This window comes from Lithobates pipiens, unplaced genomic scaffold (assembly GCF_037356315.1).
Source record: "Lithobates pipiens isolate NorthernLeopardFrog02 unplaced genomic scaffold, aLitPip1_a1.2 Scaffold_1, whole genome shotgun sequence".
In the NCBI taxonomy this organism is placed as follows: Eukaryota; Metazoa; Chordata; class Amphibia; order Anura; family Ranidae; genus Lithobates; species Lithobates pipiens.
The window spans coordinates 206684355-206745302 of NW_027507685.1; the positions used below are offsets into that span (position 1 = coordinate 206684355).

At 43.7% G+C, this 60948-nt stretch overlaps 1 protein-coding gene across 3 annotated transcripts; it reads right to left on the reverse strand.

The window, feature by feature from the left end:
* Positions 1 to 19677: 19677 nt before the first annotated feature.
* On the reverse strand, positions 19678 to 59743 carry LOC143982347 (distal membrane-arm assembly complex protein 2-like). Of its 3 annotated transcripts, XM_077481004.1 has the most exons (7): positions 59690 to 59743; positions 56953 to 57122; positions 55808 to 55888; positions 54193 to 54329; positions 45362 to 45524; positions 38315 to 38484; positions 20785 to 20927 (listed from the first exon to the last, which is right to left on the reverse strand). In XM_077481004.1, the coding sequence occupies exons 1-6, from the start codon at positions 59705 to 59707 to the stop codon at positions 38322 to 38324; spliced, it is 732 nt and encodes a 243-aa protein (XP_077337130.1). In that variant the 5' UTR covers positions 59708 to 59743; the 3' UTR covers positions 20785 to 20927; positions 38315 to 38321. The 3 variants fall into 3 exon arrangements, with proteins under 3 accessions (XP_077337120.1, XP_077337112.1, XP_077337130.1); XM_077480994.1 differs by lacking the exons at positions 45362 to 45524; positions 54193 to 54329; positions 55808 to 55888; positions 56953 to 57122; positions 59690 to 59743 and having other exon boundaries at positions 19678 to 20927; positions 38315 to 38465; XM_077480986.1 differs by lacking the exons at positions 38315 to 38484; positions 45362 to 45524; positions 54193 to 54329; ... (1 more) ...; positions 56953 to 57122; positions 59690 to 59743 and adding an exon at positions 23674 to 23794 and having other exon boundaries at positions 19678 to 20927.
* Positions 59744 to 60948: the final 1205 nt, after the last annotated feature.

Consider the following 60948-nt stretch of genomic DNA (forward strand, 5'->3'; position numbering starts at 1 on the left):
CCTTTTAAAATTGTTGCCTATGGGAAAATACTTTGCAGTGAGTTCACATACAGTCTTTTTGAAGAATTATCATTTCTGTTATGTGTTCATCAATGTCAATATTCCCTCCCAGTTTAAGTCCTGGAGAGCAGCCCTCATCCTTGGAAAATTTTGCTCTATTATAGTTAAGTGTTTTTTTCTTTCCGTATGTGATTTCTGCTTACAGCTAACATTGAAGGAAGTCATGTTATGGTCACTGCAACCCAGATGTTCCTTTATATGAACATAGGCAGTAATCGGCTCTACATGGTTTGAGATTACCAGGTCCAACAGAGCATAATTCCTAGTTGTAGCCTCAATAAACTGGACCATAAAATTGTCCTGTAATAGGTTTATACATTTTTTGCCCTTTAACTGTTCCAGCAGTGCTATTACTCCAGTCAATTTCCAAGTAGTTAAAATCCCCCATTATTATCACCATCCCAGCCCTTGCAACCCTTTTCATCTGTGCAAGGAGCTGAGTCTCCATCTCCTCATTAACATTGGGTAATCTATAACAATGATTAACTTTGAACTACGCACATGTATTTGCAGTTCCACCCATAATGCTTCAGCCACATCACACTCTCCATCAATTAGGTTCTCATTCACACTCACTTTGAGATCACTTCTCACATAGAGAAAGACACAGCCACCTTTCATGTTTACCTTGTCTCTCCAAAAGAGTGCATAGCCAGAAATATTAATACCCCAGTCATGTGAGGAATGAAGCCAAGATTCAGCAATACCAATTACATCATAGCTCTTCTCATGCACCAGAGCTTCCAACTCACATATTTTGCTTGGCAGACTTCTGGCATTGGTGAACAAACACTCTAACGCATTATTACATTTATTTGCTCCAAAGTAACATTGCTGTTGTTTTTACTGTGTTCTGTTTAGACTGATTTCTAGATAAGAAGGCCAGCCTCCATTATAGCCACCTGAGGCAAATTTAGTATTGTAATAAAAAAAATAAAAAATACATTGAATTGTCTGCATACCTTTAGAAATGAACAAGCCTTAAATAGCATTTCACAAAAATTTAAATGTGAAGGCTTCTGCAAAACAATGATCCAATCACGTAGATATGAAAATAGATTTCTGGTGGCATTTTGGCTGCTGCTGACAGTATAACCTTCCACTTTGCACATGCCCTTCCCATTATATGTCCCACAGTTCAATAACAGCGGCCTGACTGTACTAGGAAGTATTGGGCAGCAGGAAGGTAGGCGGGCAATGATTACAGGGCTAATTCTTAAATTACACTGAGGACCATCCTTGGTGGCTAAAAGGTAGATGCAAGATATGCCATGTTACCTCTTGGCTCTACCAGGAAGTGTTAACATTTGCATATTAGAGCAATCAAGGGTTTTCACATCAGACAGGGGTATGTGGACAGGCTAAGCTGTAGGATTAGAACTTAGTTCCCAACTTAAGTGAATCTGAGGTGTGTACAAAAAAGCTTTTGTAGGGGAGGAGGAGGTGGAGCTACAGAAGATGGCGCCACTCACTAGCTGAACGCCGCAGCCGAAGGCGCACCTCCCCGGCGAGCTGAAAAAGCATGCTGTCTTAACTAATGATACCACCTGTGCCTATGCCTATGCCTGAGCCTAAACATATGCTGAGCCACTGAGTAACTGAAGCTACGATCGCGGGGAGCTCAAGTATCCTGCCGTCGGTGGAGCCAGATACAGAAATATACGTACCCCCTCACGATAAGGAGCTTGTTAGACTCGGACGAGTGGGGAGAAGGAGTGAAGGAGATCAGCGGAGGTCCGCTCCTGGAGCCTTTGACCCAGGACGTGGATTACTGACTGCGGAGGCGATTGCTTGCAGAGACCTCCCCCTAGAGAGAGAGCGGAGTGTGGAGATCCTGTGACACTGAGAGGACGCTGATGCGGCTGACGGCGAGGGGGCTCTGGAGGGGGTAAGAAAGAGAGAGCGGCTGCAATCTTGTGGCTATGCAGAGTGATAGATTGTTAAACTGAAATTTCTCTCCCCCCTGTCCCCCCCATGTCCTGCGGGCTGCTTTGAGAGGACTGTTATATTGGATTTTCCCTTCAGGAACTGCCTTGGGTCTCTGACGGGTATAGAGACCAGTTTATGCCTAGGTTTATATAAACTAGCCCCTTTAAATATCAAACTGGATGTAAGACCTACGAACTGGCTGATGCACAGGGGCTGAGAGGAGAATCCGATCGTATGGTTGAAGTGGAGTGGACTGCTCCAGACAAAATATTTATCTCAATAGACTGAACGAAGGTCTCGGACGATAGGATACTTGAGGTTCTGGGGGAATCTGAAATATGGACTCTATCTGAAAAGAAATTAATACCATCAAACTAACTATAAATAGAGAAAGTGTGACCCTGGAGGAGTTATTGGACTGTATTTTGTAATTCCCCCTCCCCCCCCCCCCCCCAATTTCCTCTTTCTTTTGTCTTTTTCCGGATATTTTACTTTGGATATTAAGATGAATGGATATTAAGATATATGTGCTGGAATCTCCTTCTGACATAGCTGAAATCAAAAGTTACTTCTCTTCCTGCGCAAAGATTAAGAGACTAGGACTAGAGCATACATTTATACATGTAGTATACCTAACACAACAACTTGCCTCTTTTCCCCCCCTCCCACATTGTTATTTGCACCCCCCCCCCCTTTTTTTTTTTTTTTGATGGAGGGTAAATAAAAAGGATATAAGGATTGGATTAAAAAATATTCTGGAAAAAAAATAGACAAACTAAGAAATAAAAAGTACCCCCCTCCCCCCCCCTATTCCTGTTCTCGGGAGTATTCCATTTCCCCTTCATTCCCCTCTCTCTGTAATTTTGGCACTCTATGCACTTTTTGACAATTTTGCACTTTTTTGCACTTTTTTGCACTTTTTTGCACTTTTTTGCACTTTCTGCACTTGTTGCAGTTGGACTCTCCCCTCCCCCCCTTTTCCCCTCCCCTTTTTATTATTATCCCTTTTTTTTTTTTTTTTTTGGCACCTGCTGCATTAACTGCACTTACTTATTCAAAAAAAATTTTTTTTTTTTTTTTTTTTAAGCACCTCTACACTTTGTGTTTTTTGCACTTTTTTGGCAAAACTTCACTACCTTTAACACTTTTTGCACTGTGTGCATCCTTTCCCCCCTTTTTTTTTATTTTTTTTTTATTATTTTTTTTTTTTTTTTTTTTTTCTTGCACTTTATGCACTTTTTGTATTTAACTCAAAAGGAGAAAAGAAAAGGGGGAAGGAAAGCTCTTCTATATCCCCCTTTTCGGATACATAATATATATATTATATAGTTTTGGAAAAATTGTATAAAAATTGCATAATAATGAGGATGTATTGTAATTGTATAGTAATTGAAGACGGATTTGTACACAAATAGATTGGGGGAAGTGAAGAGGGAAGGGGGAAAGGAAAAGAAGAAGGGAATAAACAAGGAAAGAGTGTCTGCTCCCCAGGAGGAGCTATAATCTGGGGAAGATTAGGCCGGTAATAGAGTTAAATAATATTAATGCTTAGTTGCATAAACTTGAAAGACTAAACCGAAGGGGAAGGGGGTAAGAAAGGATCATGGTAAGGAGGGGAGCTAAAGCAGGACAAACAGAAAGCGGGAAGGGGAACTCTATAAAAACTTATATGGCCCAGGGCAGAGTAGATCAGAGGGAAGAAAGGGAGGCCGAAAGGGGAGAAGGAACATCACCTTCCTGTGAAAAACAGATGAATAAAAAACCTAATATAGAGGAAGGTACAACTCCACAGAAAAGCTTGAAAGAACGACATCAACAAAAAGAATCAGGAAAAATGTGGGAACTAGAAAAAGAAGGAACTAATCCCCAATCACTCCCTACTAAACAGGACATGGCAGAAATGATGTCACATCTGGAAGGGATGATCAAAGGAGAACTAAAGGCAACCCGGGCAGATATTCAAAACGTATTAAAAAGGGTAGAAGAATCGGAAACACAATTAGAAGAGCATAAAAAAGCTATTTCGGAATTACAAAAAAGAGCGGATATGGACTGGTTAGAAATGAGAAACATTAGATATAAATTAGAAGACCAGGAAAACAGAAATAGGCGCAATAATTTAAGAATTCGCGGCCTACCAGAATCCGTGAAAAACATTGAGTTGGAGACCGTGCTTCGAGAAGTCTTTAATAAAATAATGAAAAAAGAAGTAACATCCCATATAGCTTTTGATAGAATACATAGAATTCAAACAAAAGAGAAGCCAAGACCTGAGATAGAGAGAGATGTGATTGTGAGGTTTACTCAATACGAAACAAAACAACAAATTCAGCAAGATGCAAGAAGCTCTGATACTATTAAATATGAGGGAGCTACGTTGCTCTTCTTTTCGGACCTCTCACAAGAGACACTGAGCCGGAGAAGGGCATTGAAACCCCTAATAAATCAACTACAAGAGAAGAAGATTACTTACAGATGGGGTTTCCCCGCATGTCTGATAGCTAAAAACCAAGGGATAACAGCCATTTTAAGATTCCCAGAGGACCTGAAAGAATTTTGCAATAAACTGAATATACCATGTGTTAATCTAGAAAACTGGGAGAAAAAACCCCTAGATTGGACGAAATTAAGAGAACAACCTTGGAATAGAGTGTAGGGCCTCTCTCCCTCTTTTTCCTCTCCCTTCCTCTTTCGCTGGATTAGGGGAGAGGAGAGGGGGGTGGAAGAGGCAAATAGTGGGGTAAATAAATGACAACAGGTTAATGGGAAGGATTTGGGGAAGAATAGTAGAGGGGAGGGAAGGGGGAAGAGAGGGGAAGGGGGAGGAGAAGGAAAGGGAGGAGAAGGAAAAGGGAAGGAAAAGTAAAAAATAAAGAGAGGCACTAGACAAGGATGATTTTGAGTAGGCTCGCATGGGGGGGAAGTATGCGCCAGGGGCGGGGCGGTGCCCGCGTGCCCCCCCGAGACCACCCCCAAGGTGGGGTGAGGCTCGGGGACTCACGCGGGCACTTATACTCCCTCAAGGAAGGTCCAACCAGGGCTGGGGTCTAGTAAATAGGCACTAGCATGGAGGACGATAACATTGATATTCAATGTGTAAAGGGTGGGGGGGTGGGAAGGGAGGGAGGAAAATATTGGGGGGGGAGAATATGTTGTTGTTTCACATTTATCAATGAAGGGTATACCGACTGGATCGATCTAGGTAAAAAATATACGTTTATTTTTGTTTTTGACTACATGATGGAATGTTTATGGTGGGCTATAACCAATCTCCATGAAAGATGGCCCCGTTGAAGATTGTTACATATAATGTTAGAGGGTTAAATAGTCCCAATAAGAGATATCAGATTTTGCAGGAGTTGAAAAAATGGTCATCAAATATTGCTTTCCTACAGGAAACTCATTTTAAATGGTCCCATAATAGTGGTCTGAAGTCTAAAAATTATCCAACTTGGTTTCACGGATATTCCTCTAGCAAAAGGGCAAGAGGAATTGCTATTGGGTTTGACAGAAATACCCCCTTTACTTTAAAGGCTATGGAATCGGATTCTGAAGGGAGATATCTATTTATCAAAGGTTTGATTTTTAATAAAATGTATACGTTGGCTTGTATCTACTGCCCTAATTATCTCCCCTGTCCCTTCTTGGGGAAAGTGATGAATAAATTAGAATGTTTTAAGGAAGGGGGGGTGATTATGGCAGGGGATTTTAACTTTGTATTTGATCCAACCCTGGATGCCCAACCCCCATCCCTACGCTCAGAAGGAAAATACCTAAAGATAATTAAACAAAAATTACATCGACAGCAACTAGTGGAGGTGTGGAGAGTTGCGCATCCGGGGGGAAAGGATTTTACATATTACTCCCAGGTACATCACTCCTACTCAAGAATCGATTATATCCTCTTGGACCATCAGCTTTTGGAGGGGTTAAAGAAAGTAGAAATAAAATCAATAACTCTCTCCGATCATGCCCCTGTTGAGGCTGTTTTGGACCTGGAGGATATACCGATTAGACAAAGAGTATGGAGGTTGGATGAATCCCTCCTGCATGACCATAAAATATTTGAAGCTTTGGAAAGAGATATGAATTTATTTTTTAAAGAAAATAATGTAGAAAATATTGCACCAACTGTGTTGTGGGAGACCCATAAGGTATATATGAGAGGGAGATTGATAGCAGAAGCAGTTAAGAGGAGGAAAATAAGGTCAACGCAAAAATCACTAATCTTACAGGAAATCCAGGTGTTGGAACAGTTACATAAAGGGTTAAATGACCATAAAATAATGGACGAACTTATGGGAAAAAGGGAGGCACTGAGAGACATATTGGAACAGGAAACCAGGCAGGCCTTTTTAAAGTCCGCTAAAAGACAATATGAATTTGGTAATAAACCGGGGAGAATCCTGGCAGGGGTAATTAAACCTAGAAGAAATTTTAATTATATTGCAAAAATTAAAGATAAGAAGGGAGTAATGAAATATGCGACAAGAGATATTAGTAACACCTTCTCAGAATACTACCAACTACTGTATAAGGTGAATGGTGACCAGGACCCCAAGGATAAACAAAAGAGAAGGGAAAAAATTGAACAATATCTCCGGAAGATAGATCTACCGAGGATAGCAGAGGAGGATGCTGGTATGCTCGATAGGGATATCTCTAAGGAGGAAATAGAGAGAGCAATCAAGGATAGTAAGAATGGGAAGAGCCCAGGGCCCGATGGATACACGTCATTATACTTTAAAAAGTTTTTGGGACCTTTAACACCTTATTTTCATCAGTACATGAACTCAATAGGGGAAGGAAGGGAGATACGGAAGGAAGCTTTGGGGGCCTTTATAACTATATTAGCAAAGGAAGGGAAAGATCCAACATTGTGCTCTAGTTTTAGACCTATTTCTCTGATTAATGAGGATGTAAAAATTTACGCAAGGATTTTAGCTGAGAGGCTGAAACAATATATGCCAGATTGTATAGAAGGAGATCAGGCAGGCTTTGTACCTGGAAGGGAGGCGAGGGACAATATACTGAGGACAACCCTTTTAATGCAGGAAGTTAAGAAGAAGAAGAAGCAGTCTTCCCTTTTCCTATCGGTTGATGCAGAAAAGGCATTTGATAGGTTAGAATGGGAATACATGCTGCAGACATTACATAAATTTGGTTTAGGCCCAAGAATGCTGCGGTGGATAGAGGCCTTATACTCTAACCCTACAGCTCAGATTCAGGTGAATGGGACCCTATCAAACTCTTTTGGGCTTTATAATGGTACACGTCAGGGATGTCCACTATCTCCCTTACTTTTTGTATTCTCCTTAGAACCCCTTTTGGTTTCTATAAGAGCGAACCAAGGTATTGAGGGAATAAAAGTATCAGAGAATGAGCATAAGATATCTGCATTTGCAGATGATATTATGCTCTATATAACGAATCCCAAACAGTCCCTTCCTAGGATTTTGCAGGAGCTGGAGGAATACGGGAATGTTTCGAACTTTAAGATCAATAGAGAGAAAACTGAGATATTAAATGTCCATTCTCCCCCAGAGGAGAGAAGAGAACTTAGAGCTCTTTTCCCCTTTGTGTGGAAAGAGAAGGGCCTGAAATACTTAGGAATATACTTATCGACATCAGTTACAGATTTATATCAAGATAATTATCTCCCTCTTTTAAATAAAATTAAACAAGATCTTAAAGGTTACCCTGCACATAGACTGTCATGGTTCGGCAGGATAAACGTAATTAAAATGATGATTCTGCCAAAGGCTCTATATGTCTTTCAGGGCCTCCCGATAAATATCCCAGGGGCCTATTTTAAAATTATTAAATCCCTGATTCAGAAATTTATATGGAACAAAAGAGGAAGTCGCGTCTCTTATAAGGTAATGAATAGGCCTAAGGAGAAGGGAGGGGTATCTCTCCCAGATTTTCAAAAATATCATTCAGCAGCGGTAATGAGGAGGATTTTGGATTGGGTTTACAACGCCCCATATAAAAAGTGGGTATCACTGGAAGATAATATGAGTAATGTTGCCCTGAGTCAGACCATTTGGATTCCAATGAAGTTTAGGGGTCTCTCTAGAAGAATATCCCCGATTACAATGGAAACATTAAGAACATGGGATGGGGTACTCAAAGGTACAGAAGGACAAAACAACAATAGCCCTCTAATGCCCCTGTCAGGAAATAACTATTTTCCCCCAGGGAAAGAAAACAAAATGTTCCAGAAGTGGACGCATAGGGACATATTAAGGTTAAGGGATGTGTTAAAAGTAAATAGCTTATGCTCATTGGAGGAGATACGAGAGAAATACGGAAGAACACCATGGGATGGATGGAGATACAGACAACTCCAACATTTTGTTGAGTCCCTTCCAAAACCTCTCCGCTCTGGTGACAATTTAAACCCTTGGGAGAAATTGATTGACCGAGGAGGAGTGGGCAGACAGGGGATCTCTAAGATATATAGGACCTTAATATCTTTAATGGAAGACGAGGCGATACCTGCTTTAGGGAGGTGGGAAGGGGAATTGAATCAACCAATCCCAGAAAAACTGAAAGGGAAAGTTATAGACTATACCCACTCCACGTCAATAGATACGAAGATCCAAGAAATGAACTATAAATTATTGGTTAGATGGTATTATGTCCCATCGAAAATGCATAAGATTAACAAAGACTTATCACCCCTCTGTTGGAGAGAGTGTGGGAGGGAGGGAACCCACGCCCATATATGGTGGCAATGCAGTGCAATCCAGCTATACTGGGAAAAGGTGGTGGGTTTAATTAAAGAGATCGATGGGAAGGAAATAGAATTGGATCCCTGGAAATGTTTGTTTCACGCGGCCGAGGGCCCTAGGGAAAAATATAGAAGAGCATTAACTCCATTTTTGCTAAACGCAGCGAAAGTACTGATCCCGAGATACTGGAAAGTAAAGGAAACACCAGGGATAAGAGATTGGTTTAGGGAAATAGACAGATTGAGGATTATGGAAGAACTAATACACCTTCAACGGGGAGCCGAAATTAGATTCCAGGCGACTTGGAGGAACTGGATGGAATTTAGAAAATCCTCAATATATCTTGGAATTATGGGGGATGGAGAGGGCGTCTAGGGGAGGGAGATAGGATGCATATACTTCATAACCCCTTATAAATTTTTTATTTCTTTTTTATAAAAGAGGGAGGAGGAGGAGAGGGAGGAAGGGAGGAGAAGGGGGTTTGTCGGGGTTTTTTTTTTTTTTTTTTTTTTTTTGTAGAAGGGAGTGGGGATGGAAGGAGAGGAATCCCCACCTTACACAAACCACAAATTGGAATTAAGAAAAAGCGTCACGTGGGGGGGGGGGGTAATAAATATGGGGAAGATAAAATCACAAAAGGATAATTTTAAACACATGAAGAGAGGGGGAGGGGGTGTGCTTTATATTTTTTTTTTTTTTTTTCTCTCTCCCTCTCCCTCTCTCTTCCTCTTCTTCTCCCCTCTTGGGATATTTAAGATCGATCCGGTCGGGCACCCAATGTGTACTTTTTTTTGACTGTTTGTTTTTATGTGAATGTTGAAAACTCTGAAATAACATGAATGTTAGTCAAAGTGATTTTTAAAAGTATGTATAAGGAATATTTTGTACTGTTCTTTTTGTAAATGTGGAAAACGAAATAAACAATATTTAAACATAAAAAAAAAAAAGCTTTTGTAGCCATCAAAGGTAACAGCGGGTATCTTGTGGTACCTTCTCATGGGCAGGCATTTTGTTTAAATTGCTGAGAGGTTTACTTTATGGCAAAATTGAGATCTGAACAGCTCTGACTACACAAACTCTAGAATAGCCTTTTATTTATTCTGGGGTTCTTCGTAAATATGGAAACTGTTTACAGTGTTCCTATGCTTCCAACATTCATGTGCATTTTAAAGACAGGTTGCCCCATGACTAATACACAAGCTTCTCAAGAAATCTGTTTTCTCAAATCCCAGGTTGCTCTGATATGTAAATATTAACAATTCCTGGCACAGTTTGGCAAGGGATGGTGCGAGGACATGGATCAGCTCCCGTAGTCAGTACTTAGGCCTAGTGTTAAAGTGGAACTTTACCCATAACAACTTGATAAAATATACTGTTCTTTAGCAAGGAACATACATTCCACAACCATAAGTATGCTACCAAAATTAGTGTGTGCTGTAATTGCCTCCGGTATTGCTCCTGTTTCTTTCTGCTGGAGGCTACTGTTATTTTGCTTGAAGCGTAGAGTCCCTGAGCAGAAGTAAATAATATAGTTAAAAGTTAAGCTATTGCTTTGCTTTAACTGGGCAAAGCACAGCTTTATTTTAAAGTAGTTGAAAACCTAAGAAATTAAAATGAACAAAACCTATCCTTCTATAGTTTGCACTTGCCTCAATCTAAAACACTTATGCTGCATACACACGGTCAGAATTTCGGCCAGCAAAAGACAGATGAGAGCTTTTCCTCAAAAAATGCGACAAATTTCCACCAGCAAAAGATTGAGAGGAGGTTCTCAATTTTTCCGATCGTGTTTATGCAATTCCGACGCGCAAAAACGTACACATGCTCAAATTCAACTACGAGACGGAAGCTATTGGCTACTGAACTTCTTTTTTCTAGTCCCGTTGTATGTGTTGTACGCCACCGCATTCTTGACGGTCGGAAATGCCGTCGGAATTCCGTTGGGAAAACCATCAAAGCTTTTTCCGACAAAAATTTAGATCATGTGTATGCGGCAATCTAGGGTTAGAAGTGCAGTCACTGTCGATCTGACGGGAAGATCTGAAATGAGGGGAAGCTCTGCTGATTTATATTATCTAATCATGTGCAAGCAAAAATGCTGTTTTTTTATTCTCCTTGCATATGCCTCTCAGATCTACAGTGAGTGCACTTCCAGGTGCACACTGGATTTTACCTTAGTAAATAAATCCCCAAGTGTGGTTCCTGTCTGCCTGCTCCTTCCTTTGCTATCTGCATGAGTCACTTCTGACAGGTTTTCTGACATAAGGCAATCCTGGAAGACAGCTCTGCCCCCTTCCAGCATATTGCAGGTGATTGACAGCATCAGCTGAGCATGTTTCCCTATGAGACTGTGTGTGTTGGGGTGTGGTGTCCTTCCCCCACACTCAGCTCTCTGCTTTGTGCAATGCAGTGTGTGACATCAGATTCCTTGGCTGTGATCAAGGTGGGTTCCCGAAACGCGTTAGCTCCTGTGTATACTCATCATGTAATCAATACATTTTTCATACGGATTTGGAGTTGCCGACGCTTTTACTGGATTCATTCGGCTCTTCACCCCTTGCCTGTTGAGAAAACCTCCTTGAGCGGTATACTTTGAACAGCTCTGGAGAAGATATGAGTTGCAGATAAACAGATACAACTTATGTGGGAGGATTTAGTCATCACTATGTATCACCTGAGGCAAGTTACGTCAATGGGCTTACATAAGGGAATATTATTACTTTAAGCCAGGAGGGTTTCTGCACAAACACAATCTCCTTTTGACTGTTTTTTGCACTGGGAACATCCATAAAGAAACTCCACACACTGTGGCAAGTCAACAACAATTTAATGGTTGCTGCAAGAAACCGCACAATAGGAAACCTGACCCACATAGGGAAAAAGACTAACACAGTGCTAATAAAATATATGGCTTCTCAGAAGCCGAAAGCCCTCAGAGTCCCTCAGCTGGAATATACCCAGGGCAGAGTAAATTGAAGACAAGGTACTCGGGGCAAAACTTAACATGGGGCATAGAGTACCACTTGGTAACTAGCCTTATACATCCACAACATGTGTACAGTGTAAATCAGTGGGCTTCAAGTGTCACAACTCCTATGAGGGCTTGCTGGAAAACACAGCTTGCCCCACATGACTGTGTTACACTGAATGCCAGTTCTTCCCGGCCATCCTCCCTGGCAGAGTGGAGCTGCGGGAAGATAAAAACGTAATTATTCCCTTTTTTTCCTTTGGATCCACTTGAAATAAATGGCATAGACTGGGTTGCCACAACCTACTTATATTGCATAATTCTATTATTTTTGAAGTATGGTATTAGTCTAGCAGTTCAAGAGCCACTTTTCCGAAAAGAGATCAGCAATTTGTGCATAATTACTTGCAATCTTGTTCTAATATAGCATCCTAATGGCTCTGTGAAATACTACTAAAATTCCCAACTTCTCGCATGAGTTAATGGAGCTAATGGTATATTTGGTGTCCTTAGAGTGATAAAGCTTTTATCCCTTTATGTAAAACCCCAGACATCATGTGTAAAATGTAGAGCCAAGGAATACTAATGGATTCATCCAAAGCATGATGCTTGCTGTAATCTTTCTAATGTGATACAACATATGTGTTGTGGATCCCCATAGTTGTAAGTGACGCCATTTCAAGGATGTGAGAACCATGAGCACTGCAGCACAAAAAAAAAAAAAAAAACATTTTTCATGGCTGGGTACAGAACAAAGCCCATAGAAATCTATGGCAGTGCATGATAGCTGTGATGTCATGTGCTAAAGATGCAACATTGCACAAATTTGTGTGAATGCATCCTAAAAGGACAGAAGAGGAGGCAGGCCTCAACGAAGCCCCATGGAGCCTCATCAAAGCCCCACCAAAGGCTCATCAAAGCCCCATTGAAGCACAAAGCAAACGTAAGGTCTAAACAGGACTGTAAGCTAACCATTTTATTTATTGATAGGAGCTTTGACTGGCGTTCAGAGAGCTTTAACAAAGCGTGTCCGAAGACTGGTTCTGAAACAAGTGTAAACTAGCCCTTAATGTGTGTTGAAGCTGAAGCAAGTGTAAAGGAGCCCTTTATGCTGCTTTCACACTGATCTGAAGGCACAGCAGTGCACCTGTGGATTTCCTGCAGGTTAGCCCAGCCATGCACTGATCGAATCTCGGCCCGTTTCAGCAAGACCTAGCCGAGATTCGAACCATTAATGGGCAGGCTAAACCATACCAATTTGATTGATTGATCAACTTGGGTACAACCAGGCTGCTGGATTCACTGGTTATCACAAGCGGCTGCTATAGCTGCTAGTGATACTAAGTGTCTTCTCCCAGTGGGGACAGGTTCCCCCGTTGGAGAAGACAGGTGCTCAGCTGGAGGGGTTCCCCTGTCAACACCGTAGCTGTAGAAAAAAAATTGCACCGTCTATAGACTTAATATATTCTGCTAGTTTTGACCGGTCTCCTCAACGTGCACCAAACCCGCACGTTGTAACAGAAGTCTATGGTAAGGCGCAGCTAACCCACAGGTGGACTATGCTGTACTCGCAGTGCATCAGTGTGAAAGCATCCTTATAGGGGCCACAGGACAGTAAGGGCTTGTTTACATTTGCAGTTTGGGGGGGGGCAGTAAAAACCTTTAGTTCATTGTGGCCCCACAAACAGTTACCAAATCACTTAAGGGGCTGATTTACTAAAGGCAAATAGACTGTGCACTTGGCAAAGGGCAGTTGCTCCATGTTTTAGTAAATGAGGTAAATTTTCACTTTGCAAAGAATTCCCAATCACGTGCAAGGAAAAAAAATAACAGCATTTTTGCTTGCACACGATTGGATAATGGAAGCCAGCAGAGCTTCTGCTCATTTACGAAGCTCTGGAACAACTGCACTTGCAGAGTGTATAGTCTTCTTGACCTTAGTAAATCAACCCCTTAGGCTACATACATATTGCTCCGTATATAAGCACATATGTGTTTTTAACACGTTTTTGGCATGTTTCCGGTGTGTTTAGGTGAAAAAGTCAGCACCCCAGCCGATGTTTCCATTGGCTCTAGGGTGCTGCCCCCGCCATTGCCCGTAAGGGAACCCGGCAGTGAAGCCTTGTGGCTTCACACCTGATTCCCTACTGCGCATGCGCAAAGTGCGCCGCACTTTCTGAATGGCCCAGCAGGGGAAAGGAGGAGGGGGACTGACGGAAGTGGGGATGGGTACCTGTCAAAAACAGGTACCGGTTCCTCCCTCGAAAGGTGCCAAATGTGGCACCAGATGGGGAGGAGGAGACAGATAACCAGAGCTTCCACTTTTGGGTGGAACTCCGCTTTAAGTGGCTCTCACTCTTCAAAAGGATGAGCACCCCTGCTGTAGAACAGTGGTTCTCAGCCCTGTCCTCAAGTACCCCCATCAAGCCACGTTTTCCCATTTTTCCTTTATCTAGCACAGGCGCTTTAAATCAGAGTCAATGGCTTGGTATTTTTGGCAGCTATTTTATGCAAGAGAAATTCAAAAAACATGGCCTGTTGGGGGTACCTGAAGACAGGGTTGAGAACCACTGCTATAGAGTATAAATATTGTGCCAGCATGGTCCAGGCTGTGCAAAAGGAAGAAACTCTTCTACTGCAAAAGGTACCTATTTAAATGTGTCAGTATATGTGCTGCCTGTCTCAACAACAATTATCCTTTAATTATACCAATGTATTTGTAAGTGTCTATCATTTAGTAACAGTAAGTGCACTTTGGTATGCTTAAGGCTTCATTCAGATGTGTTGTTGGGGGACAACAGAAATTCATGGTTGAGCCAACTAACCCCCCCCCCCAATTAGTCACATTGACTGCGGCTTTGAAACTTACCTTTTTTCGTCAGAAAGAATGGGGTTAAATCAGGTGATGAGGAGGTGTCACATCGATGCCTCACCTCCTAACTGTAGCCTCTGAAGTACAATCACAAATCATGATTCAGAGGAAATACAGATTAAGACGCACATCTAAATGTACCCTAATTGTCCTACTAAATGAACTAATACATCACTTCCATTGTGTAAGAAGATAGACATATTGAGGGTTATTTACTAAAGGCAAATCCACTTTGCACTTGGAAGTGCAGTCGATGTAGATCTGAGGGGGACATGCAAGAAAAATAATACACAGCATTTTTGCTTGTACATGATTAGATGATATATATCAGCAGAACTTCCCCTCATTTTGCTCTTCCCCTCCGATCTACAGTGACTGCACTTGCTGTGCAAAGCGTATTTGCCTTTCGTAAATCAAACTCATTCCCTTTATTAATAAATATAATTCCAACAGATATTGGCAGCTGAAGTTATAGTGTGTGTGACCCTTGACTTCTGTAAATGTCAAGCTTAGCTTTGCCTTTCCTCAAACCCTTCTATTGGTGAAGAGCCTGACCAACACAATAAAGCACCAATAGATGTGGTCAAGCACAACTTATACAAGAAACATCAAGATTTAGCTGTAATGTTAGTTGCTTCTATCTCTGTATCCGCTAACCTTTGTGACATCTATAGTGCATATTTTGATCATATACTATGGTTTGAATTGCCCACGTTTAAATGTATTTACTTTGGTGTAAGCTTGTACCAGAAAAACAATGGATGCTTTCATTCCTGACCACTTTAAAAAAACAAAAAAACTAGGAAAGCCCACATTTCTATAGATATGAAATAAAAGGAGAGAGAGAGAGACAACCTTGTGTGATAAAACAAATACATTATGCAAGAGTAATAAAATGCACTCACAAGCTGAGCTGGAATAAAGCACTGTTCAGTGGCCCTGCATAGGATGTTTGTGAGTGCATTTAATTACTCTTTATATAATCAATTTGTTTGTTTTCTCACAAGATTGGTGCACTCTCTCTCCTTTTGTTTCAAATTTACCCTCCGCCTGCTGCTCAGTGTATTCTTGGAAGGTTGCAGAACACCATTCTCCTCTGCTACTGACCTCATCAGAGTACACTTAGTGCTGAGAGGTATCGGTAGCAGACTGGAACGCTTGCTAATGTCCATATTTGTGGGAGAGTAGGTCTCAATGCAGTCATAGACATAAGATGGTTTTCACTCAACATGAACTCTAGCCAAAAGTTTGATTCACGGTTTAAAAAAAGTAGGGAATAATAAAACTTCTTAAGTTTAACCTTCACTTGCTGTCCTAGATACATGACAGAAAGTGAGAAGACATCTCTTCCAGGTAAGGCAAGACCCCCTTTATATGTGCAAAGGCCCTTGCCACCCCTATGCAAAGGATCTATGGTGGATCACTTTTCAGAGGCATTTGGACAGGCGGTGAGAACGCTATGTCACCTCCTCACCACCTGTTTTAATCCTGTAAATATTGCGCCATTTTTTCTGTTGCGGAATGGGTACAGCCTTGAGTAGCTGCAAGGCCTTCTCTAGGTGGGGGGCCAGGGGATAAAACTGTCGCCTGCTTTTACCAGCCCGTGTGTGTATGAGCCCTTAAACAGCTGTCATCAGAAGATGTCTGGCCACTGAAAGATTCCTTCTTTTCTCCTGTTCTGGTGACAACTGTAAAATATTGCCTTTCCCATCACTTTCTGTCCTGTTGAAAATAATGTGCCATGGCAGATAAGGAGGGTGAATAAAACCAAACTTGGTTTCTGGCCCTTCTACACTACAGAAAACAGGTTTTGTCAGAGATACATTTCGGGGTCTGTTTTCACGCAACTTTCACCAATTTTCTGATTGAATCCAATTTGAAAAATGTGGAAATCATGGGTGATACACACCCCTTTTGGTTTCAGCAAATGCCTCCCATGGATTGTTTTTTAAGGGAACAAATGATTGACTTGGTTAGGGTTTTTGAGGACCATCCTTATTGCTTCTCCTGAGAAAAGGCTGGTATTGGGGGAGTCTGACCTCTATTGTACTGTCGCCTCCATGGAAATTAGCACACAACTCTGTGATGTAAGTATGGATGTTCATAGGACATTTGGAGGTGAAAAATGTTGCTTAGCAGTCAGCCAAGCAACAACGAATGTCTTTGGCTAATTTTATTTCCAAGAGGTTGAAGGAAATTTGCATTTGGCCAAAAGCAGATTTGTTGATCAATATTGACACCAAAAACCCTTCCCTAATTTGTATAAAGGGTGCCTTTTTTTTTTTTTTTTTTTTTTTACACATGTGTTGAAAGAGTCCTGTGCTGAGAGAAGTAGGCTATTATTTCTAAAATTGCTCTATAACTGACCATCATGCTGATCTAGCGGCTCTAATCCATTCCAAGCCACTGACCTGGAACGAATACATGTACACATCCAACCTTAAAGTGGTAGTAAAGGCCTGGTTATGTTTTACAGACAGGTAAGCCTACAATACGGATTACCTGTAAGTACTGTAAATATCTCCTAAACTTGCACTTCTTAGCGAAGATGGAAGCCCTGTCAGCAGAGGCAGCGCACCACTTCTGCGGTTTAAAGTAAGTTACACATAATGTGTGAGTATGCGATGCATACTAGCACATTATAACATTATGCAGGGGATATTTTATTTTTCTTGTGTTTACCACCGCTTTATAAAAGGATAAGTTCACATGTACGAAGAAAATAAAAAAATTCAAATTTTTTGCAGATATAAAATATGCATTTATTATTTTTTTTGTAATGGACCTGAAAAGCACTGCACCAGCGATCAGCAGATTGTGGGTATAATGCCACGGTCATGCAGACTGTCTGTCTACCCATACCTCTGATACAGCCAGGCAGTTTGGCTCGGTTCACACTTGAACTGGCTGCAGATCACAAAGGAACACTGTGCGTCCCCATTCCCTGGTTCAGCACCGAATCTGTGCCTGAAACAGAGCCAAAGACGCACAGCGTTTCTGTGCAGTGTGCTCCGCAGCCGCCCCTGAGATATGTGAATTGTACAATTGAGTCTGTACCTTGCACATCTGCTTGCAGCATGCTCTACATCAGCATTTCTCAACTCAAGGCACCTCAACAGGTCACGTTTTCAGGCTTCCCATTATTTTGCACAGGTGATTTCATCAGTTTTACTGCCTTAGTAATTACCACAGCCATTTCAACTGAGGGAAATCCTGAAACATGACCTGTTGGGGCGCCTTGAGGACTGGCATTACGAAACACTGCTCTACCTCATATATGTCAAACACAAGGCCAAATACAGCCAGCTGTGGCCCTCTTACCCAGTTTTGCATTCAGAATGTATCAAAACTCCATTCTCCCACCTCCAGCTCTCACCCTCCGCTGTCACGTGTAGGGGGACAGCTTTGCTCTCAGTGGCTTCCAGATGTAACAAATCCCTGCAAACACTAACGGCAGAGGTAGCTCTTCAGAATGTAAGATATGTGAGCATGATCTCCCGCATGGCAGTGCTGCCTACACAGGGAGGTCTAACAGTGCCACCTACACAGGATGGGCCTGGGGCTGCCTACATAGGGAGTTACTAGAGCCAGGCAAGCTGGGGAGTGGGTGTTGCACACTGTGCAAAGAGCACCACTAAACCCTGCATTCTGTACACAGCACACCCCTAAACTTTTTACCCTGTACATAGTGCTCAAAGGGCACCCCTGGAACTGCACTCTGTACATAGGGTTACCTTAAAACTGCGTTCTATACATAACACACTCCTGAACTCTGCACTTTGTACATAGCGTACTCCTGAACTCTGTGCGAAACGCCGAGTGCACCTGTGACTAGGCCCTGGTTTTCTGCCACCATGGGGGTCCCTGGCTGGGGGTCCCTGAAGATTCTAGTTACGCCTCTGCCTGTGCTGTTAAACTGCTTTTATCGTCATGGCCACCGTGCTGCAGCTCAGTTTCAGGGTCTTGGCAATCTTCTTATAGCCTAGACCATCTTTAAAGCGGGAGTCCACCGGGACTCCGCGTTTTTTTTTTTTTTTTTTTTTAAGCCAGCAGCTACAAATACTGCAGCTGCTGACTTTTAAATAGTGACACTTACCTGTCCAGCGCGCCCGCGATGTCGGCACCCGAAGCCGATCGCTCGCTCGTCTATCGGGTCCTGCCGCCGCCATCTTGGGTATGGGACTCAGGAAATGGAGCCTTTCGGCTTCATTTCCCGGTTCCCTACTGCGCATGCGCGAGCCGCGCGGCGCAATCCGGACGGTCCCCGCTGCCTCTGGGAGCTGTGTGTTTCCCAGCAGGCAGCGGGGCACTTGCTGAAGGGGGCGGGCGCTTGCGGAGAGGGGCGTAACGTACGCCCCTTTCCGCAGAGAGCTAGCCCGGAAGTGGGTGCAGTTACCTGGATTATCCAGGTAACTGCACCCCCCTCCCCCCTGAAAGGTGCCGATTGTGGCGCCGGAGGGGGGGGGGATTCCGATGAGCGGAGGTCCATTTTAGGGTGGACCTCCGCTTTAAGTAGAGCAGATCCTCAGAGTTTTTTGCCATGAAGTGCCATGTTGAACTTCCAGTGATCAGTATGAGAGCGATAACACCGAATTTAACACACCTACTCCCCATTCACACCTGAGACCTTGTAACGCTAACGAGTTACACGAGGAGTGGAAGAGGACTCCAGTGGCAACCTGTGAAGCTCTGGTGAACTCCATGCCCACAAGAGGGTTAAGGCAGTTCTGGAAAATAATGGTGGCCACACAAAATATTGACACTTTGGGCCCAATTTGGACATTTTCACTTAGGGATGTACTCAGCTTTGTTGCTGGCAGTTTAGACATTAATGGCTGTGTTGTTATTTTGAGGGGACAGCAAATTTACACTGTTATACAAGCTGTACACTCACTACTTTACATTGTAGCAAAGTGTCATTTCTTCAGTGTTATCAAATGAAAAGATATAATAAAATATTTACAAAAATGTGAGGGATGTACTCACTTTTGTGAGATACTGTACATATTTTTTTGTACGGGTTTCATCCAAAAAGGGGCAAGTTGCATCCTCCTATTGAAAAAGCCATTGAGCAGACTGCTTTGTTAACAAAAGTTGCCAAAGAAAAGGTCTAGGAATAAAAGGTAATTTATGTTCACAATACATTCAAACATTATTATTAACACTGCTGCGTCTTTTCATTTTGTTGACCCCACATCTTTAGCATCTCTTGGGGGCTCTTTCGATGTACAAGGAGGAGGTTCTTTTCAGAGCAGCTGGTCTTCTCCTCCTTTGGTATGTTGAATGTCTTAAATCCAGGATGCCCAACGGGATGCACCCCCAGTGCCATGAAACACATTCCAGTGTAGACATCATCGATTGGGAAAGGAGCCACGAAACGTGACACTAGGTAGAGCCATGGGATTAACCTACCCGAAAAAACATACCCTCCTCCTCCAGCATAGGGTGGGTAAAATCCAGCATAGAAAGATGGAGGGATGTAGTACTTGCTATGAGTGTCTCTGTAAGGTCTGGCTGCCTTGACGACATGACCCATATAGAGCGAGGGATGCCGTTGGCCATCTAATAGTGACAAGACTTGCACAATATTGGGAATTCGAGCAAACACGTCATCATCCCCCTTAAGGATATATTTAGCTCTAGCACAATGTTTATTTGCCCATCCTAAAAAAAGCTGGTCTTTTAAAGTCAGGTTGAAAAAAGTGTCCACAAAATCCCACTGGAGAAGGTCATAGGAACGACTGTTTTCATACGCCAGCAGAGGAGAGAGGTCAGGGACCTGTACCGTGCCCAAGAGAAACACTAACTTGACATTCTTTCCCTCATAATTTCTCTCGCCTCCCCAGCTGTCCCTTACTGCCTGCCGTTGAGCAAAATTCTGTGGAGAAGACTTAATGGCCAAAAGAAGAAAAGTATTGTTGAGTGAACATTTTTTTGGCTGATTAATAATCATTCTGTGATCTCGGCATCGACTGTGAGTCAGAAAGCTCTGTAAGAGATCTGGATAGGGATCCGTCCCTTTCGCTTGTGGTACACTTGTGGAGTTGCCGCATGTCCATGCCATTGGTCCCTTTAAGTCCAACAGCTGCAATTGCTCAGTATTCCAATAAGCTTCTGATTGTATTACAGCTTTCCGCAGTTTCTGTGCTAGGTTATGAAGGGTCGCCATGGACAGCTCTTCATCACCTCGTAAAGCGTCCAGCTGAACCACAGGACTTCTGAAGGGTTCTGGAGAAACGGACGGTGTCTCAGGGAGATGGGCAGGAGTAAAAGTCAAGTCTATGTAGATCTTGAGGGCAACCAACATGAAAAGAGCGATGAGTGAGATGCTGAACTTCCGGCATCTCACCATAGTTGGTGGCTGGATGAAATGGAAACAACAAATAAATCGGTTTAGAATAAATCAAATGGTAATTCTACCTGCACAGTGTTATCTCATAAAATACAGAAAAGGAAAAAGGAAGATGCTTCCCATAGCAACTTTCTGGAATTCAGCATATTAACCCCCTCGAGGGTAAAACTAATGTTTATGCCTGAACAAATTTTGCAACTTTGACATGTGTTAGCAAAACCGTACATATCATAGCAAATACCACTGTGTATCCAGGTGGATTATATCTTGTTTTTTTTTTTTAAGACAAAATGGGATTTCTTTTGGTGGTAATTGGTAACATATATCTCCCATTTTTTTTTTCTATTATCAAAAGAAAACTGATCTAAAATAGTAAAAAAACAAAAAGACAAACATTTAAAAAAAATGCACATGTATATTTTTTGCTATTACCATAACTTACCACAACAGAACAATTCATAAAAATTCTCCTGACGAACGTAGAAATACCACATATGTGTATGTTATTTGTACCCTTAATACAGCCCAGAAACAACAGTGTGCATTTTTTTTATTCTACCTAAAACACATTGACACCAATACCAATTTGAAAAATGCTTTCTTTAAAAAAAAAAAAAAAAAAATCCTACACAAAAATATACTGGCTCTGACCTTTGACCCTTTCATAGACCTAAATACTAACCCTGGCACTGATCTAGATGTCTTTTTTTTTTTTTTTTTTTTTTTTTTTACACACTTTTGTTTGTTGACCTTTTTCTCCCCCGTAAGAAGAGAAAGATGCAATGGGGTTGATTTACTAAAGGCGAATCCACTCTGCACTGCAAGTACATTTGGAAGTGCAGTCACTTTAGATCTGAAATGAGGGGAAGCTCTGCTGATTTCTATGATCCAATCATGTGCAAGAAAAAATGCTGTTTTTTTATTTTCCTTGCATGTCACCCCCCCCCCCCCCCCTCAGATCTACAGTGACTGCACGTCCAAGTTTGCCTTTAGTAAAGAACCCCCTGTGTATCTTATCCTACCTAAAACACAAGGACACTGGTACCAATTTGAAGAATGCTTTAAGAAAAAAAAATCCTACCCAAAATGTACTGACCCTAACCTTTGGCCCTTACCTTGACCCCAATACTAAAACTGATCCCGACTTTGATCTAGCTATTAGGAATGCATTAAGGTAAAAAATGTTTAGGTGTCAGCATTTCCCCCTCACCTTCCTTTTACTTAACCAAGACCTCATTCGATCCAGCGTCGTGCACGTCTGCAGCTTCTCTCTCCCCTCACTTCTGTGTCTCGCTGGGGCAACGGGAGCCGTGGGCTCCCCGTGCTATCAAAGCCTGTGACGAGAGAGTGGGGGGTAAGGCCGAGTCCCGCTGTCTGTCTCAATGGACAGAGGGGAGGGGCACTGGACAGAGGGGAGGGACCAGGAGCACCGGCAGGGAACCAGAAAAGAGGAGGTTTGCGGCTGCTCTGTGCAATTCCATTGCACAGAGCAAATCAATATAGACATGTTTGTTATTAAAAAAATTAAAATAAAAGTTACCTTTACAATCACTTTAGCTTAGCAGGAGGATTCCTCCATCTACAGCAAATGTGTGGATGGGAAAATCAAATTGTTTTTTTCATTCGACCCACTGATTGAAGGGGGAAAAAAAATAATAATAATAATAATGTATAGGCAGCCTTATGTGGATGGAGGAATCTGTACATTTTTGTTTTTTCTCGTTCAGTCAGCTGGCTGAAACTAACCATCTATGGTAGCAGCAGCTGGGGAGAGATGAAGGGGGATACTTGAGAGATAGCTGACTCTGCTGACATCAAATCTCAGATGACACAGTGTCCAGCAGCAGCGGCCTCAGGATAAATTTACAGGTAAATAACATGCATAAAATGCGCAAATAATCCTTTTAGAAAAAACGGTTGTTGAAATGAATGGTCCGATAACAGGTTCTCTTTACATTTGGCAGTCTACAATGAGCTTGCTTAGCGTGACTCTTTGCATTAGTGGAGGTTCGATCTTAGAGAAGTGAAGAGTTTGCTTCATTGAATGAACGGACTTACCTGCATCTAGCAAAAACTGAAGTCTCAGTGATTTAATAATCCAAAGAGATATTCTACTTAAAATAAGCCAGAAAACATGTCCTGATATCCACCCGGCTGACTACTGTGACCCCCCCCCCCCCATGAGTCAGCTGTATGAATGGCACCCCCTGAGCATCGTCAAGAAGATCAGCTCTCAACTGACACATTCTAGCCGTTTAAACCAATAGAAAAGTTTGATAAAGTAAAAAAACGATGCAATGAAATCTGCTTCCCTACTGCAAGTCATCTTTAGTACAATCAATTTCTCTTGTCACGCTAAACAATTTACGGTGACGACAAAAGGATGGTTTGAATGCCGTCCTGTGGCAATTAGCCACCTCGTTCATCTCAGCATCCTGGCACATCTCCTGGGAAAAGCAAGTAAATCGGCAAGCTCCATGGCAGATGCCCCAAAAAAAAAAAAAAAAAAAAAAGGACGGACTGCAGTACGACAAATTTAAATGCAGTAACAAGAAAAAAGAAAAAAGAATTGCATGCCTTACAGCCCTTGTTAGTTTAATTTGATAATTAGCACTAATGTGGCCACTGAGGCAGTTAATTCCATTCGGATAGGAAGCTGAACATATCGGCTGCTCTGGGTGACAGGCAGGAAGCACTGCGTGGGATACACAAATTGTGCCCCCTGCTTTCTTTGTCATTCATATGCATAGCTTACCTTACAGGGACAGTCTAGATATAATTCCAACATCAACTCAGTGACTGGGCTCCTTTGCCACTCCCTGCCAGCTACCTCCTCCTGTTTACATGATTACAGAAGCAGATGCAGCGGCTTCACTCCCCTCCTGTCTTCTCTTCTCCTCCCTCCTCTCCGGAATAACTTTATTATCTGAAATAACCCAGAAGTCTCAGCAGCACTAAATTATTCAGCACCGTGGTTATAAAGCGATATCTTCTAGAATATGACATTCTCGGATGTAGAAAGCATTTCTGAGAGCCACAAGTGTTCCAAATACACGAATGGGTTAACAGGTCTATCCCTCTCCAGCACCGCAAGGCGCTCATGACATTAACACATTTAAAGAAGAACTCTAGGCTAACTGATAAAATCATTTTATTCTTTGTGCCCTAAAATACTTGTTTTATTCAGCTAGCAAAATTCCCTGAGATCTCTTTATATACTAAGCCGTGCATACCAGATGAAGTTTGAGATCAGGAGTGCAAAATGCATGGGTGGGAAGAGGGTACTTGGGAGGGACTTATAGGGTATAAAAAAAAAAAAAAAGGGATTCATGGAGGAAACAAAGGTAATAATGATCCCTAGCATTCTAAAGAGCAGACTGAGGGCAACCACAGGGGCCGGCGATCAAGACCCAGAAGTTGTCCGTTAGAAGACATCAGCAGCCGGTGGTGAGTTCCCAGGAATGGCGCATTCCTGAATTCAAGGTGAGCGTAGTTCCACTTTAAAAAGGGGAAGCACATCATCTAGGGCTGGGGAAAAAAAAAACAATTTAAATATTGAATCGAGTTGAGAGGTCAAATCGATTCAAAATTTCAGCAAATCTATTTTTTTTTTCACTGTCACCGTGCTGGTCCTGAGGTGACGCGGGCAGGAGTTTTTAGGCGAGGCTGCGGCTTTGGCCTAGCTCCTCAGGACCGGCGCTGTGTCCATCAACAAAAAAAATACTCGATTTGAATCATGAATCAAGTTGTTTTTTTTTTTTTGTTTTTTTTTTGAGAAAATCACCCAGCTCTAACATCATCCACAATCAATTTAAAAAAAGCATTGTCACCTATTCACATCAGTATTAAGCTGGCGTTGGGAGGATCACAATTCAGCCGGTTCAGCAGCAACCGGCCGAATTTTAATGTATGGGCAGGCTGGCTGTACTGCAGTCAATTGCTCGATCGACTTCAGTACAGCCTGTCAGGTTTTTTTTCATTTGATCATTGTACTCTGACAGATGGTAAAACCCGCTCCCAAAATACAAAAGTTACATGGGAGGGATTCCCCCAATCAATACTGACTGTGTTGATAGGGGAATCAAGCAATTTTCTTTGGGTTGCAGGAAATAATGTTGCTTAAAAGTGGAGCTCCACCCAAAAGGGGAAGTTTCTTCTCCCTGGAGAGTGGGGCAGGTACCCGATTTTGACAGGTAACCACTCCCATTTCCGCTCAGATCGCCTAGGCGATTGGAGGTGGAAGTTTTTCTCCCCACCTCCCCGCAGTCTTCTGGGACACGTGACCGGTCCCAGAAGACTACGGGACCATTCACAATGTGCAGCGCGACTCACACATGTAGGCACCAAGCTGTCACAGCTGTGTGCCCACGCTTAAGATGCCGGTGCTGAAGACAGAAGATGAGATGTCAGAATACGCGGGGTGATCACAAGGGACAGGAGAGTGGCTGTTTATTAAAGTCAACAGCTCCCGTTTTTTGGAGCTGCTGACTTCTAATTTATTGCAGTGGAGCTCCTCTTTAATATATGGCTTGCTATAGGCAAGAATGGAAAATAACTAATGGAATCACATGACAGCACCATACAACACCAAATATAGGGAAGGAATCCAAGCTGTCCTGGAAGAATCCTGGAAACCGAGTTACAAGGTAGATCCTACTATGGCCAGCTTTAGCCCTGATTGGAGAGTAGGGCAATTCGGAGGCGTTTAACCCCTGCCCCTCAGGCAACCCACTATTTCTCTGTCTATGCAGAGGACAAAGACCTGTGAAATGTTCTCTCTCACGGGGAGGTTCTACTTTTAGCAAATCACTTGGATCCTGTGTATAGTACCAAAATGCTACTTTCCTTTTCCCTCATTTGGATTTCTTAAAAAATAGAACAGTATGGCTCTGTGTAAATCTAAACATGGAAAAGATGCTTCCAATCCTTTGATTTTTTTTTTTTTTTTTTTTTTTTTTTTTTGAAAACAAAGGGACAAAATCACTGTTTCCTAAGCCCTGGGAATCTGGGGTGAGTTTTGGTAGCCCCCCATATCTACTATAAGAACTAATCGAGTCCATGAAAACTGTACAGTAGGCTTCCACGATAGCTAAACTACTAGTAATGCGGTTTTAAATCCTCCCTGTGGCCGCCGCAGGCATTTGGGCCATCTGACCACTGCGATTGGCTGTCACATGATCGGAATTGCTCCCAATCGCAAGTATGCATCAGGAGTTTTACGGTTCCTGCCAGTGACTGTGCTAGCGCAGGGCACACATTCTCAGCACAGAAAGCGGCTTCCATAAGGATGCATATACCGGTCTCTCTGTTTTGAAGCCTACCCTCCGAGAGGTTGCATATATGCACCAAGTCGGCGGGAAGTGGTTAAGAATATTGTCTTTGCCCAACAGGGTAAATAGATGAGCTATATATAAATTGTAACTTGAAAATTGCCATTCAGTCACTAAGCTGTGTGCTGGTACTTGGGGGTGTAAGATTGGGCCATGTTGTGGTAGATAATTGCTAATCGAGAGTATCCTATGAGAACTCTTGCACAGTCTGCGCAGCATGGCAACCCAAAGAACTCTTTGGTCATAAAAGGTTTTTAAGGATAATTCTTGCTTTCTCTCCAAATACTAAATGTGTCGTTATAGGAAGTAATAAGAAAAGCAAAAAAAACTATACTACAAAGGGGTCTAGGGCTGTGGAATGTGCCTAGGACTGGTCACCATATTTTCCTCTAGGGAAAGGTGTGTTGAGACTTTTTTTTTCCTTGGCAGACAGGTTAGTATGCAAAGGCAACTATGGAACATACTGAGCAATAATTTGCAGCTCTGGTATACTAATGTTAATACTAAACTGCATTTGAGTGATCTGTAAGGACAATCAGATAGTACATTCTTGTATTTGCATGCAACATCTGTCCTACACATCCTACAAAATAATCTACATACGCTTAATACCTATAGACAATCAGACAGTACGTTCTTGTATTTAACTAGGTCATCATTGACCCCAATGTCATACATACCCAAAATACACACACCCTTACTTATGACTTCCCCCACATATGACTACTGATATAGCAGCTATATACCCAAGCTCGCTGTACACCTGCAGTGAAACGCACTACCAAGCAGAAATAAGCTGGGTATATAATGAACATGACTATTTTACAACTGCCAGGTGTCCTGCCAGATGTTAGAAGTCTGACTCCACTCCAGCACCATGGGGCATTTTGTCATACTGATGCAAGTTAGGTTATGCAGATCGCTACTTTTGGAGACTTTACCTGTAGCAGTAACAGAATAAACTTCAACACGAAATTTCTACACAATATTCTGTCATGAGGGCCATATAAAATACTTGTACTGACTTTTTTAAATTATAGTACTGTAACATAGCAAGTAATGCATAAGGGTATAAGTGATAGAGAATCATTATACTGCATCTACCGGTCGCAATACTGCCCTTAAAGGGGTTGTAAATTTACTTACCCGAGACCTGGAACTTTCTCTCTGCTGGGGTTCTCGGCTCTTGATTGGCTAGATTGATAACAGTGCAGCCATTGACTTCCACTGCTGTCAATCAAATCCAACTATGCGGGCACTGGGGGAGCGGGGCCGAGTCATACATTCGGTGGCTATGGATGCTGAATGCTGGACTGATGCAAGGAAGAGCCGTGAGAGCCGTCAGGGGGCCCCAAAAGAGCAGGTTTGGGGGCCACTCTGTGAATAACGAGGAGGTAAATAGGAGTATTTTTTATTTAAATAACAAACATAACGAACCCTTGCAATCACTTTAACAGCACACATTTACATGGCTGCAGGGCGAGTAACACATGAAAGTCCTGTCTGCCTGTGCAGTAGGGATGAGCTTAGGGGTGTCTGGATACGAGTCCGATTCTGCCTGAGGTAGCCCACCGGGAAGCTGTAAAAGCAGACAGTCATAGGAGGCAGAGGAGTTCCTAGCCCAGCAGCTGCTTGTATGCAGAGGGTGTGTATACATGTGACTGTGGGATGAATGAATGCCCCTGCCACCTTAACTGGCAGTACTCTTTGACTGCTTTTTGCTGGGCTAGCTCAGGGAGTTGCAGACTTGCATCCAAACATGCCTGAGCTCATCTCTACTCTGCAGCAACCTGGACTGTTACCCCATTTACACTACCAGTCATGCAAGTGGTTTATACTGTTGTATAGATTAGAGACACTATAACAGATTATAACTACAGTGCCTTGCGAAAGTATTCGGCCCCCTTGAACTTTTAAACCTTTTGCCACATTTCAGGCTTCAAACATAAAGATATAAAATTTTTATTTTTTGTGAAGAATCACCAACAAGTGGGACACAATTGTGAAGTGGAACGAAATCTATTGGATTTTTGAAACTTTTTTAACTAATAAAAAAATGAAAAGTGGGGTGTGCAAAATTATTCGGCCCCCTTGCGTTAATACTTTGTAGAGCCCCCTTTTGCTGCGATTACAGCTGCAAGTCGCTTGGGGTATGTCTCTATCAGTTTTGCACATCGAGAGACTGAAATTCTTGCCCATTCTTCCTTGCAAAACAGCTGGAGCTCAGTGAGGTTGGATGGAGAGCGTTTGTGAACAGCAGTTTTCAGCTCTTTCCACAGATTCTCGATTGGATTCAGGTCTGGACTTTGACTTGGCCATTCTAACACCTGGATACGTTTATTTGTGAACCAGTCCTTTGTAGATTTTGCTGTATGTTTGGGATCATTGTCTTGTTGGAAGGTAAAATCTTCGTCCCAGTTTCAGGTCTTTTGCAGACTCCAACAGGTTTTCATCCAGAATGGTCCTGCATTTGGCTGCATCCATCTTCCCCTCAATTTTAACCATCTTCCCTGTCCCTGCTGAAGAAAAGCAGGCCCAAACCATGATGCTGCCACCACCATGTTTGACAGTGGGGATGGTGTGTTGAGGATGATGAGCTGTGTTGCTTTTACGCCAAACATATCGTTTTACATTGTGGGCAAAAAGTTCAATTTTGGTTTCATCTGACCAGAGCACCTTCTTCCACATGTTTGGTGTGTCTCCCAGGTGGCTTGTGGCAAACTTTAGACGAGACTTTTTATGGATATCTTTGAGAAATGGCTTTCTTCTTGCCACACTTTCCATAAAGGCCAGATTTGTGCAGTGTACGACTGATTGTTGTCCTATGGACAGACTCTCCCACCTCAGCTGTAGTTCTCTGCAGTTCATCCAGAGTGATCATGGGCCTCTTGCCTGCATCTCTGATCAGTCTTCTCCTTGTCTGAGCTGAAATTTTAGAGGGACGGCCAGGTCTTGGTAGATTTGCAGTGGTCTGATACTCCTTCCATTTCAAAATGATCGCTTGCACAGTGCTCCTTGGGATGTTTAAAGCTTGGGAAATCTTTTTGTATCCAAATCCGGCTTTAAACTTCTCCACAACAGTATTACGGACCTGCCTGGTGTGTTCCTTGGTCTTCATGATGCTCTCTGTGCTTTCAACAGAACCCTGAGACTATCACAGAGCAGGTGCATTTATACAGAGACTTGATTACACATAGGTGGATTCTATTTATCACCATCAGTCATTTAGGACAACATTGGATCATTCAGAGATCCTCGCTGAACTTCTGGAGTGAGTTTGCTGCACTGAAAGTAAAGGGGCTGAATAATTTTGCACGCACCACTTTTCAGTTTTTTATTTGCTAAAAAAGTTTAAAATATCCAATAGATTTCATTCCACTTCACAATTGTGTCCCACTTGTTGGTGATTCTTCAAAAAAAAAAAAAAATTTTATATCTTTATGTTTGAAGCCTGAAATGTGGCAAAAGGTTGAAAAGTTCAAGGGGGCCGAATACTTTCGCAAGGCACTGTAACTATACAGCTTTGTGTAAAGGGCATAGTGTTGTATTCAGTATGGAAAGGTATTGTGCTATTACCTGAAAAAGTCCTCCACTGTAGGAAGAACTACATAAATAAAAACCATATCATGGGGACAACTTGTGCGTTACTTTTTTTTTGTTACAAGCTTTATGGAGAAAGAGGTTTTTGTGGCACCATCCCTCAAATGTTAGTTGCCTGGAACCATGTACGCAAATGAGGCATATGCCACGATGCAGACCGTTAGGAATATTACAAATACACTCACAAATTCTGAATTTAAATATAGGAGGCCTGATCCAAAGCTGATTGCTCAGTTCTCAGGTCCACTTTGAGCACAGGGGAGAGTTACTTCTTCTAAGGTGTAGACGAGAGCTTGGGGAAAACAGAGGTGACAGGGACAGAAGGTCCTGCAGCTAGCATACTAACAAAAAGTTAATTCTGGCTAAGAAAATCCCAGACATGCAACTCCTTCAGGTTGTTATGAGAGCTTCTCTCGCATGTGCTGCTCTGGAAGATGATTAGGGAAAATCAGTTAATGAGGGCTGGTGTTAGGATAGGGAGGGTTAATGTTAGGATTATTACAGGAAGGCATAGCGTTAGGACACAGAGAGAGGTAGTATTAGAAATACAGAAAGGGTTAGGATCACAATGGTGAATAGCGCTAAATGTTTGTTTAACAAAAAAAAAAAATCAATGTCATACTTACCTCCTCTGTGCAGTTGGTTTTGCACAGAGTGGCCCTGATCCTCTTCTTCAGGGGTCCCGCAGCAGCGCTCCTGGCTCCTCCTCTGTTGGAGAGCTGCCCTCCCTGGGGGCACTCGTGCGGGCGTGCTCCCATGTCCATTGAGACAGACAGCAGGACTTGGTCCCGCCCCCCTGCGTTATTGGATTGACAGCAGCGGGAGCCAATGGCTATGCTGCTATCAATCTATCCAATCAGGACCTGAGACATTGGCTGGAGCTGGTGTGCTCATCTCAGTCTCTGGGAAGATAAGTAAAAAGGGAGGCTGCTGCATCACAGGAGGTTTTTCAGCTTAATGCATAGAATGCATTAAGCTGAAAAACCTAGAGGGTTTACAACCCCATTAAGATAAGGAGGGTAAGTGTTAGCATTACAGGGAGAGATAGTGTTAGGGATACAGAGAGAGTTGGTGTTAGGATTACAGGGAAGACTACTGATTAGGTGAACAGAGAAGGTTAGTGTTAGAATTAAGGGGGGGGGGGGGAATAGTGTTAGGAACACAGAGAGAACGAGTATTAGAAATACAGAAAAGGCCAGGGTTAGGACCACAATGGGTAATAGTGTTATGATTATAAGAAGGGATAGTGTTAGGAATACAGGGAGGACAAATGTTAGCATTACAGGGAGAGAGAATGTTAGGGATACAGAAAGAGTTGGTGTTAGGATTACAGAGAAGACAAGTGATAGGTGAACAGAGGGCTAATGTTAGAATTAAGGGGGAGGGGGGGGGAAATAGTGTTATGCTCCGTACACACAGGGTCTACCTTAGGATTACAGGTAAGAATTGTGTTTAGACTACAGGGATGGTTAGTGTCAGGATTGCAGGGAGGGATAGTTTTAGGATTATAGGAAAATGTTATGATTAAGGCAAATAAGTGTTATGCTATGTACACACGATAGGATTTTCCGTCAACAAAACCGTGGATTTTTTTCCCCCAAGGATGTTGGCTCAAACTTGTCTTGTATACACACGGTCACACAAATGTTGTTGGAAATTCCAAACATCAAGAACGAGGTGACGTACAACACGTACGATGAGCCGAGAAAAATGAAGTTCAATAGCCAGTGCTGCTCTTCTGCTTGATTCCGAGCATGCGTGGACTTTTGTGCATTGGGAATTGTGTACACACGCTCGGGAATTTCCGACAACAAGACTTGTTATCGGAAAATTTGAGAACCTGCTCTCAAAGATTTGTTGGTGGAAATTCTGACAACAAAATGTTCTATGGAGCATACACATGGAGCATACATACAGTCGGACTTTAAGACAACAAGCTCACATTGAACATTTGTTGTTGGAGAATCATAGCGTGTGTACGGCCCATTAGGATTACAGGAAGAACTAAAGTTTGGGTAAGGTTCACATGGTGATTCAAGTAGGAGCAATGGAAGCTCCACTCTGAAAACTATCATTGCCAAGCTCCTGGTGTTGAAATTTAAAGCATCGCTAAAAACTGCAAGTGAAACCCCACAACTGAAGACCCTTCACTTCCGGTCCCTTCTATTGTTTTCTGCTGCTTCCAATAGGACAAGATTTCCAAGAGGTCCGAGACTAGTTATAAACACACAAAGCTTTTCTCATCCACACATTGATCTGTCAGCAAATTGCACAAGTAAATGTATTGTTACAGGGGGGGGGGGCGTGGCCTGGCGTGAGGAGCATTGTATGTGAGCTCCGCTGGATTGATATCCGTTTACTCCTATCCTGAGGCTATTTCTGCTTTATTTTGGGCTGCTAGAAACCCCTGAGCATCCCGCACACACAGAGGACATGTCTCCTTCTAAAGCTAAGCTGGAAGCGGCGGCTAAACTGGCTAAATTCCGCCACGCGGAGAAGGGCAACATGGCCGCGGATGGTGCATCTCCCCCCTCCTCCTCCGCCACTCCTGACCCTGATGCTAGAGTCTTGGAAGCTATCCTGGACTGTAAGAGTGCTCTCATGGGGAAAATAGAGGAGGTAAAGGTGGATGTATCCCTCCTCCGGCAGGATATGCAGAAGCTGCGGGAACGGGTGACCGAGACGGAGACCCGAATTAGCCGAGTGGAAGACGAGCTGCCCCCGCTCCAGACAGTCACCGAGCGACTGCAGCACCAGCTCTCCACGGTCCTGGCGAAACAGGACGATATGGAGAACAGCTTAAGGAGGTGCAACCTGCGCTTTGTCGGCTTACCCGAGGGGGAGGAGGGCAACGATCCTCCCGCGTTTCTTGAACAATTGCTGATCACCTCCCTTGGCCGTGCAGAGTTCTCTTCGTCCTTTGCGGTGGAGAGGGCCCATCGCCTGCCCGCGAAGCCTCCCCTGCAAGGGGCTCCCCCTAGGACCTTCATTGCGAAACTTTTGAATTTTCGGGACAGAGATGCGATCCTGAGATTGGTGAGATTGAAGGGCAACATCCCCTACCACAACACTGAGCTCAAGGTTTTCCCGGATTTCTCGGCCGAGGTTCAAAAGAAAAGGGCACTCTTCACTGAAGCCAAGCGCCAACTGCGCATACACCACTACTCGTATGCCATGCTTTTTCCGGCCCGGCTCCGAGTTGCGGGAGAGGACAGGGCTCACTTCTTTGATACCCCGGAGGCGGTGCTCGGGTGGCTGGAGAGCAGGGCGGCACCGGCGCGAGAGGCAGCCTAAGCATTTGTGAAGCTGTTGGGCATCGCGACAACCAGTTTGCTGGGGAAACAGGGGTGTGGGGCGGCTTGGATCCTGTTTCCCAGACCACACCGGCGGACTGTCCTTTGGCAAGGTACTGTACTTTTTTTACCATCCCGTCGGCTGTGGTGGCGAGATGACCTAGTCCGGATGTCTTTCCTGCTGATGGACTGGCGGCCTCCCCCCCTTAATCCATTCCTACACCCCTGCTGTGCTTCCCCGGTCCTCTTAACCCTGGGTCCCCTCTCCCCGGCCCCCCCCTCCCCACCCTTCCCCGGTTCTACATCGCAAAGGCCGCTGCTTTCCAGACTTGTTTGTTTCTTCGTTAAGGATGTTCATCCATTTGCATGCCTGCTGAACGATTTGAGTCCTTCCAGCGGACTCTGACTTATCATGGCACCCCGGACGGACACGGGACGTTGGCCTGCATGTTGCATCCCGCTGCCAACTGACCATCCGCGGATGCGCCCGGGGGCCATGCTCCTCGCGGTGTTGTTCGTTCTTCAGAGTTCAACCGTCACACTAGAGTTATGTTCTAATGGAGCCTCTACAAGGTTCCGTGAGCCGCAGGATTGTGGGCTCGGGTTTCAAGCTTGGTTTCCCCGGGCCGGGCGGTGCCGGCCCCTGACTTTGGCCTTTTGGCCGGGACGGGGCCGCACCGAACGGTCCGGTGTATGTTATACTGCATATTTTGTTATGTTCAGTTCTTTAGTTTTTCAATGGTGGTATGTATTGTGCCTGCTTATGACAATTGAATGCTGGTCAGTTTACAAGTGCGACAGTGGGCTGGGTACTCTGTTGGCTTTTTTTGTGTTGTGGGGGGCGGGAGGGGGTGCTGACTTCTCTCTCCTAGTAAATTCTGGAGTTTTCTGTAATGAGTAGTTTGAAATGTCTTACTTGGAATGTTAGGGGACTCAGGGCGAAACAAACGCAGTGCAGTTCTGACCTACCTTAAAGCTCAGAGGGCAGACATAATGGTCCTGGTGGAGACCCACCTTACTGGCCACCTGATGCTGACGCTTAAGAAACCCTGGGTGGGCTGGGTGTACCAGGCCCCGTTCTCTGCTAACTCCAGGGGTGTAGCGTTGCTGGTGTCCAAATCTGTGCAATTTTTACTTATCCTCCTTAAATCAGATCCCGAGGGGAGGTTTCTTTTTTTACATGCCGGATTAACGGTAAGGAGCTTCTTCTTCTGGCTATATATATACCCCCTCCCTTCCAGTTCACTGTCTTAAATGAGGGCTTAGCGTTTATGTCCCAATTCCCCACTGTCCCGGCGGTGTGGCTGGGGGACTTCAACAATGTTGCACACAGAGATCTAGACAGACTTGTGTTGACTCCCCCACCCGCGCTGACACCGGGACCTACAAGGTTTGGTAGGTTCTTCCAGGAGCTTGCTCTGGTGGATACCTGGCGATACAGTTTCCCCACGGGCAAGCAATACTTCTGTTTTTCGGCGTCGCATTCTACTATGTCTCGGATCGATTTTATCTTTATTTCCCGCTCCCTCCTTCCCTATTTGGGGGGGGGTAGGGTTCAATCCACGAGTACTTTCGGACCATGCCCCGTATTGGGTCGTGTTGCGCCTCCCGGGCCCTCCGAAGTCCTATTCCTGGAAACTGAATCCTTTTTGGTTGGGAGTGACCCCTGGACTGGAGGACGCGGGGTCGGAATGGGAACAATTTTTTTAACGCGAATCGCGATACGGCCCCTTTTGCGTTGGTCTGGGACTCGTTTAAAGCTCATGCTCGACTATTCATGGCCCAACAAATTTCGCAATATCGCAGGTCGTCTGCTGGGGCATTGCTTCAGGCGGAGCACCAACTATCCGTCGCTGAACAGGAGTTTGTTAGAGACCCGTCCCCGAGTAAGGCTGATTTTTTCAGGCTGCAATCCAGGGTGGTGAACGGCTTGCATATTTAGAAGGCAGAGCGAAATATATTCCATATCAAGCAAAGGGTGTATGAGTGCGGGGAGCGGGCTGGTCGCTTGTTGGCCTACCTGGCGCATATGGACCAACGCCCCCCCCACGGTGGTCTCCTTGCGTGGCTCTGATGGAGTGCTGATCTCTGATCCCGACGCGGTAGCTGAGGAGTTCAGGGCATTTTATGCCTCATTGTACTCCTCGGTAGCCACTGATGCTGGAGACGGGGTGGATGGGCTTCTTGGCACTCTTGATTTACCCTCGCTTACGCCAACGCAGTTAACACTCCGGGGGGCCCCCCATTACCACCGACAATATCGCGGAGGCGATGTCCCAACTGAACGTGTCCAAAGCACCTGGCTCGGATGGGCTCCCCCTCGAATTTTACCTTAAATATGCTGACACCCTGACCCCTAGGCTGCAAGAACTGTTTTCTCACATATTTGAGTCGGAATCTCTTCCTCCCTCAATGTGTGAGGCGTACATAGTCCTTATCCCCAAACCCGGGAAAAATCTGTAACTCCCCAAGTCTTATAGGCCCATTTCCCTGCTTCAGCTAGACATCAAGATCCTGGCCAAGGTCCTGGCTATCCGTCTGAATACGGTTATCCTAGACCTTATCCATCCCGACCAGACGGGATTCATGCCATTCAAAAACACGGCTTACAATTTGCGGAGGCTCCACATGAACCTGCAGGCGCAGCACGACCTGGTGGGGACTAGAGCGGTGGTGTCTCTGGACGCAGCCAAAGCGTTCGATTCGGTGGAGTGGCGGTATTTGTGGAGTTGCCTACGGCGCTTTGGCTTCGGACCTCGCTTTATTAACTGGATTCGCCTTTTGTATAGCGGCCCTTGTGGCAGGATCTTGGTTAATGGGCGGGTATCGCCCCCTTTCCCTCTCTCTCGGGGTACTAGGCAGGGCTGTCCCTTATCCCCACTGTTGTATGCTATAGCGGTGGAGCCGCTTGCGGCGGCCCTTAGGGGGCACTCTGGTATCAGGGGGCTTGAGTGTGGCAGCCTGGAGGAGAGGATCAGCCTGTATGCGGATGATATGCTGTTGTATTTGGCGGATACAGGCCCCTCCCTCCGGGCAGCTCTTGAGACAATCCAGTTATTTGGGGCACACTCGGGGCTTAAAATCAACTGGGAGAAATCACAAATTCTGCCCGTTGATTTGAGCGCCCCCTCTGAGATTGAGGCCTCTGCTTCCCTCTTACGGGTTAGTAAGATAAAGTACTTGGGCATCTCTGTTGCCAGGTCCCCAGAGGACTACATAAGACTAAACATAGACCCCCTGGTAGCTACCATGAAAGCCAAAATTAAGGCGTGGGCTAAGCTCCCGTTGGGTGTTATGGGCCGAATAAACCTGGTGAAAATGGTTATTTTACCAGGGTTTTTGTACGCGTTCTGGCATTCCCCTGTTTATTTGCCCCTGAGGCTGTTTAAGTCCATAGAAGCCCTGCTAAACTCCTTTATTTGGGGCTTGCAGCGGCACAAACTATCGTGGCAAACATTGAAATGCCCTGGGGATCTGGGAGGGGCGGCCCTGCCGGATTTTGCCCTGTACTACCTGGCAGCCCAGGTGTCCCACTTCTACCACTTGGACAAACATGACAAAGACAGATATTTGACATTTATTTGCCCTAAGCGTGGATACTCGATCACTCATCCCTTCCAACTGCTATTTAGAGACCGCGCTTCAGTGGAATTTCGGGGGAATCGCAAAGGATTACTTTACGCACACTGCAGGATTTGGGAGGTGGTTGGGAAAAGGTTGACGTTTCCTGAGACCCACTCCCACACCCCGCTTTGGGATAATCCCGGCCTAGGCGAATTGCGGCTGCTTCCTGGCTACTCGATATGGCTCACGCATGGGATTGTATATCTCTCTGACTTATATCGAGAACGGGTGCTGAAATCGTTTCAGGAGCTTAGGGAGGAATTTGCTCTCCCGAACTCCATGCACTATAGGTACCTCCAACTTCGCCACGCTCTTCAGGCACAATTTGGGCAAGCCTCACCCGGGGTACGTAGTCTGGCGGTAGTGGATGTGCTCTTGGGGCAGGACCCACGCAAATTGATATCCAGTATATACAACCTTCTGATTAGACCCCCAGCGATTGCATTGACAGAGGATCTTAGAGGGAGGTGGGTGGAAGATGTGGGGGAGCTTGAGGATGATGAATGGGAAGATGCCCTGGATAATGGCAAGAAAGTCTCACCCAAGCTCTCGGATCGTTTCACCCACCTGAATATTCTACATAGAACCTACTTGACACCGAAACGCATTGCCAAATATAAACCTGACTACAGCCCCCTCTGCCCCAGATGCGGCAGCTCACAAAGCACCTTTTTTCATATCCTGTGGTCTTGCCCGATGATACAGTGTTACTGGTCTCACATTGTTAGATTTATTCACGACAAAATGGGATCGCCTTTGACGCTATGCCCCAAACAATGCCTTCTGGGAGTTTTTCCCGATCCAGATTCGGACAAGTACCACAAGATATTTTTACACGAATCTCTATTTATGGCTAGACTACTGGTGGCAAGAAAGTGGCTACAAGTCCAGCCCCCCACGCTTCAGGAGTGGGTGGCTGCGATTAATAATGTACTCCCATATAAGAAAGAACTTTATGCCCATAGGGGTTGTCAGGCTAAATACGCTAAAGTTTGGGACACATGGTTGAATGATGCCGACACGTGCAATGAGCTTCCCTCGTAGGAGCTAGGTGATCCAGGATAATTGATCCTGAGGGGGTCGGGACTGCACTGTGAAACGATGGCACTGCAATGTGCATTTTCCTGGTGGAACTGGAGGTCCCCTGATGTAATGATTCCTTAGTTTAACCTTGTGGACTTGCTTCCCCTGCTATTTATTTCTTTATTTGTATTAGTTTTTCTGCTCTTACTCGTGTTGCTATATTGGGGAGCTGCGCCCCCCCTGCCTCACAACATGTATTCTCCTTAATTTTCTCGCTGTCATAATATCTGTACTACTCATTGTCTGTACATCCTCTTTATGCTGTTTTTCAATAAACCACCACGTTATTTGTAAAAAAAAATGTATTGTTACAGTTTACAGTCAGAAAAATAAACATGAAGTGCACACATGCCAATGTTCAGATTTACTAGTGATATCACAGCTTCAATATTAGGAGACACTAACACCACAACACTCGCATTATAAACACTGTAGACCCCTTTTGATGTGTAGACTTCCTTCTCACCTGTGCATTACTGGACGTCTGACAGGGTACCAGTCTCTCCTCCCTGCAGGCCTTCCGAGTAGTCAGTCATTACAACCTCACAAGCTGGCATAATCTCCTCCAGAAGGATATGGGTTAAACCCTTGTGGGAAACTCTGGGGAGGTCTGAAACATCCAAATGCTTAAGATTCCTATAGTGCAGAGAAAAAGAAGGACAAGTGTCTTAGAGCAGACATAGGCGATAGGTTGCTCTGAGGGCCTATTTACACTGAAGATTGGAAAATGCAAATAGCACCAAGTATGCTTTTCTTCTTTTTTTTTCCCCTTTTTTTTTATGTGGTTTTAGCGAATTCCATTTAATTGACTTAAAGTGGTTGTAAACCTCAGACATTAAATATGAAAAAAGCATATCCCTCTATAGTGTGTGCTTGTCTCAATTAAAAGCACTAAATGCCATTTCTGTCTGCTGCTTTGTTCCTCTGCTTTCAACAGGATTCACTTTTGACAATTTTTCCTGACACCAAGAGAGAAATGGTGACAGGGGAGGGACCTCCAGCAGATTGAAAGCCTTAGTCCATGTGTGCCGTGTGAAGGGGGGTGTGTCTCTTCAGTCCAATCAGCTCTCAGAGTTTTGTTCACGGAGTGCGGCAGAATTAATTTTCAGCTCTCCTTCCCCTTCTTTTTAAAGCAGTAGTAAACCCAGTTTCAAAAAACAGTTACATTCCCGGCATGCCGGAAATGCTAACTTTCACATTGGTTGTGCTCTCAACCAAACTTTCAAACCATCCAATTGCTGGTTTCATAACTGATCACATGTGCAGCATTATGGCAGTTGAAGAATCATTAGAGGCCAAGATGGCAGCTTCCTTGATGGAAAACGATAGAAGGATTTACTTCCACTTTAAGTCTCAGACAAGCTTATAAATTCAGCACTTTGAATGAATGTAGAGAAGAGAAGACTGCAGATGGACATGTCAAACTTATGTTTCATCTCTGTGTATCACCTGAGGATAGTCTCTCCACTGGGTATATGTAAGGGTTTACAACCACTCTAAAGCTAAAAGTGAGCTTAAGCAAAATTTAGCCCTAAGGTCTCTTTACACATGGGGCGGATCCGTGCTGATCCACCCCATGGACATCCGCTTTCTCAGCAGGGTTCGCTTCGTCGATCCCCACTGAGTGGGAAGATGACAGGACCGTCTCTGAACACTGTGCAGGGACAGACCTGTCAGAGCGCCGCTCTCCCCTAAGGGAGATCGGATGGCGACTGACCGCAGAGTCCGTCGTCACCCGATCCGATGACGGATGGAAAAAGTAGGTTTTCCCTCCATCACACTTTTTCGGATCGGAGCGGGTTGGATGTCAGCGGACGTGTCACCGCTGACATCCGACGTTCCATAGACCTCTCCATAGCATCCGCTCAGGTCCGCCTAAAAAAAACTGACAGGCGGACCTGAACAGATCGGTCATGTGAAAAAGGCCTTAGGCTGGCCATACACAAAGATTTTTTTTTTCCCCTGCAAGCTGAACAAAAAAACATACAAAAAAAAAATAAAAACACAACACACTATACAGTACACATGAACGAATCTCCCACTACAGCTATTGTATTTTTACAGCCATCCCCGCCACCTGAAAAGCAGCTGCATCTGACTGGATGAAAACACTGTAATAACCACCTTCCACCGACTCTTTTTTGATCTTTTTAATTAAGGGATGTGGTGCGGAAGGCAGGGTCATCTGTTGAGCAAATTTTTGGCGGTTCATCAGCAACCAGCACTAATTTAAACAGTGTATGGTCAGCTCAAGAGTAGAGATGAGCCGAACACCCCCCGTTTCGGACCAGAACTTTCGAACGGACCCCAAATTCGTACGAATGTTAGAACCCCATTGAAGTCTATGGGACTCGAACGTTAATTTTAACGGCTAATATGCAAGATACTGTCCTAAAAAGGGTTTGGGGACCTGGCTCCTGCCCCAGGGGACATGGGTCAATGCAAAAAAAACTTTTAAAAACGGCCGTTTTGGCGGGAGCACTGATTTTAATGACGATTAAAATGAAAAAAAAAAAGTGAAATATTCCTTTAAATATGGTGCCTGGGGGGTGTCTGTAGTATGCCTGTGAAGTGCCACGTGTTTCCCGTGTTTAGAACAGTCCCTGCACAAAATGACATTTAATGGAAATAACGTCATTTAAAGCTGCTTGCGGTTTTAATGTTATATCTGGTTCCTGCAATATGGTTGAAAATCATTGAGAAAAATGGCATGGGTAGCCCTCCCTGCCCATTACCAGCCCCTTTGGGTCTTGTACGCATATTAAGGGGAACCCCGTACCCATATTAAAAAAAGGAAATACGTGTGGCCCCCAGGCCCTATATACTCAGAACAGCAGTATACAGGCGGTGCAAACAAGACTGGGACTGTGTAGATTTGTTGTGTTAAGTTGAATCTGTTTGTAATTTTCAACTGGTAAATTTTTAAAGTGTAGCTCCAGTCAAAAAAACTATTTTTAAGCTTTTTGGAAAACATAGGGAAGGGTTATCACCCCTGTATAATTTGTTTTGCCATCCGTCTTTTTCAGAGCACGCAGACAGCACGCACAATCTCCTACCGCTGACTGCAAGCTCTATTTAAAACGAGCAAGATAGTTAGCTATATAGGTGGATATAGCGGTGTATACTGCGTTCAGAGCATGCAGACAGCACGCACAATCTCCTAACACTGACTGACAGCTCTATTATAAAAGATAGATATATCGCTAGATATATAGGTGAATATAGTGGTGTATACTGCAGTCAGGGCACGCAGACAACAACCACTACAGAAGAGCAAGAACGAAAAATCGGCCGATAACGATCGGTGTATACTGTGTTGAAGGTACACAGAACACCCACTAACTGCTACAGATGCCAACACACTACACAAGGCCGCCGCGCTGGCGGCCTTATATAGTGTGGGGCGTGTACTACACAGCCTGAGCTATGATTGGCCACAGGCATCCTGCCTGTGGCCAATCATGGCTCTCCTCGCTGCCGGCGCTGTGATTGGCCAAGCATGCGGGGTCACAGTGCATGCTTGGCCAATCATGAGCCAGCAATGCACTGCGCCATTGCAGTGCATTGTGGGCCGTGAGTGCCACACGAATTTGGTGCGAACGGCCCATAACGTTCGGAATTCGCCGAATGGGCGAACAGCCGATGTTCGAGTCGAATGTATGTTCGACTCGAACACGAAGCTCATCCCTACTCAAGAGATCAATGACATCAGCGACTCCTGAAATGTAGGCATTAAAACATGAAAAACTATGCATTTAAAGCAGGAGTCCCGCCGTTTTTTTTTTTTTTAAAAGCCAGCAGCTACAAATACTGCAGCTGCTGACTTTTAAAATAAGGACACTTACCCGCCCAGCGCGCCCGCGATGTCGGCACCCGAAGCCGATCTCTCGATTGTCTCTCGGGTGCTGCCGCCGCCATCTTGGGTATGGGAATCAGGAAGTGGAGCCTTTTGGCTTCATTTCCCGGTTCCCTACTGCGCATGCTCGAGTCGCGCTGTGCAATAAGGATGGTCCCGCTGCCTCTGGGATCTGTGTGTTTCCCAGCAGGCAGCGGGGGACTTTCGGAAAGGGGCGTAATCTACGCCCCTTTCCGCAGATAGCTATGCCTGAAGTGGGTGCAGATACCTGTACTGTACAGGTATCTGCACCCCCCTCCCCCCTGAAAGGTGCCAATTGTGGCGCCGGAGGGGGGGAGGATTCCAATGAGCAGAAGGTCCACTTTAGGGTGGACCTCCGCTTTAAGACGTGCTGTACTGTATTTTAAGTGACATTTATAGTTACATAAATTTCAAATGATACATGTTCATGGAGTTTAACCTTTTTTTTTTTTTTTTTTCAGGCCCAAGAACCCTAAACCTCTAAAGTGTTGTCAAATGTCTTTCTGACGGCTAAAGACAATCAAATAACTCCCTGAATCACCGATTGGTATGTCTTCCCTGAGTGTGCAACCTCCACCACCTCTGTGCAGTAGGCTACTGCTGGTGCTCCCACTTACCAATCCCTTTTCCATCCACCACTCTGATCACTACCAGGACTTGGGCCGGGTGAATGGCCAGCTCAGGCACCAAGTGTTGTATGTGTACCATTAGTAGGACTGGGATTTTTGGAAGGGCACCAGTGGTAAGCAGTGTGTGTCACCAAAGCAAAATAACTTCTCCTTTAGTGTCATGACTTACAGTAGATATATAAAGTCTACACACCCCTGTTAAAATGTCAGGTTTCTGTGATATAAAAAACTTTTTTTCCACCTTTTATGTGACCTACAAACTGTACAACTCAGTTGGAAAACAAACTGAAATATATATATTTTTTTTTTTGGGGGGGGGATAATAATTAAAAAATAATAATAGTATGGTTGCATAAGTGTGCACACCCTTTAAATGAATATTTTGTTGAAGTACCTTTTGATTTTTTCTGTCTTTTTGGGTATAAGGCTATCAGCATGACACATCTGGACTTGGCAATAATTGCCCACTCTTCTTTGCAAAAAAACACTCCAAACCTGTCAAATTGTGAGGGCATCTCCTGTGCACAGCACTCTTCAGATCACCCCACAGATTTCCAAACGGATACAGGCCTGGGCTCTGACTGTGCCATTCCAAAAAACTATTATCTATTTCTGAAGTCATTCCTTTGGATGTATGCTTTGGGTCGTTGGCATGCTGAAAGATGCCACCACCATGCTTCACAGTGGGTATGGTTCTTTTGGTGATGTGTAGTGTTTTTTGCGCCAAACATATCTTTTAAAAATTATGGCCAAAAACTTCAACCATGGTTTCATTAGACCAAAACACATTTTCCCACATGCTTTTGGGAGACTTCAGAAGAAGAAAACCGCAGATTGTTGTCACAGGTACTACACAGCCAGTATTTGCCAGATATTCCTACAGCTCCTTTAATGCTGCTGTATGCCTCTTGGCAGCCTCCCTGACCAGTTTTCTTCTCATCTTTTTATCAATTTTGAAAGGGATGTCCAGTTCTTGGTAATGTCACTGTTGTGCCATATTTTCTCCACTTGATGAAAATCTTCACTGTGTTCCCATGGTATAGCTAATGCCTTGGAAATTCTTTTGTATCCTTCTCCTGACTGATACCTTTTAACAATGAGATCCCTCTGATGCTTTGGAAGCTCTCTGCAGGCCATGTGGCTTTTGCTGTAGGAAGTGACTAAGAAAATGTCAGGAAAGACCTACTAGAACAGCTCAACTTTATTTGGGGTTAATCAGAGGCACTTTAAATGATGGCAGGTGTGTACTGACTGCTATTTAAAGGGTGTACACACTTATGCAACCACATTATTTTATTTTTACTTCCACCCTAAAAGATTTAAGTTTGTTTTCATTGGAGTTGTACAGTTTATAGGTCACATTAAAAAGGTGGGAAAAAAAAAAAAAATCTATAATGATTTCTTTGTCTCATTTTTTTACATAACAGAAACCTGACATTTTGTCAGACATTTGGGTGTGTAGACTTTTTATATCCACTGTACCTTAAGTATATCTCCACATGCATCGATGAAGGGGGTTCCACTCTGGACAGACGCCGGCCATTGCAGGAAGCCACGCAAAGTGGTGTGTACATCCACAACGAGTTATCTCATGAAGATGCTTCATTGTTGAGGAGATGCTGAAGGATTTACTAAATGAGCAACAGACCAGTTTGATGCAATATTTGTTTTTAAGTGTTTTTAACAATTGCTTTAATAAATTTCATGTTTACCTAAAGTGGAACTACACTGCATATGAGCACCACAAACCAAAAATGCTATTTAATTCATTTTTAATATTCAAAGCAAACTTCCCTCATCCATGTCTGAGAAATCACTTTGAAAAACACCCTTCCCTCCTAGCATTTCTGGCTGTGGCCATCTTGAGTAAGGGCAAATGATTCATGTAGCATTTACTTCCTAGAATTCATCTGCTCTTGGCTCATGCATGCATGCAGGCAGGAAGGTGTGCTTAGCTGAGAAAACCCCTCCTGTAGACTCCAGGGATGTATGACATCATTTGCCTAGGCATAGAAACCAGGAAGTAACTGAAGAAATGTGAAAAAAAAGTTTTAAAACAAGCAAATATAGTATACCTTCCTGTCCATTTACTAATGCTAGCAGCATTAGGACTAAACATAGTCAATGTTGATTGAAAGAGTGAAGTTCCCCTTTAATAAATCCTCACACAATCTGCATTGTAAGAAGTGCTAATAATTTGTCTATTGGATATATTATTCAGGAAGATCTTCATTACTGGCCTACAGTATACCTCACTGTTGCTCTGTGCTGTGAAAAAGCAACTTACCTTTAGCACTGATGGCCACTGTCCTTATCTACTGCTGCAACTTCCAAAGACCCTATGCAAATGCTGACTTATTTTTAAAGAGCCCAAAGAGACCAGAAATACAAATTCAGGAACAAAAATGACATATGGGTAAAACCAGTCCATTATTAAAGGATAAGTTCACCTTTGGGAACATGTTTCATGTTCCACCCGTGTTTAGGGTGAAACATGCAACATGTTCCCACACCTGCAGCTCTCCCCCCAACCCATGACAGCAGGCCGAGGATCTTCTCCTCTGCCTATAAAAGTTCCATCAGCCTTTTTGGTAATGCTCTTATAGTCCACTGAGCTTCCTGTCATTCAGTAACTGCCTGCCTGTTTTGGAGGTGCAGGCAGACAGCTACACTGACAGTCTACAGGAGCTGGACATTGCACCTGTGAACTGCTGATTGTGGGTGCAATGCTTTACAGGCTCCTAGGAAAAGAAATATCAAATGCACTTTTTTTACCTGCAAAAAAAAAAAAAAAATAAGCATTTTTTTATTTTTTAAAAAAGGTCAACTTATTCTTTAGGGTAGCAAAAATGGCACTGCGCCACATCCAGCAAGCAGAATCCATCCTGTACCTCTTCTAACTACAGTAGCTGAGATTTGCTTGGACACCATCACTTTACCTCGCACTACTTCATTTAATAGGATCTTGTAGAAAGAAAGTAGTATAGGATTCTAAGTGTATACTCACTGTAGGTGATGCAGGCAGGCCAACCCTCGTTCTGTAATCTGAGGACATCCCTTCAATATGAGAACTTCCAATGAATTCCCAAACACATGAAGGCGACCTAAACACCAGTCATCAATGTACGGACAGCAGCTGAGGTTCAGGTATTTTAACTCTTCTAATTGCACTGTACAGCATAAGGATCAGAACAATGAGGGTGAGAGAGAGCTTAAAAAGCAATAAATACACCAATTAGTAGTAAACGCAAACATAAGTAAAAACAGTCAATGCAAATAGAAATAGAACACTGCAGAAGACAGGCATATCAAGACAACCCTGTTCTATAGTTTTCAATAATTCTCCATCCCATAAATGTGTATCGTATTGCAAGTTGCAACTTTAAAAATTTTAACTTAACCGACCATGTAATGCATATATGTGGTGGTAGGTAGGATGGGTGGCCACACACGGTACATATGCATCCATTGGGCTGAAGTAACCGTCTTGAAGAGAATACAAGGGCTGCAAGTGCTGACCTCCTCTTAAAAATTTTAGTTGCATGGCTGTCTCTGGCATCAGTACCTCCTGAGGTGCCGATTTGGAACATGTGAATAATAGGATTTTTATAACAGCTTACCTGTAAAATCCCTTTCTTGGAGTACATCATAGGACACAGTCTCAAGTAATTACTTGGTGGGTTATAGGCCTACCTTCAGGTGTTGACACTGGTATAACCAATACAGGAAGTGGACTCCCCTATATAACCCCTCCTCCTTCCATGAGCACTCAGTTTTTTGTAGCCAAGCAATATATGTAATATACTCTCACCCCATAAAACAGAGGGTCGGGAGCTCTGTGTCCTATGATGTACTCCAAGAAAAGGATTTTACAGGTAAGCGGTTTTAAAAATCCTATTTTCTTTATCGTACATCATAGGACACAGAGTCTCAAGTAATTACTTGGTGGGATGTCCCATAGCAATGCTACTTGAGGGGAGGAAGACACAACCTGTAGGGTAATCCCCAGACCTGAGGACTTATACTGCTGCCTGCAGCACACTGCGCCCGAAGGCGATATATCCTCATTCCATCTTACATGCACTTAATAAAATTTTGCAAATGTATGTACTGAAGGCCAAGTCGCGGCCTTGCAGATTTGAAACCTGGAGGTCTGGTGACGCACTGCCCAAGAAGCACCAACCGCTCTGGTAGAGTACGCCTTAACTTGAAAAGGGGGGATCTTTCCCTTTATTCATAAGTTTGAATTATAACTTGCCAAATGCACTTAGCAACAGTGGATTTTGACGCTGCCTGTCCCTTCTTAGGACCCTCTGGCAGAAGAAATAAGACATCAGTCTCACGAATCGGAGCAGTTTTCTTAAATACATTTTCACTGCTCTCACTACATCAAGACAATGTAGTGACCTTTCTTCCCTGGAACAAGGTCTTGGGAAAAACCCTGGCATTCAGATGAAAGCCTGAAACCACTTTTGGCAAAAACCTGGACAAGGGCGTAACACCACTCTGTACTCATGAATAATCAAATATGACTCCTTACAAGAAAGAGCATCCAATTCTGAAATCCTCATTGCTGAGGATATAGCAAATGAAAATATCAGCTTCCTAGTCAGAAGGACTAAGGGAACATGCTGCAACGGTTTGAATGGCTGTTTTTGTAACACTGACAAAACTAAATTTAAGTCCCAAGGGTTTAAGGGTGATTTAACTGGCGGATTAATCGGCAGCACTCCTTGCATGAAACCCTGGACTAAAGAATGCATAGCAAGCAGTCTTTGAAATAAAAATTGATAAGGCTGAGACTTGGCCCTTAATAGTACTCAGGGCCAACTTCATCTCTACGCTTAATTGTAGAAAAGGTAAGAATTCTGCCTATGATAAATATCTCCTAGGGTACCAACCCTTGGACTCACACCAGGAAACATAAGCTTTCCAGGCTCTATAATATATAGCTCTAGAAGCTGGCTTCCTAGCATTAATCAAAGTAGAGATAACTGACCTGGAAAGCCCACGTTTATTCAGAATGTGGGTCTCAATAGCCAAGCCGTTACATTTAGCGTTCGTAAAGTAGGATGGAATATCGGCCCCTGAGATAGCAGGTCTGGCCTTAGTGGGAAGAGCTCTGGACCCTCCACTGCCATCCTTACAATCTCTACGTACCATGACCTTCTGGGCCATGCTGGTGCTACCAGTATTATCGATTTTCTTTCCAGCTTGATCCTGCAAAGAACTTCAGGTAGCAACTGAATTGGGGAAAAGTGCATAGATCAGTAAAAACTGATCCCACTGGGTCACCAACGCATCTGTTCCGTATGCGAGTGGGTCCCCTGTCCTGGATGCAAAGTTGACCAGCTTAGTGTTGAATCTGGACGCTAGAAGGTCTACGTCCGGAGTCCCCCCATCTTTGGCAAACAGCCTGAAACACCTTGGAGTGAAGAGACCATTCTCCTGGGAATAACTGCCAGCAACTTAGATAGTCCACCTGCCAATTCTCTACTCCTGGAATGAAAACTGCCGATGGACAGAAGAGAATGTCCCATGCCTAAGTTAGAATCTGGTTCACCTCTCTCTGAGCTGAGAGACTCTTGGTGACCCCTTGTGATTGATATATGCCACAGCTGTTTGTCGGACTGGATCCTGGCAGAGCCAGATACACTGCCGGAATCTCTAGGATGTCGATGAGCAAGGCTCCTACTCCCCAGCCTGAAAGGTTGGCATCTGTTGTTACTACCTTCCAGATAATTGATCTGAAGGACTTTCCCTTCAGCAGGTTCCAAGATAGTAACCACCAACTGAGGCTTTGGGACACTCATGGGGACAGCCACAGTGGCAAGTCCAAAGCTTGAATCGTTTTGTTCCAAACAGACAGAATATTGCTTTCAGTTTTGAATGGAATTGAGCATAGGGAACTGCTTCGAATGAAGCTACCATCTTCCCTAACAACGTCATGCAAAAGGTCGAATTGAAGGATTTCTCTTTGACCTGATCATCCTCACCAGCTCCTGTATGGAGCTGATCCTTGTGGGAGGCAAGAACACCCCTTTTCTGGGCTGTGTCTATGGTCAGGCCCAGATACTCCAGCCTTCTTAGTGGCTTTAAGGAGGATTTCCTTAGGTTGAGAATCCAACCCAAACCTTCCAGGTAACTGCTTGTGATGGCTACACCTTGCTTCAAGCAAGCCACTGACTGGTCTATTAACAATAGATAATCTAAGCAAGCCAAGACAGTTAAGCCTTGTGCCCTTAACCTGACTAGAGGTGGGGCTAATACCTTAGGGAATACCCGAGGTGCTGTAGCAAGCCCAAAGGGCAAGGCTATTAACTGAAAATGCTTCTGTTCTACTTTGAACCGCAGAAACCTCAGGTGAGGAGGAAATATATGGACAAGCAGCTATGCATCTCTGATGTCGATGGACGCCAGAAGTTTTTCTTCTTGCAGGATGGAAACGACTGACTTGATTGACTCCATGCAAATGGAGCGGATTTTCATTTAGGATTACGTAGATCTAGACTTGGTCTGATATCCCCATTTGGCTTTGGCACCGTAATTAGGTTTGAGTAAAACCTCAAACCTTGCTCTTGTTTGGGAATCTGTCTGATCACCCCTTGAGCCAATAATTGGTCTAATGCTTGCAACATGGATTGCTCTAGCTTGTATCCTAGAGACACTGTGGAGAGCACTGTGGAGAGAGTGCATTTGTCCTGAATCTCCCTTTGCCAGACTTCTGAGTACATCAGAAGTTTCCCCCCCCACCTTGGTGAGGGGAGATGCCTCTTCATATGGAGGTCTTGTACTCTGCTTTGCAGACTTGTGGCTCCTTTATGACTGGTCTGATGGCAGAGGCCGAACAGTTTAAATGAAAGACGCTTATATTTTCTTTTGACTGGCAAAATTAGTACTAAAATACAAAAATACTATTTCCGCTGAAAATGTTTGAATGCATTTATCCAAACTATCGTCAAATAATCGTTCTCCCTTAAAGGGGAAACTAGTTAGAAGGTTCTTACAAGGCGTCTCAGCTGACCAACCCTTTTACCAAAGGGTCCTTCGCATATGTACAAGTACAAACGCAAGGCGTGATGCCTGGTGAATAGAATCCTTCATAGCGTCTACAGCAAAGCACAATGCTTTAGACAGCTCGGCCAGTTCCTGCGCTTGTTGTGCAGGGAGCTCATCTGAGAGTATCTGTGAACTGGTCCTTTAAAGGACTGACAGATGCCTATAGCTGCAATTGCAGGCTGAGCAACAGTACCTGCTAAGAGAAAAAGGATTTTAACAGACCTTCCAAATTCTTATCTGTTGGATCTTTAAGCATAAGCTCAATGTGGATTTCCACATTGGAAATCGCAGCGTCAACTGCTGGAACGTTCCCATCTTTTAGTGAATCTTTCTTCCATAGGATAGAGCTTTGGGAGTCTCTTTGGAAGGGAAAAAATGCTTATCCGGATGATCCCATTCGGTATAAATAAGCTTTTTTAGTAATGCGTGGACGCGAAACGCATGCAAACCTTAGGTACCTTTACGGTAGGTCTGGAAAACATAGTGCAAAGCACAAGCAGAGGTACACACAAAATAACAGTTCTTTTGCTACTAAGTAACAATAGTTTTTCCTGTCTGGAAATGCCCGTTTACACCCTTACGTGCCCAGCGCTCTGGTGTCTTAGTGTGACAGACTGCCTCTCTTCAGTTAAAAAGTCTTTCTGAATTTAGAGTGTCTGTGATATAAAGCCTCAGGTGGAACCCGATTGGCATCCTCAGCGCTTCCCCTAGGCTATGCAGCGAGTGCTGTGTGTGGACGTTTACATCCATACACAGCGCCACGTGACCTTGCAGACATGCCCCTCTGCATTCTCAGGCCCTGCTAGGGACCCGAATGGCCAACACAAAGTAAGGTGAACGTACTATACAACTCTACAAGGGGAGGGAAATTCTGTCAGCAGATCTCTGTATTAGCAACTGCTGTATTTTTTACCAAATCCCACAAGATCTATTTAAGTACGAACCCCCTCTGCCGCTGGGACCACACATGTTCTGAGACAGAGCTGCACTAAGACACATCATAGGTAGTGTACGTTACTCCTTATAGAGGAGACATTTATAAGGCATATAAGGTATATTGAAGGAAAAAGCAAAGCTTCTTCCCTTACCTTGTCCTCGCTGCAGGATACCGCTGATTAAACAGACAGATCCAACTTTCACCCATCACGGCGGGCTCCGTTTAAACACACTCAAAGACTGGGGCCCTTTTAAAAGGGGTTCTGCTCCTTTGGGCCTTGTATAGCACCACTCAGGACAACTTTAGGAAATGTAGCAAGACCAAAAAGAGTCCTGGTTCCTAGGGTCCAGCTCTCAAAGAGAAGCATTACAGGCAAAACCTCGTTCTTGCATAGAGGTCCAGGCACCATCCTATGGCCTCAGTGGCGAGGATGGATCTGATTGTGGAGGTTTCTTTAAATCCAGCATGGATCCCTCCTGGAGCTCCTTAGAGCACATCTTCACTCGTGACCAATACCTTTAGACACTGGCAAAAAAACTGAGTGCTCCTGGAAGGAGGAGGGGTTATATAGGGGAGTCAAATTCCTGTATTGGTTATACCAGTGCCAACACATGAAGGTATGCCTATAACCCACCAAGTAATTACTTGAGACTCTGTGTCCTATGACGTACGATAAAGAAATAAAAAATAAGCCCGTTTGGGGGTCATTGACTCAAAGTACTGAATCCATTGGAGAGGTCAGCAATGGCAACCTTCAAATTCTCACAGTTCAAAATTCTTCTAAAACATTTTCATAAATTGATGTAAACAGGTTAGATTTTCCTTGGCTTCATACATTTAATACTGTATAAACATACAGGGCAGCAGGTCCCTAGAAAGAGAGATACTGACTGTTTGAAGTTGCATGGCATTTAAAGCATAACTTCAGGTTTCTTGTGACTTTAAAAAGTTTGTTTGGACCAAGGTTGCCCAAATTAACAATTTTAAACCACCAGAAAGCGGGAGTTATGCTTTTAAAACCATAAGACCTTGTTCACGCAGGGATGTATCAATGCGTGCCCTGTGCGGGTAAACATGGCCTTGCAACCAAAATATATAAAACACAAAAAGATTCTGTTATATATCCTGATTCGAGGATGACTGCTAGGCATATACAGTAAGAGTAGCACCCTATAGAAAAACACAATGTTTGTTGCAATTATCTCCTAAATAACGCATCATAGTCATAATCCGGTAGGGGGTGGAGGTAAGCCTTTACTAGACTATGCTTGCCAGTGGGGAGAGGACCTTCCCAATTATATGAAATTGCTACTGGATCTTTTGTAAGCATTATCTTCCACCATGGTGGATGTGGAGTGGTCCTCGAGAGGCCTAGAGACTATTTATATTGGGGGGGGGGGGGGGGGGGGGGGGGTTTAGACGACAAGGGATTTGGACATTACGGTTGATGGATAGTTGAGACCTCAACACAGAGATCTCTTACATTTGTTTCGTATCTATATGGAGAAGTGAGAAATCTTGGGAAATGATGCCTTTATTTTACTGGATTACCTTTTGGCCTTAGTGAGATTTGGCTTTCTTTTTTGTAGTATTGTTACTGGGCTAATTTTTCCTACAATTAAAGTGGACAAGTTCTTGTCTTTTTTGCCCTCATCGGTATGTTAAAGATTTAAATACCAATTCCATATATCTTCAAACTATTCGGGATGATCTCAGGAAGTGAGTAATGGGGACTCAAGATATAGGGCCCACACCCCCTATTTTTTGTCTGTAATGCTTTTAAGAATTTGGATACATGTTTATAAATATTTTTGATTTCATTTTAGTAAGTTATTTTGCTGGTGGGTCTTTTGTGGTTATTTACACCTTTTGTTTCCTGTGGAGTTCCTTGATGCCTTCCCATAGCCTGGGATGACGTAGTCGGTTCATCACATATATGGTTTGACTGGGTATTTTTGTGTGTCTATATGTTTGTTTAATGTGCTGGTTTTTTTGCAGATAGGTTTTTGGTAATACTTTGAGTATTGTAGTATGTTGGATTTAGGTCTGATATACAACATCATGTAAAATTCTTTATTCTCTTGTGTTATACGGGATTCTGTATAATATATGAATGTAAATCCTTTTTTTTTCATTTTGGATGTATAATGTTTTAAAAAATATGTTCTTGCCTGTCCTAAGGTACTGTTATAGTCCTCAAGATTCCCTGTGAAACTCGTAGACGAATACACAAGGACACTGTGAGCAATATGCATTTCATATGATTTTACAATTATGATGCTTTTTAATTAACTTATTGTATAAAACATGTTTTTTTTATGGGATACTACTCCTATATGCCTAGCGGTCATCCTTGAACTCCTGTTATTTTATATATGTTTTGGTTGCAATTATATTGTGGAATGATGACCTCTGTGCAATGATCTGTATATTTTTAATATATTCACATCTCCCACGCAGTTTTTTCTTTAGATAGTCATTAAACATGGCCTTACACAGGCATGTACAGGTGCTCTGTGCAAATCCATGCGGGCAGTCCCACTGATGTCAATGGGGAAATAAAGGCTGCATGGACACAGCCACTGCTCCCAATTTGACATCCTTTTGGGTGCGTGACTCAAACTCACCCAGCGTGCGTTTGGGGAAACAAACCCACATGGATGTCAAATTGGGAGAAGCTGTGTTCGGGCAACTGCTGAGTCCCAATTGACATCAATTTCCAATGCACACGTTCCTGTAGAAATAGCTGGGTGTGGGTGCTGAGGCAGCCATCGGATAGAATCGTGTCAAGTCAGAGCAAAGGAATGTCACCAACACACCACAGATCTCCAGGTCCTAAGCTCTAATAAGCAATGACATTGTTACAGCAGATTGCAATCTGTTGTAACAATGTTATCACTGATTAGAGCTTAGGACCCACTCTGGAGATCCTTGGTGTGCTCGTGACATTCTTTTCCCCCAATTTACATCAATGGGACTGCCTGCATAGGGATACACACAACACCTGTGCATTCTCATGAAGGTAAACATGGCCTTGCATGGGGGTATGCAGCGATATGCCTACGTGTGAATGGGGCCTAAGAATGGTACACTATATGGGCAAACGCTTGTGGACACCTACCACACATTTATCAGCTTAAGCTTTTCACTACAAAACCATGAGCAATAATATGACACCATCACCACCCCCCCCCCCCCACCCCCCAATTCCTTCGCCCTTCTGGAAAGATTTTCTACAAGATCTTGGAGTATGTGTGTGAGGCTTAGTCAACAGAGTATTTCTGAGGTCAGATAAAGATTTTGGATGAGAAGTCCTGGCTCACAGTCAACATTCCAATTCATTTGAAAGGTACTTAGTAGGGTTGTGGTCAGCGTTCACCTCAGGCCATTTGGATTCTTCTGCACAAAACTTGTCAAACCATGTCTTTATAGACCTAGATTTGTGCACATTCATGCTGGAACCAAAAAAGAGCCTTCCTCAAACGATTGTCACAAGGTTGGAAACACACATTTATCTCTGAATGCTGTAGCACTTAAGCCCCATACACACTTTCAGATTTTCTGCAGATTTTTGTCTTCAGATTTACCAAAACCATATAATATGAGGTCAAACCTTAGGAGTCTTAATGTGTATGCAATCAGGCGGGCCCTTCTACTACATGGCTTTGGTAAATCTGAAGACAAAAATCAGCAGAAAATCAGATAGTGTGTATGGGGCTTAACAGTACCCATCACTGGAAACACTGTGGTGCCTACACATTTTTGATTATATTATGTAGTTGAATGACTCATGTAGCTGCCAAGCTGTTTAGTTTGGTAAGACATTTTGTGTATGCTCTTACGTATAGGGGTAAGGCCATTGTAGTTCACGTCAGTATGACTCAAGTCCACACATTCTACTGGCACATCCTTATAGTTGAGAAAATACAAGTGAATCTTATTTTCAACAGGTCGGACCCAGTCCTGGTGACCACGGAACCTGAGGAAGACACCGGTTATTCCCACAGAACAAAAATGAACAATGCTGCATGAATAAAACATCTACATTATATTTGGGAATGTTGCAAAGCTTCAAAGTTAAAGCACCAGAATAAAGATATTAAGTAGAGAAACCCCTGGTACAGGTATTTAAAAACTTTCAAATAATAATAATAATAATAATAATAATAAATGCACAATAAAATCTTCTAATATCAGGTTACCTGATCCTTTTATCCTACTTCCTATTTCAAAAGATGCAGATTAGTGGCAAGGATGACTACAAAGCTAACCTAGTTGGTAACATGTTGTTTTGGATTGGAGTCATCTTCAGTGTCACGACGCTTCCAGCTCCCTCATGTTCTGCGTCATTAAAGAGGAGGGCCGTTTAAAAAAAAAATTAAAATAAAATTAAAAGTCAGCAGCTGCAAACACTGCAGCTGCTGATTTAATAAGCCGACTTACCTGTCCAGGGTGCCCGCGATGTCGGCCGCCCGAGGCTGACCCGTCCCTCGGGTCCCGGCGCCGCCATTCCTTCTAAGGGAAACAGGCAGTGGAGCCTTGCGGCTTCACTGGCCGTTTCCTACTGTGCATGCGCGAGTTGTAAATGGGACGCGCTGTGTTCTGGGACACACAGTTCCCAGAACACAGCACGACCCATTACCCAGAAGACAACACGACGAGGAGAGAAGAAAGAAGATCTCTGCGGAGGAGGAAGAGGAAGATTAGGATTATGTGCCTAGCAACAGGCATTTCTGGTACATAAAAAAAAAAAAAAAAAATCAGTTTTTTTTTTTTTTTTAGATTTTTTGGTAATTTTTTATATATTTTTTTTTTTTTCAGGGTGGCCCTCCACTTTAAGTTTCCGCCCTCCTTGGCGGAGAGGGTGCGCAGTACTGGGCAGGATCCACCACGTTATGCACAGCTGATACTCTCAGCTGTGCTTACGTGGCGAGACTGATTTTCATTGGCCACAACTAGTCCATTGGTTGATTTCAACCATGATGACGCTGAAAGGGCAGGGCCCATTTGGAGACCAGGACTATTTAGGCTCCAACATGGATTCAGTGCTGTGCTTCCAGCAGTACAGAATTTGGCTGTCCTGTGTTGGCCTTTCTTCCCCTAAGGGTAAGTCATATCGTGAAGTTCATCCACGGTTGACATTCATGAGCTTCAAAGTCAAGGCACCAGAATAAAGATATTGCTAAGTAAAGAAACCCCCTGGTACAGGCATTTAAAAACTTTCAAGCAAAAAAAAATTATAAATGCACAATAAAATCTTCTAATATCAGGTCACCTGATCCTTTTATCCTACTTCCTATTTCAAAAGATGCAGACTAGTGGCAAGAATGACTAGAAAGCTGACCTAGTTGGTAACATGTTGTAGTCACATAATAGGAAGAGAACTACTTTGCAGAACACTAAATAGGAAAAACGGGGAGATAAATAGATAGACTACGGAAGGTTTGCGATCCATACCTTACACCTCCTTTATGCATCTGTATGTAGTAAGCCGCACCAAGAACTCTACCGTGCCTAGCCTCCATATTGGGGAACGGTCTGAAAACAAGAAAAAGAAAGCGGTGAATGTAACAATAATTTATGTAGATAGAATAGTGCCAATCCACAGGCCTATTTACAACCCCAATTCCAAAAATGTGTCACCTATCCCGCTGAGGATGTTTACGGCTAGGGCTGGGCGATTCCCCCCCCCCCCCCAAAAAAAAATCTGCAATTATTAATTAAAGTGCATCAACAAACAAAATTGCAAAGGCAAACCCTTTCTCTAACTGAAAAGTCAGTGTGCAGTGTTCAACAAAGATTGTTAAACATCCAAATTATTTATACTGTATTTGGATTGAGCTAACAACAAAAAATCCTGAGCAGTAACATCATTCCCATAAAAAATGTAATTGCATTTTAAACATACTTTGCAAGAAAAATGTGCCCAACAAAAACAGCAGGTTGAGGCAAGTTCGGTGACAGGTGACAAGTCACAATACCCCACTAGACACAGGTTTAACCCTAACAGCCCAAGAACAAAATCGGCAAAAAAATAAATAAAATAAAAAATAAAATTTGATTTTCTTCAAATCTGAATCGATTTGAACTCACAACTCGATTCAAGATTAAAATCATTTTCTTTTCCCCAGCCCTATTAATGGGAATGAAATACATAGGGGTGGTACCTCTTCAGCACTCCTGGCCCCTCCATCCTGCACCCACAGCAAGCAGCTTGCTAAGAGGGCACCCGAGCCGAGCTGCAGCTCTGTGTGTCCATTCAGATATGGAGCTGCGGTTAAGCCCCACTCCCTCTCCTCATTGGCTCACTGAGTTTGATTGACAGCAGTGATGCCCACTGTGCATCTCAGCCAATGGGAAGAGAGAGTCCCGGCCAGCTGAGTCTCTCGAGCAATAATCGCTGGATCGAGATGGGCTCAGGTAAGTATTAGGGGGGCTGCTGTATACTGAAGGTTTTTTATCTTAATGCATAGAATGTATTAAAAGATAAAGAAAAACCCTCTGTCTTAACAATCACTTTAGGCTTTGAGGCATCTGTGTAATGAATCGTCCCTAATGCAATAACCATTGACGTTATAGGCAAAATAAGCTGGGCTACTCACTGATTCATCTTTGCGATTCGCCATTGATTCCATCGGTAAGTCCATCCCATATCAGCCATATATTGTTGCACAAAATCCACGACCTTCTTCTTAGCGTCTGTGACTAAGGACGAGGAGCTGTGACGGGCAAAGACATAGCCAGGGAATGGCCGAAGACAGAGAGTCTTCAGCTGGTGAAGAATATGTAAAAGAAGCCAATGAGCCAACAATACCCTATATGTACATTTATTACATGATTATTTTTATTCATGTTTGTTATGTACTGTATATATATATTTTTTTTTTTTTTTTTATGTAGTTTCCAGGTTACTCTCACTTTTTGCAATTTTCTTTATTATTCAACTCTTTTTTTTTTCCCCCTACCACTTCTTCCCCCCTTTTATTTTCTTTCCGTGTCCCAGCAGGTCTCACGTCATATTTCCCATGGGAGCTGCAATCCCTCTTCCACCTTCTACCCCACCGCAATTCTCGTTGGGTGACACCCATCCGTGGCAATTCATCCTGTTCCCCAGGCAGCGGTGTCCCTATCACCCGATGGAGTGGTTTATGCCTCTTTCTGCTTTCACCCCAGAGCCAAGAGGGATTGGCGTCATCTTCAGCATCTCAACGTTTCTGGCTACCTCATGTTCTGTGTCATTAAGTTGCCGCCCTACCTGGCGGCGAGGATGGGCAGTACTGGGCAGGGTCCACCACGTTATGCACAGCTGATACTCTCAAGTGTGCTTACGTGGTGAGATATGAGATATGGCGAGATATATATATATTTTTTTGTTAACACCCTAGAGAATAAAATGGCGGTTGTTGCAATACTTTTTTTCACACCATATTTGCGCAGAGGTCTTACAAGCACACTTGTTTTGAAAAAAATAAAATAAAAAAATCACTTTTTTGAATAAAAAAATAAGACAACAGTAAAATTAGGCCAATTTTTTTTATGTTGTGAAAGATAATGTTATGCCAAGTAAATTGATACCCAACATGTCATGCTTCAAGACTGTGCCCGCTCGTGTAATGGCGACAAATGTTTACCCTTAAAAAAACTCCATAGGCAACGTTTAAAAAATTCTACAGCATGTTTTGCGTTACAGAAGAGGGCTGGGGCTAGAATTACTGCTCTCACACTACCGATCACGGCGATACCTCACATGTGTGGTTTGAACACCGTTTTGATATGCGGGTGCTACGTGCCACGTATGCGCTTGCTTCTGCGAGCTTTTATTATTTATTTTATTTTTACACTGTTTAAAAAAAAAAAAAAGTGTCACTTTTATTCCTATTACAAGGCATGTAAACATCCATTGTAATAGAAAAACAAAAAAGACAGGACCTCTTAAATATGAGATCTGGGGGTCAAAAAGTCCTCAGATCTCATATTTAGACTAAAATGCAATAAAAAAAAAAAAAAAAATTGTGATTTAAAAAATTGGCCCTTTTAAGAGCTGTGGGCGGAAGTAGCGTTTTGACATTGCTTCCGCCCAGCAATTGTATGAAGACGGGTGGGAGCCATCCTTCCCCTCACTCGTCTCCATGCACAGCTACTGAAAAGACGCAATCGCCTCCGCTGCTGCCGACAGCTCTGGTAAGCAGTGGAGGACACCGGATCGTGGCGGGAGGAAGGGGGGCCCCCCCCCCTCTCCCACCACTGCTAAAAGTGATCTCGTGGTGAATCCACCGCAGGAACCACTTTTATCTTGTAGCGGACCGACCCGCTGAAGAAGGGGATACCAGGGTTATGGCAGCTAGGTGCTGCCATAACAACGATGTCCTCCTTCAAACACCTGCCATAAAACTGCAGTGGGCGGTCCGGTCCGTAAGTGGTTAAACAACACCATTATGTTTTCAGGTATGTGGCTTCCCTACCAGTAACATTTGCACAGAAATCAGTGCATTTTTATAGCAACGATCACTGTATAAATGTCAATGGTCCCAAAATAGTGTCAAAAGTGTTTGGTGTCCGCCACAATGTCGCAGTTCCGCAAAAAAAAAAAAAACGGAAATCACCACCATTACTATTTAAAAAAAAATAATAATAATAATAATAAAAATGCCATAAATCTACCCCCTATTTTGTTGACCTTATAACTTTTGCTCAAACTAATCAGTATACACTTATTGGGTTCTAGATATTTTTGATAAAAAAAATACATATGGCCATAAACTGTCACAATTTTTGTTTATAGAACAAAAAAAATAAAACTGCAGAGGGGGATCAAATACCACCAAAGAAAGCTCTACTTGTGGGCAAAAAAAGGACATCAATTTTTTTTGGGTGTAGCGTCGCACGACCGCGCAATTGTCAGTTACGCGACGCAGCACCGAATTGCAAAACATGGCCTGGTCATTAAGGGGGTAAATCCCTAGGAGGTTAAGGTGGAACCTAGCTGTGCACTGTGTTGTGTCCACAGAACAGGAAGTGAATGGGATACAAATGGCCAACAAACTACTAAACCTGCCTGTGGGGGTCTCCTCTACACCCACATCTGACTAGAACCCCTAAAACTTTGACTCTAGAACCAGCTCAGCATGGAGTACCGTACTACCTCTAATAGCGACTCATCCCCTTCTAAAACCGGGGCAAAGAGAAACAATGATGTGTGCAGCTATTCTAAAGAGCCGGCACGGCGCCCACCGAAAATACCGCACATTGCTGAGAGTCTCGTGTCTACATTATCTTCAAGATGATCCGTATATGTGTGACAATACTGCGACACGTACGAGACCTCTACAAGTCACCTACCAGCCTGGGCGCCGCCATGTTGATTATGGTCACGTGATTAGTGGAGGCGGTATATATCTTCCCTGACTTATGATTGGTGGAAGTCTCGCCGAAGGTTTATTATCGCTGACTTGATTGGTCGCCGTCTCGCAGAAGTTGTACCGTAAAGCATGTAATAGACACGCACACACAGGTTGTGTTGGCAGTGCTGTGACTATGTGGTGAAGAGGTCTCTGTAGATCCCACAGATTGTGTACAAGAGACACTTCTCACTTCCCATAGACAGCCATTGAAACCAGGCAGACATAGCAATCTGCACCCTTCTCTGGGGTTATTACATGTCATGGTTGTACTGGACAGAGGCAGGCCATTCCTTGTGTAACATAATACCTCATGGCTGACTGTTTTGGTAATGTTGCATTCTACAACCCTCACTGAGGAGGAAAATGAATCCTAAATTAGCGTCAGTGACCGGAACAATGACCCCCAACATTGGTGTCAGCGACCACAACAATGACCCCCAACATTGGTGTCAGTGACCACAACAATGACCCCCCCCCCCCCCCCCAACATCGATAGAAGAGTAGTGGTGCACTGTAAAAGGAGATGTTTAAGCTACCAGACTGGAAGCAAACAGTAATCCATAGCAGTAGTTACACTGGTATCAAACAAGAATATCAAGTGACGTAGCCTAATAAATGTATTAATGAGACTTTAAAATGATTCCAAAACCATAACGTAACATGGCATAACGTGCAATAAGGTGCTTAGTTGAAAAGGAGCCAAATTGGCTGATATATATTATTCCAAAAAAGAAAAATCAAAGTAGCAGAAGTGGTGACACTGAGTGATGATACACCTACGTGCTAAAAGGAAAATATATATATTGTGATATTAAGCTGCGTACACACGGGCGGACTGTCTGGCCAACTTAGTCCGTCGAAACACATTTCAGCGGACAGTCCGCTCGTGTGTGGGCTTCAGCGGACTTTTTCAGCGTGCAGTCTGGCGGACTAAGTCTTTCGGAATTTCCGTAATATTGTCCGTCCAACTTTGAGTTCAGCGGACAGTCCGCTCGTGAGTAGGCTAGTTCGACGGACTAAGTATGGCGCATGCTCAGAAAGGATTTACACGGCGAAAGGTTGCATTGCTGTGTATTGGACTTCCTATTTCTAGTCCCGTCGTACGTGCTGTACACGTCATCGCGCAAGCTTTCGACGGACTGTTGTTCATCCGTGTGTGGTCAAGTCCGTTCATTCGAAAGTAGGACGGACTGTCCG

What these genes read in the sequence shown, in the direction of transcription:
- LOC143982347 (XM_077480986.1), bottom strand. Translation starts at nt 23,706, where the DNA reads ATGTTGGAATTATATCTAGACTGTCCCTGTAAG. An exon ending in ATCTAGACTGTCCCTGTAAG is followed by an intron (nt 20,928 to 23,673) that starts GTAAGCTATGCA and finishes CATTTCATCCAG; the next exon opens with CCACCAACTATGGTGAGATG.